The sequence below is a fragment of the Nicotiana tomentosiformis genome, chromosome 2, assembly GCF_000390325.3.
Source record: "Nicotiana tomentosiformis chromosome 2, ASM39032v3, whole genome shotgun sequence".
Lineage (NCBI taxonomy): Eukaryota > Viridiplantae > Streptophyta > Magnoliopsida > Solanales > Solanaceae > Nicotiana > Nicotiana tomentosiformis.
This window is the reverse complement of record NC_090813.1, coordinates 168796841-168868929: the sequence shown is the minus strand read 5'-3', so window position 1 is coordinate 168868929 and position 72089 is coordinate 168796841. Positions and strand designations below refer to the sequence as shown.

Sequence of the window (72089 nt, the reverse complement as noted above, 5' to 3'; positions counted from 1 at the left end):
GTGTCCGGATGTTGATTTGGAGGCCCGTATGTCATTTCGGCGTTAATTGGCGAAAGTTGAAAAATTGGATGATTTTTGGGAAAGATTGACCGGGAGTGAACTTTTTGATATCGGGGTCGGATTCTGATTCCGGAAGTTGGAGTAGGTATGTAATAGTGATTATGACTTGTGTGCAAAATTTGGGATAAATCGGACTTGATTTGATAGGTTTCGGCGTCGGATGTAGAAGTTTAAAGTTTTAAACTTCATTAATCTTGAATCGATGTACAATTCATATTTTTTAGCGTTGTTTGATGTGATTTAAAGGCTCGACTAAGTTCGTATGATGTTTTAGCACTTGTTGGTATGTTTGGTTGAGGTCTCGGGGGCCTCGGGTTGATTTCAGATTGTTAACGGATCAAGTTAAAGTTTAAAGAATGGCTGAAGTGCACCAGTTCTAGTGCAACCGCACCTCCGCAAGATTGACCGTAGGTGCGGGCCCGCAGAAGCATGAGGCCAAGCGCAAAAGAGGAACTAGAGAAGGTAGCCAGTGGTCACAGGTATGATGAGTAGGTCAGAGAAGCGGTGTCGCTTCTGTGGAAGGACGAGCACAGAAGTGGAAAGGCCAGGAAGGCCTGGTGATCGCAGAAGCGGACTTGGTCCGCAGAAGTGCTCCTTAGCCGTAGAAGTGGAAGTGCAGATGCGCATTTGGGTTCGTAGAAGCGGACGTGTCTGAACTAAGTGAGAACTGCATCTGCGATGAAACTTCCGCAGGTGCGGAGCCGCAGAAGTGGCTGTGGGTTCCCAGGTACGAATTCACTGGTCAGAAAAGGCCTAAGTTCGAGGGTTTGATTTCATTCTGCACTTTTGGACCTAAAGAGCTTGGACTGAGGCGAAATTTCGAGGGCTTTTTAGAGAAAATATTTGGGTAAGGATTCTTGACTTGGTTTTGATTAATTTCCATTAAGATATCATTTAATCTTCCTTTAATTAAGGATTTGTGTTGAGAAATTTGTGAAAAAGGTAGAAAACTCCTTAGACTGAATTTTGAGGTTTTGATCGAGAATTTTGTATCGGATTTGAGTAATTTTGGTATGGGTGAACTCGATATCTAATGTTTGTTCGTATTTTATGACTTTTACCCGATTCCGAGACGTGGGCCCGGATCGACTTTTTGGGTTGATTTTTCGATTCATTGCTAAAGTCATAGATTTATTATTTAAATTAGTTTCTTGTAGTTGTATTTATAGTATGTAATTGCTTTTGGATAGATTTGGGCCGTTCGAAGTCAGAAAGTTGAGAAAAAGGCATTCTTATCGACTGATTGAGCGAGATTTAAGCTAAGTGACTTGTTTAACCTTGTGTGGGGGAAACTTCCCTTAGGTTTTAGTACTGTTATGATATTTGAAATACGAGAACACCGTGTACGCAAGGTGACGAGTGCGTACTTGGGTTATATGTTGAAAAATTCAGTTCTTGCTGAGTAGTTTTCTTTTGATTCCTTAACTAAGTTGCTCTAGCCAGTGTAGTCATCATGTTTAGCCAAATGTTGCATGCCTACGTGACTTAATTCTTACTTGTAATTTTTGCAACATGCTTAGTTGAATTACTTGCTTCCTTGATCTTGTATTCAGTCTTTAACTGTATGATTCCTTGTTGTAAACTCGTTGTTCTATATGTTATAAGATGTGTATTTACTTTTGGGACTACGAGGCAGTACCTCGGGAGCGCACCTGTTGCATATTTACTATTGGGACTACGAGGCGGTACCTCGGGAGCTCCCCTGTTGTGTATTTACTTTTGGGACTACGAGGCGGTACCTCGGGAGTGCACCTGTTGCATATTTACTTTTGGGACTATGAGGCGGTAACTCGGGAACTCCCCCTGTTGTGTATTTATATTTGGGACTACGAGGCAATACCTCGGGAGAGCCCCTGTTGTTTACCTTTATTCATTGTGTTGTTACCTTTATGTAACTTCTCATTGATCAAATTCCCCGTCATTTTATTATATTGTTATATCTTCTGCCTTGTTTCCTTTTTATTCTAGTAGGGCCCTGACTTGACCTCATCACTACTCTACCGAGGTTAGGCTTGGCACTTACTGGTTACCGTTGTAGTGTACTCATACTATATTTCTGCACACCTTTTTGTACAGATTCAGTTTCTTCCTACCAGGCCAGATACCAGTGAGATAGCCTGCGTGGAGACTTCAAGGTATTTCTGCCCGCGTCTGCAGACCTCGGAGTCCCCCTCTACTCTTATTATGTTATTTTCTTCCTTATTTTCCTTAGACTCTGATGTATAGAGACACTTAGTATTTCTCTTTAGGGCTTGTTACTTATTTCTACCAGGTTTTGGGAGTTGTAATTATTTAAATCGCAGTTCTTGTTTATATTTCATGTGTTGAGGTTTGAGTTCAGTTTATATTCAGTTATTCCGTAAATTGTTAGGCTTACCTAGTCTTAGAGACTAGTTTCCATCATGACATCCTATGGATGAAAATATAGGTCGTGACAATTTAATTCTTAATATTTTATAAAGTAATATAATTACAATAAATATTTATAAACAGGTAAAATTGCATAAAAATTGAAGATAACTATAAATATGTGAAATATATATATATAGATGTGCTCCATCACCATAAAAACTAGTTAAAATAATTTATTATACGCTACTTACAAGAACAAATAACATGAGTCGAAAAGAATAAAATTTTTTACATGGAGGAACAAAAAGGATGACTAACCTGCAATTTGAACTTTGAACTTGCTGCTATGAAGAAGAATGGAGTTCTCTTTGTATTTGTAAAAAAGAAATTGAATATTCGTTACTTTGGGAGATATTAGCAGACTAGCGGACAAGATAAAGAATTAAGAAATATCATAAATTAGGGCTTCAATTAATAAAAAAAGGTCTGGACTTTTAAATTCAATACATTTCAATTCCTTTTTAAAACTTTTGAGTAATTACAAGCTGACTTTTAAGAATTTTGGGTATTATATGAAGGACTTATTCAACAAATTTTATTTTAATTTGAAAAATTCTCTAGGGCTTACGCCTCACTACAAAAACGCGCTACAAATGCCCGGGCGTACGTCCCGAATTGCTGGACATACGCCTCTTGAGACTTTCGCTCAACACTATCACCTCGGGGCATTTTTGGTGCGCCTTGCCCCAGAGCATGCCCCAAAAATACCTTTTAAAATACTGATTGTGAGACTGAAAATTATTTTAGTATATTACTATTCGGTCAAATATTAAACTAGTGGAAGGATATTTACTACAATATTTAAGATATTGTCTAAATAAGTGGTTAGTGGGCTAAATTCTAAATTACACATGTTTGTGAATTATAAAAGACTTTAGGGATGAAAAAAGGTGGGATCAAGCCCATACGTCATGCTGCCAATCAATCAACTAACAAAAGTTGTATAAGGGCGTATTATATGCTTGACAGCTGTTTTACAATGGATCCCACTTGTCAGATTTTTCTCTCCTCTTCTACACCATCTTCTTCCTTGTTCTTTCCATCACCTTTTTTTCCCTTCATTGATTTGTTATTTTTCTTCCTCTTACTCTCTTTCTTTGAGTTTCTATCTTAACTATTCCTTCTTTACTGTTACTTTTTTGGTTCTTTCTTTTCTACTCTTCTTCTCTATCTTTCTCCATGTTATTTGAGGAAAACAATTAAGAAGGTTCTCAATTTCTAATTTTACACTAAGATCTATTTCAGAAATGCATTAACACAAAATGTCTGGTGTGTTCGACTGTGTTGATCAAGTACTGCCATTAGAGTCCTCTTTTTATGGTTAAAAATTGTTGACCTGAGGTGGGTCTTAATCACATTTAGAAAGCATTGAATATGTTCTTTGGAACTGTCCATATTTTGATCCGCTCCAAGAAAATAAAGCCAAAATTAAGTTAATTAGGAGTTTAAGTGATCTATTTATATATATTTTTTGATGCTTTGCAATGACAAAGATGAAGATTTTAAACTAACAAAATACGAGGGCTTGAGAGGAATAAAATTGATGGTAAGAAAACTTAAGAGAAAAAAGAACAGTTTGAAGTGCTAGAAGTAGAAAGAGAATTTAGTAAATGAGGAAAAGAATTACGAAAAAATAAAGGGAGGAAGAGAATTTATTTGGGGTAGAGGGCAGTGAGTCCTTGGGAAATGAAAATAAGGAACCAGGAAGCAGGATGATTCTGGGGTTCCGAAAAGGAGAGAAGAAAGAGTAAAGAGAAATTAACAAAAAGTCATGGGCCCCAGAATACACTTGTCAGACAGTGAAGCCCTCATACAATTGACAATAGTTGAGTCTCACATCAAATAAAATTTCTCGTTATGGGGAGTCTTTGGTGTATTAGTCCATTAGGAGACAAACAATACAAAAAAAATAAAAATTGCTAGGTTTGACAGAGGCGGCCTTCCAATTCATAAGTCGCTTACTGTGAGTAAATTGGATTAGGAAAGGAACATTGATATTTAACTTAAAATATGTATATTTATATATATATATATAGTCTCGCATTTTACTCATATTTCGTAGATTTCGGATGTAAAATATAATGATTTGTGCTAATTCGTGATATTTTTATGTGTAGGAATCATTCAGAGACAATATGGGACGAATGTGCGAGATTGGAGGCAAAAAGGAGCGAAACGGGGAAATTTCCATAAAGTAGCGCCACAGGCAGCATGGGGCGCTACCTGTGGCGCAGAAGTCAGAATGCCAGAAATTCCACCGCCAAGGCTAGTGCCCCACGCTACCTTGGGCGCTGGTGACTGAAAAGTTCTCTTAGTTCGTCCGAGACAAGGTTATTTCGGCCCAAGACTCCCCTCCCCCCAACTCGTATAAAAGGAAGACTAAGCCTATTTTGAGGAGGGAGACGCCACTTTGAGGGAAGAATACACATGAGGAACAACCGGGAGCGGGGATATCTCAATTTTCTTCATCGTTTCTTAGTATTTTCAATTATTCAACACTTGTAAATTTGTTTTGATGTTATCATGAGTGGCTAAAACCCATAGTTCTAGGGTAGTGATTTAGCCATGAATATTGTTGATTGACGTTGACTTAACCTTGATTACAAATTGCTAATATATGGTTATTTCTTCAATTCTGTGATTAATTGCCTAATTGGCTGGCCACTAGTTAGGTTCTATTTACTATATATGCTATGCTTGGGAAAGCTACGTCTAGATTAGAGAAATATTGAAGAAGGCATGATCTTAACTCTGAGTGGGGGGAGGATTTGTAGTTAGGATAGGAATATACCTAGTCACCATACTTAAATAAATATCGTAATCTTAATGCGTTCGCAATAGATTGATTCCATGGAAATATATGCGTTAATCTATTTTGAATAGGCGAGTAGTAATTCGGGAGAATACTACGATAGTAATTATTTGATTAATTAGCAACCATGAGTGAATTGTATGAAAGAAAAAGTTAATTAGAATATAATAGGATTAGTGAATCTATCACAACCCTTGAATATTCGTCTCTACTGAATACACAACAACTATTTTGCTGCTTGAATAATTAATTACTTGCTAGAATTATTTCTTAGTATTATCATACTTTTGAACTCTGATTGACTCGACTGAATAATAATCTTGGTGAAACTAGTGGGTAGTTTTAAAAGTCTCTGTGAGTTCGACACTCGATTTATCACTTTATTACTTGTACGACTACGTATACTTGCGTGCGCGTTTGGGAGCAACAAATTTTTGATGTCGTTGCCGAGGACTTGAATATTGACTACTTTCTAGCTTTTACTTTAGTTGTTTATTTCGTCAAGTCTAACGTTTATTATTAGTTGCTCTGCTCTCAGGAACTTTGATTGAATGCAAAGGGTCAGAAGCCAGGATAGACTTCAAGGCTTTGACCTCGAACCTGAGAGAACATTTCACAGGAGGTTGAGGGAAGCAAAGGATACAAATAATCTTCAGGCACTTGTTCAATTGCCTATGAACATGGCAGATGAGCAACATATGGCTGTTCAGGAGGTGGCGATGCCCGACATTGCTAATGTCACCTCCAGCATCGTGAAGCCCAGAATCACTGGGCACTTTGAGCTAAAATAGAGCATGATCCAGTTACTGCATGCGAATGGGTTGTTTATGGGTATTCCACACGAGGATCCACAACAGCACATCCTGAACTTCTTGGAGATTAGTGAAACTTATATCACTAAAGGAGTCACTCCAGACTATGTGAGGCTCACACTGTTCCCTTTTCCTCTGTTGGGCGAAGCAAAATAGCGGTTGAAGGCAAAACCAACTAATTCTATTACATCATGGAATGATCTGGCAAGGAAATTTTTGGCACGGTTTTTTCTTTCAAGCAAAACTGCAAAGATCAGAAGTGAGATAGTCGCCTTCAACAAGAAATCAGGGGAGTCTCTATATTCAGCTTGGGAGAGATTCAAGGGGCTGCTCAGAGATTGTCCTCATCACAACCAGATAAATGAAATATTAGCTCACACCTTCATTGAAGGGCTACATCCAGAAACAAAGATTGTGGTAGACGTTACAGCGGGAGGTCAAGTGTTGGAGAAAGGCTTCGATGGGATATATGCATTATCGAACAAATTCTCCAAAATCAATCCTGATTGGCAAGGAGAGATGTGCAGACATAGAGTGCAAAAATCTATGAGGGTCCTCGAGTTAGATGTTATTTCTACATTATCAGTGCAGGTTGCCACATTGGCTAACCATGTCAATAAGATGACCTTGGTTATTAACAAGCAACAAACTCAGCCGCTGTAACATGTTAAGATATTTTGTGAAGTATGTGGAGAGGGTCACACGAGCGACTTATGCCCAACTAATCCAAAGTCTGTCTGTTTTGTGGGAAATACAAATAGGGGCCAGACAAACCAGTATGGGAACACTTACAATCCTAACTGGAGAAACCACCCAAACTTCTCTTGGAGTGGAAACCAAGGTACTCAGAATCAGTACATGCCACAAGCTCCTCACAATAATATAGACCACCGCAGGTTGAACAACCTACAAACTTGACGAGTCACATTGAGGAGATGCTAAAGAAATTAATGGCTGACCAGCAAGCCCAAGCAGCAACGATGAGAAATTTGGAGCGACAAATGGGGCAACTTGCCAATGCCCAAAATGCTCGACCAGTTGGAGCTCTTTCAAGCGACACTGAGGCTAATCCTAAGGAATCTATTAATGTTGTGTCATTAAGGAATGAGAGATAGTTAGAAGAAGTCCCATCAAAAAAGAGAAAGCAAGTGACCATTAGTGAGAAACCGGCCACCATAGAAGCAAAATCAGAAAAAGCAGAGGAGTCAGAGAAGCCAGCTGAAGAGGCGGTGGCAAAGAAACCTCACCATTAGTTTCGAGGCCACCACCTACGTTCCCTCAGAGATTGCAGAAAGTGAAGGATAATGTTGCTTATAAAAGGTTTCTTGATAATTTGAAGCAGGTGCAAATCAATATTCCGCTGGTAGACATCTTGCAAGAAGTGCCCAAATATGTCAAATACATCAAGGACATAGTGGCAAATAAAAGGAAGTTGGAAGAGTTTGAGACTGTGGCACTCACTGAAGAATGTAGCTCAAGAATTCAAGCCAAGCTACCTCAGAAATTGAAGGATCCAGGTAGTTTCACTATCCAAAACTCGATTGGTAAGCACGCAGTCGGGCGAGCTTTGTGTGATCTTAGGGCAAGCATTAATTTGATGCCGTTATCTATTTTAAGACAGTTGGGGTTGAGTGACCCGCACCCAACCACAGTGATTTTACAGTTGGCTGATCGCTCCCCTGCTCATCTGGAAGGAGTGACTGAAGATGTGTTAGTTCAAGTGGGTTCTTTCATATTCCCCGCTGATTTCATTATCTTGGACTATGCGCCTAATCAGGAAGTCCCATTTATTTTTGGGCATCCATTCTTAGCCACGGGCCAATCTATTATTGATGTATGCGAAGGAAAGATGACGATGAGAGTGTGTGATCGAGTGGAGGTATTCAATGTGTATAAAGCACTCAGATTTTCAGCCCACTATGAAGAGATATCTATGATTTATGTGGTGGAAAGTGAGGTGACTTCATTGGTGCCTTATATAAGCCCCGTAGATCCTCTTGAACGAGGTTTGATGGGGGATGAAGAAGAAAGTGAAGATGAGATGATGGAAGAAATTGAGAAAGTACTTAACATGTCTAGCAAATATGTCTATGGGCTTGGGAGATTTGAGGAGTTGGACAGACCTGTTACTCTGACCCCTCCTAAACCATCTATTGACGAAGCTCCAAAGCTAGAGCTCAAGCCTCTTTCACCACACCTACGCTATGCATACTTGGGCAACTCTAAAATATTGCTAGTGATTATCTCATCCAACTTGACCGATGTGCAAGAAGAAAAGTTGCTCAGAGTGCTTCATGAGCATAAAAACGCTATTGGGTGGACAATTTCTAATATCAAAGGAATCAGTCCATCATTTTGCATGCATAAAATTTTTTTGGAAGATGGAAACTGCCCTAGTGTTGAGCAACAAAGGATATTAAATTCGATTATGAAAGAGGTCGTAAAGAAGGAAGTAATTAAGTGGCTTGATGCAGGTATCGTCTTCCCTATTTCTGACAGCAACTGGTTGAGCCCAATGCAATATGTGCCTAAAAAGGAGGGATGACTGTTGTAGAGAATGAGAAAAATGAGTTAATTCCTACTCGCACCGTGACGGGGTGGAGAGTTTGCATTGACTACAGAAGGCTCAACAAAGCAACCCGCAAGGACCACTTCCTACTTTCATTTATTGACCAGATGTTGGACAGATTGGCGGGGCATGAATATTATTGCTTCCTTGATGGTTATTCGGGATACAACCAGATTGTCATATGCCCAGAGGATCAGAAGAAGACCACTTTTACATGTCCTTATGGTACTTTTGCTTTCAAGCGAATGCCATTTGTTCTTAGTAATGCACCGGCCACTTTTCAGAGGTGTATGCTGGCCATTTTCGCTGATATGATTGAGAAATTCATAGAAGTCTTTATGGATGATTTTTCAGTCTTTGGGTCTTCTTATGATGACTGTTTGAAGAATTTGGGCAAGGTGTTGGTCCGTTGTGATTAAACAAATTTTGTGTTAAATTAATAAAAGTGTCATTTCATGGTACAAGAAGGCATAGTGTTGGGCCATAGAGTGTCAAGGAGTGGCATTGAAGTTGATAGAGCGAAGGTGGAGGCGGTTGTAAAATTACCTCTACCCATTTCTGTGAAGGGTGTCCGGATTTTCTTGGGACACGCGGGGTTCTATAGACGCTTTATTAAAGATTTTTTAAAAATTACTACTCCTTTGTGCATGTTGCTTGAAAAGGATGTAATCTTTAATTTTGATGAAGCCTGCCTGAAGGAATTCGAGGAGCTCAAAAAGAAGTTGGTGGCTGCCCCAGATATTGTGGCGCCAGATTGGTCCTTACTATTTGAACTTATATTCGATGCAAGTGACCATGCTATTGGGTAGTGCTAGGCCAGAGGAAGGACAAGATGTTTTACTCCAAATACTATGCGAGTAAGACTCTTGATGATGCACAGCTGAATTACACCATCACTAAAAAGGAGTTATTGGCCGTTGTATGGGATTTTAAGAAATTTTGGGCATACTTGGTGGGAACAAAAGTTATAGTCCATACCGATCATGCAACAATCAGGTTATTTACAAAAAAAGAATCCAAGGCTAGATTAAAGCGCTAGGTTTTGTTGTTGCAGGAATTTGATGTAAAAATACAAGATCGGAAGGGCACAGAAAACCAAGTAGCCAACCATCTATTAAGGCTGGAACATCATAAGCACGTGGAGGAAGGTAGACAAATTAAGGAGGCATTTACTGATGAGCAACTTTTTGCTATCACCCAAGACCCTCACCCATGGTACGCGAATTATGTGAATTATATTTTGAGTGGGGTAGTTCTTCCTAAAATTGAATCTGAAGCTAGAAAGAGGTTTATACATGATGTGAACTTCTACTACTGGGATGATCCATTCTTATACAGACAGTGTACTGATCTGTTGATGAGAAGATGCATTCCTGAAAAGAAAGTGGAATTAGTGTTGTATGATTGCCATGCCTCGTCTTATGGGGGCCATCATGGAGGCGATAAGACAACTGCAAAGGTTTTACAGTCTGGTTTCTTTTAGCCAACATTGTTGAAGGATGCCCATGCATTTATTAAGAAGTGTGACAAGTGTCAAAGAACATGAACAATCACAAAGAGGCATGAGATGCCTTTGAATAACATCCTGGAGGTAGAGATTTTTTATATGTGGAGGATAGACGTTATGGGACCGTTTCCATTGTCTAGACGAAACAAATATATCTTTCTAGCGATTGACTACGTGTCAAAATGGGTAGAGGCGATCGCATTGCCAACCAATGATGATAAAGTGGAAGTTACTTTTGTGAAGAAACACATATTCTCGAGGTTTGGGACTCCATGTGCATTGATTAGTGACGAAGGGACACATTTTTGCGATCAGTTGGGAGCAACAAGCATCATTTATATTTAAACTTACTAGTTAAGAGAAGAGTTAGTTTCGGCACTAAAATACGACAAATAGATGGCTAAGGTATTAGTTTTATCTTCTTTATTTTCTCTACCTATGATTATAATTTTGGACATAACCACTAATATATTAGATATGGTATTGAAATTCCTGTGGCTCATTAGTTTTACTTTAAATATAATTATTGTTGTGATGCTTTTGTCACGGAAATATAATATTGTGGAACAATAGTGAACTAGTGATATGATAATACTAGGGGACATAATTATCTAGCCATTGATGGGGAGGGATAATTATGATATGATTGGCTTTTAAGGATTAGATACTTATAAGACGGAACTTTTAACAATGTATATTCAGGGGTTACGGTGCATTAGTGAAAACGTTGATATGATAGCTATTGTTTTCGAATTTTGCTCTTAAGTTTATACAGATTATTACTCTGGTAATTATCATTGGAATCCGAGTACTAATTAATAGAAATATAATTGAACATCAAGTTTAGATTGAGATATTGAGACATGTTTTGATCTTAAAAATATGGCATTTGATGGATAGAATATTATGATTCAACTCTAATTGAAAGTTATGGATATTGAGATTTGAACCGACTAGCCTAATGGATGTTTATAAATAATATTCTTGCATAGGTTGAGGCTATTGGAGGCGATTTGGTTAGTTTTCTAGACGTCACAAGGTTGAGAAATTTATCATTAGCAAAATAAATGAGATTTTAAGCTTTGGTGCTTGCTTTTCAAGTTCGCTTTTAAAAAAATATATTTTATCTGCCTGGTTCATGTGTTGGGACGAGCGTGTGCTTGGCACAATCGGTGGTCTTTGACCGTTGTAGATATATTATTTTGTGAAGATACTGAAATTATTTTATAAGTTGTTTGATGGTGTGATATGGCTGTGAGCTATGATGTTGGGGTATTGTGTATGGTTTTGAACATCACCGAAGCATTGTGTATGCTTCTTGATATAATTGGGACATTGTGTATGCTTTAGTGGGCATTTGTGTATGCTCCGTCGCACATTTGAGGCATATGGTGTCGTTGTGGACTCGTCGGGGTATTGGTTAATTTCTTTCACTACATGATAAGTCCTTAGTGTGAATTGTGTTGAGATATTTAGTGTTCTTGTTGAATATTGGTCTGAACTTTATTGAGTATTATATTGTCGAATAATTTCGTGCATACTATTTCTATGCTTGTTGTATGTTTGTATTTTCTAACACTTGTTCTAGGGGTATTCAAAGTAGCGGGTCGAAAATTTTACTAAGTTATATTCACGTATAACTCACTCCTTACCTGCAAGTCAATGCAGATATTGATGTTGATGATGAAGCTCAATGGCTGAAGAGTTCACTAAAGTTGATCCTATGCAGAGGTGAGCCACCACATTGTTCATGAAGGTTGCTGACAGAGTCCTTATCGTTATTTATTTTTATTCATTTATTTTTTAGGGTCTACACATCGACTTTGAGTATTTTGTAATTCTCCTAGATACTCCATGGTCTAGTGTGTGATTTGGGCTACAATATTACTCTGTTGAATTTAATTATTTAATTTTCATAATTAATTAATAAATTATTTTGGATGCTCATTTTTAATGTATTAAATGATGTGAATGAGCTTTTAAGTGCATGAAAAACGGGTTCGCCTGACGGGTGGTGTTAGATGGGTACCAGTCACGTCTAAGGGGTAGTTTGGGACGTGACATAGAGCTGTAAAGTAATATAATAGAGGTGAGGGTGTACAAAAAAAATTGACAAACTACACCAAATAGATAATTCAAGTCAAAGATAGAAAAAAGTTCGATTATAGTTTGGTTGATTTGGTATTAAAAAAATCCAATCATAATTGCTTTGATTTGGTTGTAACTGAAAAAAGTCAAATAAAAATTTAAATCAAACCGACATTACTTGTATTCAAGTTTTAAAAATATTTTATACATAATTATTTTTATTGTTATGTAATTTATAAATATATCTAAAAACATTTCATAGTTTTTGTCTTGTCTTAGGAATTTTTCTTATATATATATCCTATACTTCAAATTTAATTACCCGGATTAACTAATGTTTGTTATTTATCGAAAGTAACTGTATATTCTTTACAATCTATATAAATACATAAAAGAAGGGCATAGCTCCGGTGACGTGGCTAGGCTCACTTATCAGGATTTATTTTTCTCTTTTTTCTCTTTTTTTGGGGTTTCTCGATGAATGAACAACGGTTGCTATCCAATTTTATTTTTTAAAACCGTTTCTCTAATAAGCGTCGTTTGTTTTCCCTAATAAGGCAGCCGTTTGCTTTTACCAATAAATCAACAGGGGTGAAAGAATTAAACACATTAGCGTTTCAACCAAAACCTTAAGGTCTTCAATTCCAATTGCAGCTAGGATGGAGAATAAATTAAAGATAGAGGAAGAAATCAATTGAGGAGGAGCAATTTCTCTCTGTAAAAATATCCGAGGTACAAATTCTTCATGTTTGATTGGTGTTTGATCATGTGTCTCCTTATTAAATTTTTTTTTACCGGCTTCTTACATTAATTTTTTGCAGAGTATCAGTCCAACCATTGGATTCCTGTGAATTTTTCGACTCTTACTTCTTTTTCGTTTTATTGGGATTTTCAGTGTTTGTCTTGACAGTGGGATTAGGCTTTGAAGATATTTTTTATTTATACGTCATCTTTGGCCATCCCTGTGTTCGTCATTTTTCCTGTTTGTTTTAAGCTTCAATTTCCAATTTTGCTATGACTTTTGATATATATATATTACTCTATGCTTGTAATACATCAACAACTTACTTCAATTTGGTTCGTAAAAAGTTCTGCTTTACAACCTTCAATCTTAATTCTTCTGTATAATATGAGGTGAGTATAAAATTATATATTTTGGATACCCAACATATAGTTTATTTCCTATAAAGTGTTTCAATCGTTCTTCTAAATCTTTTTTCTCCTTTGTAATTGTTTTGATTATTTCCCTCTTTCTTGTAACAATTATCTATAATTATTCTATTTGTTGTTGTAACTTGTAACTTGTAATAGAATAGGGCAATAAAGAGTTAATACTAGAAAATGATAACCAAGTCACAGTATAGGCATGAACAACAATCTCCTTCATACCGCAGCAATTTGACTATGCGTGTAGTCTTTCAATGAAAAATAATAAATGTTATATCATCAGAAAAGCTACCTTCCTTTCGTTTTAACATGATTATTTCATTTTTCTTTTTGCAGGACAAAATGTCTTCAGCTCTTGATTGTCGAACGATTCTTCTGTTTGTCCAAAAATCTATTAGGAGATTCAAAAATTTTCTGCGCCGCCTTCCCTTCGTTGTTTATTTAATATTTTTACCTTATCCTAACTGTAATTTCTTTTGTAGAACAAAATATTGAGAGCCCTCTTAATAGCCTGCTGCAACACCTTTAATTGGAAGAACAAGGAAGGTGAGAGTGCTCTCTAGCACTTCTATTTAAGTAAAGCCTATATCTATTTTCTTCTCCATCACTTAAATCTAATAGAGTCATTTGTTTGTTTGTATGGAACCTTAACATTTTCACAAACTTCAGAATCAAAATCATGTGCATGTGCTTAAAAGTTCACTTGAAGTATTTGTATGGCTTAAGCTTAGGATTGGAATGAAATTTATAAAGACTGTCGAAGCGACCAATTTGGTATAGAAAGATGGTAATGAAGCATTTTTTAGCTGGAGAAGCAATTGATAGTTAACTAAGTCCCTCAATATCTTGGTATAGGCTTCAAGTGCAAGCGAAAATAAGTAGGAATTAGGTGGTTGAGAACTTCCTAGGATTTGACTTAACAGATAGGTACAAGAAGACCTTGGGTTGTTTTCTTTTCATGTTTCCTTGGTTATAACTTATAAGCAAAAAAGTGTGAATCATGACCTAATGTAATTTGCTAGGATGCTGCGGCAAGCAAAGGGATCGAGAACATAGCTGTTTCAGCAAGATGTGGAGCTTATTGATATGAAGAGCCTGCCTTCTATTAAACAAATTAGTGAACAGGAGGCGATGCTTCATTATGGTTGCCTCTATTATGACTGCTTAAATCTATCTTTCCTTCTCCATTTGAATTATCTCCATTTTAATAGTTAATGAACTTAGTATTTACCGACAGTTCTATTTAATTTAATAGTTTATCCCAGAGTTACTTAATGAATCGGTTTGGATAGATATTACTAATGATAAAGTAATTTATTTTATATATCTGTAATCAAAGCTTGCTTTTGTAATCCATATTTATGTATTATTTTTAAACTTGAAGTGGTTGTATGACCACATATTTGTTCAGTGCAAGTAGCTCTTTATTTGCTTTTTCATTTCAACTTATATTCCTTCACCAAATTCTTTCACTGAGTATCTTCAATTGATTTTGCTTAAGACTCAGAAGAACTCTTGCATTTGATAAACTAATGTCCTCTATCTTAGAAGCATTTTTGGAAGTAACAAATATTACTTTGAGTAGTTTCAAATCTGATTTAACTTGAATGATTTTTTAAAAGCTAAAAGTCCGTTTTGTGTGATCTAAATGTAAAAATATTAATGTTTCTCCTTACAGGTAATGCACTTTTTCAGTTAGCCAGAGTAACAAAATAAAATACTTTTAGATAGACCCTTAATATATATTTGACTAAGAGAACCATGTATTTACCTCTTCTCCGCCCAAAGATATATGTATAAATATATTTTAAACTGAACATTTTGCTTAAATATTTTTCTATTTCTTCTTTTCCGAAAGAATTTTTGATAGCGTAAAATGTTATTTATCCAAGCTCCAATTTTTGTATTGTTATTTCTTCGAATATAGATAATTAATTTTTATTGCATAAGTAAAATATTTTAATCTCTTCTGTGTCAGATTATAGGACTATTCTAATTATGTTTTTCACGATCGCGCAAAGCGCGGCATATTCACTAGTTTCTATATAATCCTCGAAATTAATCTCCTTCTAGCTTTAGGTTGCCTTACACTATAGGTTCCCTTTTCTCTTTCTCTCTCCTCTCTTTTCTCCATGTTTCTTTGCCGCCTCCCTCCTTTTCCCTTAGTCCCTCTCGCTACCGAGAAATGGCCAACTACAACTCTAAAATTAAAACTTCGGTAATTAGTGGGCGTTTGGACATAAGAATTGTAAAATTCCAAAAAAAAAGTGAAAAAAATTTTCAAGTGAAAATGGTATTTGAAAATTAAAGTTGTGTTTGGATATGAATATAATTTTGGGTTGTTTTTGAAGTTTTATGAGTAATCTGAGTGAAAATTTTGAAAAACAGTTTTTTGGAGTTTTTCAAAATTTCAAAAAATTCCAAAATGCATATTCAAGTGAAAATTGAAAATTTTATGAACAAACGCTGATTTCGGAAAAAAGTGAATTTTTTTTGAAAAAAAGAAAAAAAATTTCTTATGTCCAAACGGGCTCTTAATTTGTATAATTAGCAACCAAATCAAAAGACCCCAATCGCTTTCTTCGCAAAAATCGGCTTTCAAATTTCCGATCCAAGCCCTCACAAATCAGATTCAATCACCTCCAAACTTTGAATTCAACTTCGTATTAGTGTTTTCAACAAGAATTTATATTACCTAGTTGATTTCACACATAATTTTCAGATTTCGGACGAAACTCAATTTCTCCACAGTGTGACGATGACGCTTTCAATGGTGGGACTCAAAATTTCTCCAACCCAAATCATTTAGTTCCGATTATTATCCCAGTTTTTAAGTCCAAATAAACACGAATTAGGGCAAATGAGTCGATTTGGAAGTCATTCTTTTTTTTTTCTTTAGCAAATTGAGCAAGAAAAGAAGAATGTATGGTACAATAACACACAGATTAAACTATATATTTCGTACAAATTTGGTACATCTAGAATAACATACAAATTTAAAATAAATTTGATACATCTACAACAACAAACAAATTAAATATATTTCATACAACTAATCATACAATATATAACTTATTTATAACTTTCATACAATATTCTTACGAGTTTAATATAACTATAATAACGTATAATTTAAATATAGTTTTCATACATTTTCATACAGTATGTCTTTATATATATTTTGCATGTATTTTTTATGCACTTTCCAGAGAAGAATAGCAGAAAATATATTTTGTATGTAGTCTCTTCCATCACCATTCCCTTCTGAAAAGGAAAAAAGAAAAGCAACAGCTGAAAGTCAATGTACTGCACTCTCCAAACATTACAAACGAGTACTTCAAGATGTAGCATGATTCATCGACTTGGCTGAATACTCTCAATGTTAATTCTTAGAACAATCCCCAACATCTTAAAGTAGACACAACACATCACCTTGTAAAAATATGTAACGATTCGAACAATTGTTTTGTATAATTGTGCCTCGTTAACCCCCTTTGATGCTTCACGCATGTGTGTTTATGATTTTATGACTTGCGGGGCTGGTTAGTTTCGTTCCAAGAAGTTTTCGGGTTGATTCAGATCCTTTGATTCTTGACTTAGAAGCTTAAATTAGAAATGTTGATTAAACTTTGACTTTTGTGAAAACGACCCCAGAACGGTATTTTGATGGCTATGATAGCTTCGTATCGTGGTTTCGGAATTGGGCATATGCCCAGAATTAATTTCGGAAGTCCGTAGGTTGATTTGTGTTATTTTGCCGAAATTAGGCAATTTGAAGTTGAAAGGTTTGACCGTAGATTGACTTTTATCTATCAAGCTCTGAATTTGATTTCAGGACTTCAAATAGGTCTATTATGCTATTTAGAACTTGTCTGCAAAATCTAGTATCATTTGGAGTTGATCTGATAGGATTCGGATGTTTAGTTGTAATTCTAGAGATTCTTGAACTTTACTTTGAAATTCATGTGTTTTAGTATTCAATTCGTAGTTTTAGATATTATTTTTGTATTTTGATCGCACGAGCAAGTTCATATGATATTTTTAGACTTGTGTGGATGTTTGGTTTGGAGCCCCGAGCGCTCGGATGAGTTTCAGACATGTTTCAGAATGGATTGAATTGAAATTGAACTATTGGTGTTGCTGGTGCCCAGTTATCACAATTGTGAGGCTGGCTCCAACCTCACAATTGCGAAGGTGACAATGGGGGCACAGATGTTGCAATTGCGACTTCCCCTTCGCATTTGCGAAGTCAGCAGGATTTTGGCTTGGTTCGAATTTGCGAACATTTGTTCGCTTTTGCGAGGTTCCCATCTTCGCAATTGTGAAGCCTTTTGTCGCAATTGCGATGATGAATAAGATTATTTGTCACAATCCAAAATCCAACTAGTCGTGATAGCAACTAACCTAACCTGCTAGGTAAGCCAATTAACAATAATCCAATTCAAATGAGATTTGCTGAGAAAATAAATGATGAAATAACTGATCTTTTATACAAAAATTCTAAGGATTGGTAGTACAAATCTTGAGCTTCTAAGACTTAGAGCTTACAAAGTTGGTACGAAATAAATACATCATCTGTTCGAGATCTACACAAACAGATTTATAAATCTAAAGCTACCAAGAACAAGATGCAGCTATAACCGGAACGCGTGTAAATATTCAATGCCATCTCCCGCCATACACAACAACATCAACTCCAAAATCTGCACGCAAGGTAGAGAAGTGTAGTATGAGTACAACCAACCCCATGTACTCAATAAGTAACAAACCTAACCTTAGGTTGAAAGCAGTGACGAGCTTGGACAACGGTCTGAGTCCAACACCAATAGCCAAGAACAACTCGTAACAATATAATAAAAGCAGTACAAGTAATAACTCAAAGATATGATGCTCAACCCGTTCATAGTTACGGAAAATAGGCATGCTTTTCAAGTATAACAGTAAAATCCAAATCTTTCACCGAAGTCACCAAAATATGAGTATCAGAAAACTGTGATTTTTCCCAAAATTTTTCAAAATTAGATAAGATATTTCATTACCAGATAGTATGAGAAAAGTACATCTCTATGCCTACATGTCAATGTGCACGTGAAGTCATGAATGTCACAATACCGTATAGCATGAGGAAATACATCTCCATGCCTACATGCCAAGTATGCATGTTAAATGTAATGCATCACATTGATAAACCTATGTACTCACACTCTCAGAGTACTCAATTTCACTGTCTCACACTCCCACTCATCACACTCAATCACTCAGCACACTCAGTCACTCAGTACTGTATGGTAACTGCGCTCACTGCTGGTATGTCAGAATACGGAGGGGCGGATCCTGTCCAAGCGCGAATATAAAGCCAATATGACCTGCTGCGATGTGCAGACCGATCCCATAAATAATAATAATAATAATAATAATAATAATAATAATAATAATAATAATAATAATAATAATTAAAAAAAAAAAGCCTATAAGGCCTGCTGCGGCGTGTAACCCAATCCATATAATAATAATATATATAAAGCCAATATGGGCTGCTGCAGCGTGCAACCCGATCCAAACTATCACTCACAACACGGCTCTCAGGCCCCAACTCAATCATCAATCTCTCTAGTCTCACGGGCTCACATATCTCATACCACTCAGCCTAAACAATGATAACATGATGTAATAGTAAATGATAATAAAGACTGAGATATGACATACAAATAAATTAATATGACTGAGTACATAATTTCAATTTAAGAAAATAGCTCAATAACATAAATGACCTCAGTGGGCCCCAACAGAATAAGCATATAGCCTAAACATGACTTCTAACATGATTCACAACTCATATAATCAAACAGTAGGTAGAACATGGATGTAACAAGATATAACAGCAAAAAAAGTCCGGTCATAGTCTAATAGTCAACTAGAATCATGATTTCTCCGGTGCATGCTCACACGCTCGTCACCTAGCATATGCTTCACCTCAATACATCTCTTATAACACAGTTCCCAAGGTTAAATCCTTCAAATTCAAGTTTAGATATGTAACTTACCTCGAACAAGCCAAATCCAATACCGAGCAAGTCAAACAATACTCTAAAAATGCCTTCCCGTACGTAACAACCTCCGAACAGCTCGAAATTAATCAAAAGAAACTTAAAAACATCAAATAATGCCAAAGAAAAAAATCCCAATCAATAAAGGTCTAATCTTTAATCATAAGCACAAAGTCAACCAAAAAGTCAAACCCAGTCCGCACCTCAAAAATCGACAAAAGTCACAAAATTCAATAACCCATTCAATTAAGAGTCCAACCATACCGTTTTACTCAAATCCGATTCCGAATCGATGTTCAAAATGCAAAAAATTACTTTAGGAAAGTTTAGACAAAAACCCTCAATTTCTCTTTGAAATCATCAATCAAATGCCAAAAATGAAGATGGATTCATGAAATATAATCATAACCGAGTAGAAAACACTTACCCTAATCCATGTGGTTAAAATCGCCTCCAAAATCACCCAAATCCGTGTTCCCCAACGCAAAATGTGTTAAAATAAACAAACCCTCGATTTATAACTTCTGCCCAGCTATTTTCGCATTTGCGAACAAAAGGTCGCTTCTGCGACGTCGATTTTGCGACAACTCGCCCACTTCTGCGGAAACCACTGAAGAGCCGTCCGTTCGCACCTGCGGATAAGGTCCCGCTTCTGTGCAATCGTAGGTGCGATATCAACCCACGCTTCTGCGCGCCATTCGCTTTTGTGCTCCAAGCCGCCGCATCTACGCCATCGCACATGCGTTGAGTCCTCTGCATATGCGGACTTCTGCTTCCAGCTCCACTCTCCGCTTCTGCGCTTATAGCTCCGCAGGTGCGGTCACACCAGAACCCCTGCTAAACCAGCATAGTCAAAATGATCCAAACTGATCCGAACCTCATCCGAGCCCCTCGGGACCTTATCTGAATATACCAACTAGTTACATAACATAACATGGACTTACTCGAGGCCTCAAATCACGCATAACAACATCAAAACCATGAATCGCACCTCAAATCGAACGTAATGAACTTTTGAACTTTCAACTTCCACAAATCGTGCCGAACCATATCAATCAACTCGGAATGACCTAAATTTTTCACAAAAGTCCCAAATAACATAACAAAGCTACTCTAATTCTCGGAACCACAATCTGAACCTGGTATCATCAAGGTCAATTACCGATCAAACTTATGAACATTCCAAACCTTCAAATTGCCAACTTTCGCCAGATAGATTTGAAACCTTCTAGAAACATCCAAATGCAAATCCGGGCGCCGTAGTCCAAAATCACCATTCGGACATAAAGGAACCATCAAAACTCCGATACAAGGTCAAATACTCAAAAGTCAAACTTGGTCAACTCTTCCAACTTAAAGCTTCCTAGTTGCGAATTATTCTTCCAAATCAATTTCGAATTACCTGAGAACCAGAATCGACGATTCACAGATCATAATACATCATACGAAGCTACTAAAGACTTCAAATAGCTAAATGGATTGCAAATGCTCAAGACGACCGGTCGGGTCGTTACATTCTCCCCTACTTAAATATACGTTCATCATCGAACGTGCCAAGAGTCGTTCCAAGACCATCAATTCACTGTGTAATCATACCATGCACATACCCATGGGTGATCCCAAATAACACCAATCCACATAAGTCCGTAAACTAAATATAATCGAAGATTCTTCCTCCTATAAACCTTGGAACCCAATTTCCAACATTCGGAATTCCTAACAAGACCCAAATTTTGCATCTACGCACCGTATAAATTTGAACAAGCTGTATCAAGCCTTAACCATAACCCTAGATGGAATCATATGATATACCACATAACTCACATACACGCAGCAATAATTACCGATCATTGTAGCTGCTAAAAAACAAACCCGGTATCGGTAAAAATCCTCATATCATATAAAATCTCGTCCAAAATCTCCGTACGTTGACGATGATGAAAGTAACACACATAAACTCTTAACCACTCATCATATCAACAAGCCATAGAGTTCTCTCTCGTCCGACAAGAACAAAAGCCAAATTCTAAGCCGACTTCTGATATTATTCTTCCAACCATACCGTAATCAAATCTGATAGTACCCATTCTAGGTCCAATGACCCCATCTCATCAAACACAACTATTCTATTAACATGCCATACCAATACAACCTAAAGCCACAAACCGTGCAATATGTGCACCAACAAGCAACAATTCAAGTGTACTGAAACATGGAAAATGACTCAAATGAGCGAACCGTCCTACAAGCTCAACAAGTACCACCACAACGCAATGCTATGAACCCATCACACACAATAGAACGAAGACACACAAATCTATCACCAAGAATCATATCCCCACATAACCCAGTTGCAATGCGTGACCCCATCCAAACACTGGTCCATATGAAATACTTCAAGCCACAATGCTTAAAATCAACAAATACAATTCAACATCAAGTACGCGAAGTGCATGATCATAACCATGAAGAGGAAAATAACACAATATACCACAACCCAAAAAGACCATATTCAAGGCGCACTGAACCATTCAACACCCCAATCACTATCTCGCTCGAATTTCGCTACAAGGCCCAAACAAAACCGCATCATTTGTGCATATAACCAACAAATCACAACTCCCCCCCCCCCATACCATAGAAGATTAACACATAGAACATATCAGAACATGAACAAAACTCTAACCGAATGAAAAAACCCTAAACAGTAACAGTTCTGAGTCAACAAATCTGACCCGGTGTAGAATACACATCCCCCTCGGGCCTACCAATGTGTCCCACAAATCAACTCCACCCATCCGCAAATAGATAATTAACCCTTAGAAAGTCCACAATGACCTAACCGTAACACATACTACCAACTGGCTTACTTTGGCCACATCTTCACAGTCCACAACTATGAAACAATCTGCTTCTCAGAACTCCCAGTCTCCAAATCCCTAGAACACACGAATCACCATAGCTGATCCCAACTCGACCACTCTAATGTCTAACACATCTTTCATACACGATAACCCCACGAGGAATACTTCTATAGTTCTTCTGTGCCACAAAGAAAAAATCTGAATATCAGCAGTAGATCAGCCAGCCGAGTACTGCAATACCAATGAAGCATCCGTAAGCCAAAATATAGTGCGCCTTCTAAAATGCGCACCCTTCTCAGGAAATACCAAGTAGTAATAGCATTTATCTAATCATCTGAAACTGTCCATGCTGTCTAAAATTCATGACCTTCCCTCCAAATCTGAATCGCCACCTTGTACTTGCAAATCTCAATCCTACAGGACGCATCACATCTATCTTGCCATCATGTGAAAAGCACGCAAATCTCATTATCAACTCTTAGTCACAAGAAGAATACATACATGATCAGTGAAAAACCTTCCACTTGATCCCATCCAGGAGAAAATCATAACACGACACATACCCCTCATACCTGTAGATAATATCCATCTCAAGTTGTGCCAGAAATTATCGAGAACACTTCGAAACCCATTTGCACATAACCAAGTCATTACAACTGAATCCCTATGACTCAACTAAGTCACGCAGGTCGATAAACCCAAGATTATTGCCACAAAACACCTATAGAGACTCACCACATCATAAGTACCCAAACCTTTAAAATTACCATATTTAGCTCGTGTACCCACTCGTCACCTTGCTTACACGGCTTTCATGTACCACAATTAACACAAAACAACCCAATCTTAAGGGAAACTTCTCTCACACAAAGTTAGGCAAGACACTTACCTCAAAACACGCTAACTCAATCCACTAGTAAGACTTTTCCGCAACTATCCAACTCCGAATGGCTCGAATCTAGCCAAAATAACTTTATAACATAAACAAAAACCATAGGAAACTATTCCGGATAATAAAGTTAGAATCTTTAAAGAAAATCAAAAAGTCAACTCAAAAAGTCAACCTCGGGCTCGCGTCTCGGAACCTGACCAAACTTACAAAATCCAAATACTCATTTGATAACGAGTTCAACCATACTAAAATTACTCAATTCCGATCTAAAATCGACCTTCAAATCCTCAAAATATAGCCTATGAATTTTTCACAAAACTTTCCAATTTTTCCAACTCAAAACACTAATTAAATGATAAAAACAACGATGGATTCATGTATAATAGCAAAATCCGAGTTTGAATCACTTACCCCAATCAATTCCTTCAAAATCCCTCTCAAAATCGCCCAAAATCGAGCCCTTTAAGTCAAAAGATGAAGAATGAAATAAAACCGTCATTTCTATCCTTTTCTGCCCAGCGATTTTGCTTCTGAGGTCCTATAGCCACTTCAGCAGCTCCGCACCTGCGAAAATTCCATCGCAGGTATGGCTCTCACTTAAGCCCTTGAGATTCCGCTTCTACGGACACCAAAGTGCATATGTGCTCACGCTATTTCGACCAATGGCGCGCTTCTGCGGAGCGTTGACCGCACCTACGGTCCGGCCCCAGCCCCCTCAAATCAGCTCCTATGCTGCACCTTTCGCACCTGCATGTCCGCTTCTATGGATAAACGACCGCACCTGTGGTCACAACTTGCCAGCCCAACCCTCACTTCTGCGGCCGAAAGTGTGCAGGTGCGATTGCACCAGACTCAGCAGTGGTTCAGCACTCAACCAAGTCCAAAAATGATCTGATTTCAATCTGATTCACACCCAGGGTCCCGGGGACCCCGTCTGAATATATCAACAAGTTTTAAAACATATAGCGGACCTACTCGAGTCCTAAAATCACATCAAACAACAACGATTCTATAATTTGCAACCCAATTCAAACCTATGGAAACTATGAACATCCAACTTCCAAAACTAGCGCTTATTCATATCAAACCAACTCCGATTGACCTCAAATTTTGCACACAAGTCATAAATAAAACAATGGACCTATCCAAATTCCGAAATTAAAATCCTACCCCAATATCAATAAAGTCAACTCTCGGTCAAATTTCTTAACCTTTCAAACCTTCAACTATCTAACTTTTGCCAATTCAAGCCAAAATGACCTTCGAACCTTCAAATCAATATCCGAGCATGCTCCTAAGTCCAAAGTCACCATATGAAGCTATCGGAACAATCAAAACTCTATTCCGGAGTCGTCTATACAAAAGTCAAACTCCGATCAACTCTTTCAAGTTAAGCTTCCAACTTTGGGACTAAGTGTCCCATTTCGCTCCGAATCTCACCCGCAACCAAAACCAACCACTTTGGAATTTATAGGTTGGTTTTGGTTGCAGGTGAGTTTCGGAGCGAAATGGGACACTTAGTCCCAAAGTTGGAAGCTTAACTTGAAAGAGTTGATCGGAGTTTGACTTTTATATAGACGACTCCGGAATAGAGTTTTGATTGTTCCGATAGCTTCATATGGTGACTTTGGGCTTAGGAGCATGCTCGGATATTGATTTGAAGGTTCGTAGGTCATTTTGGCTTGAATTGGCAAAAGTTAGATAGTTGAAGGTTTGAAAGGTTGAGAAGTTTGACCGAGAGTTGACTTTATTGATATTAGGGTAGGATTTTAATTTCGAAATTTGGATAGGTCCGTTATTTCATTTATGACTTGTGTGCAAAATTTGAGGTCAATCGGAATTGGTTTGATATGAATAAGCGTTACTTTTTGGAAGTTGGATGTTCATAGTTTCCATAAGTTTGAATTGGGTTGCAAATTATAGAATCGTTGTTGTTTGATGTGATTTTATGACTCGAGTAGGTCCGCTATATGTTTAGAATCGTTGTTCTTTCCAACCTCGGGGGTATTTATAGGTTTCTCTGAGTGCATTGCAACACAGTTGAGTGAGTGAGCGCGCAACTGGGCACGCATGTGAGGCAGCATCTTGTCTTCAATCTTTCTTTGATGCTCTGCAACACACGTAATATGTGAGCATGCAACCGGGCACACAGATGGAACATTGTTCGGTAAAATAGTTGTAACAGAGCTCAAATTGATGTAACAGTTTTTGGCATTAGAAACTAGAAGCTTTCATTTCATACGTATTTTACCATATAGCTCTTTATATTTTTAGAGTTGTGCTCGGATTTATTTGAGCTCATTTGAATCTTTCGTCTATTCCTTAGACCTTAAATCACTTCTAATACATCTCCGACAGTTAATATCATGTCCAAGTAATAACGTAACAGTCAGTAGTCTCTTTTAGCACACAAAATATTATCTTTAATCATCGTTAGTGCATTTTAAATTCTTAAAGCCTAACGAAATTGTAAGGGGCTTTATAGTTTGGTCCTTTAAATTTATAAAAAAAATCGAACATTTTTGATCTTTGTTAAATATTTAACAAACTCTAGTTCTTATATTCAACAGGAAGTGTATTTTTTTTTTTTTAACATGAACTCGCATTTAGAGGTGCAATATCTACTATTTTTGGTTTATTTTTAGTGTTAGGTGCAATATTTGAAGTATAATTTTTGCCATTTCTGATCTATTTATTTTGTTTGTCTAAAGTTTTGCTGTTGTTATTTCTGTGATTTGATGTGACTTTTTTTGTTTCTTATAAATTGTTTTGCACCTTTCATTAAATATAACAGCCTAAGGATGTATTTAGTATGAATTTTCCCATGTTTGGTTGGCTAAAATAATTTGAAAAATATTTTTTTCATGAACTCATTTTTCCCATCCAATTCCTCACTAACACCCACCCACACCCACACCCACTACCCCACCACCAAGCCCTACCCCACCCCACCCCATGCTACTGTCACGACCCAAACCGCAGGGCCGCGATAGGCACCCGGTACCTTACTCAATCGAGTACAAACGTAACATATCTTTATTATGATACTATCATGGGTAAGTGGGCCAGAAGGGTCGTCATGAGATAACCAGAATAAAACATAAGTGAATACTAGACATAGGATGACTCAACATGATATACAAACTTATACATGTGATATACGGGCCTATAAGGCCGACATGATCATTTGTACATTCAAACTATAGGCCGACAAGGCCATACAAGTATCCATATACATGACCTCTATCTACAAGCCTCTAAAAGTACATAAACATTATAAATGTTAGGACAGGGTCCCACCATACCAATCATTACATGTCCAAAGCATACTGACCAAATAGGCAACTCTGGAGCAAGTAGAGTGCGCCAATACCTTTCGCTGAGCTGATAGCCTACTAGGAAGACTGTCATCCTGTCTATTGCGACTTGCGCGCATAAAAAAATATAGCATACCTGGGAAAAAGGAGTCAGTACGGATAACATACCGATTATATAAGGCATGAAAAGCAATATATAAAGAACATGAAAGAAACATGGAGTAAAAGACTCAACTTGTAAATCTTAACAGCTCTATGAATCATGAAACATTTATAATGTCATGCATATATGTATAAATGTCATACCATACATAGGTATATGTGTACATAACATCATCAAGCCTCTGAGGGCATCCCATCATACCATCTCGACCTCCGTGGACAAAATCAACGTATACCATCTGAGGTGGCACTTATATAATGCCATAACCCCATACCCCATATACATATAATATACGTGTATATAACGCCATCTGGTCATGGGTCAATGCACATCAAATGAATGCAATGCATAATAAAGTAAGTCAATAAGATCTCTCGGAATGTCATAAGATCATTATGCCTTCGGATAAACTTTATCAACTTACGTATTTTCTAAGACCTATGAACAGACGATATAATAATAGGACACATGGGGAATCAAGAACATAGGCACCCCTAGTACTTCTATGAATAGAGCCATTTATGAATGTTGCGCGTTTGCTCGTTTCATTTTTATCATATGGATCATGCCAAAAGGAAAGAAGGGATAGCCTTAGCATACCTTAACTCTGCTGAATCCTTAATACCTTCAAAGTAATTCTTCAAAAAACTCAACTCAATCTAGCATTGCATAAGGAGATTCAAAATCAATGATGAGTAAAGGCTAAGTACACAACTTAAACTAGTAGTTCGTTTATGTAAATTTGGGCAGCATCTCCCCTGTAACAAGGGTCTTCTCCAATACCATATACCAACAACAACAACAACCAGAGCAATACAATAATAGCAATATCAACAATAGGGTACAATATATTTCATTAACAAGTCATCAACATATCACGACGAGCGGCAAGCTCGGATTGAATCCCTTTAGCACCCTTCAACCCCATTATCATTCATTCTTGAACTTAGTAATATATCCAATATAATAACCATTCCCTTTGCATATGCGAAGGCCCCAATTCGCAACTGCGGACACAGTCTTCGTAAAAGTGAAACAATCAAGAATTCCCTAGGGTCGCAAATAGCTTCTTTCCAAAATCAGGCATCAGACGAAGAAATAGCTTCAAAATATGTTAAAAGATCATTATACACAAGATAAGTATAAAAATTATTAACAAAAGATTTTTCTTTCCTTGGTCTTTTTCTTCTTCTCATTTCCTCACTTTCAAAATCATTTTGAATAATAGGAACATGAAAAGTATTATCACTTTGAGTAACAGAAGAATGAGAAATTTTCTCAAATTTTAAAGGAAAAATATTTTCAAAAAATTCAGCATTTTTTGTTTCAACAATAGTAGTGTGTTCGAGCACATCACTTTTGACTACTAAAAATTTATATGTTGCACTGCTTTCAGTGCAACGACCCGAACAGTTATTTTATTTTTTAGATCCCCGTTTCCTTAATTAAGACTCTCTGTATGTGCTTTTACTATTTTATGACTTGCAGGGATGATTAGTTTGATTCATATTTCTAGATATTATTTCAGAGTTTCGATCGTGCGATCGGGTACGTATTGTGTTGTTGGATGTGTGAATGTTATTGGATGGGGTCCCGGGTGCCCCGGATACGAAACTGATTAAAATTGGACTCGAAAATTTTGCATGGGGTGCGTTCACACCTGTGTGATTTTTGGCCGCAGGTGCGAGCTCACAGAAGTGAGCCTGTGATCGCAGATGCGGCCTGGGGTGAGTGGCCAGTGGTCCGTAGAAGCGGAGAAGTTCCGCAGAAGCGAAGTCGCTTCTACAATGATGGGGCCGCAGATGCAAAGCAAGGCCAGCCAGGCATGGGTCGCAGGTGCGACAGACATTCCGCAGAAGCGGGTTCACAGAATCGAAAACTCGTCTGCAGAAGCGAAGAGAGGCAGCCTGGGCTAGGACCGCACCTGCGAAAACTCGTCTGCAGAAGCCGAAATCGCTGCAGGCAGTGGGGTTTTTAATCCGATACTTAGACCTTTTTCCTCATAATTGCACTTGGTCTTGGGAGATTTTGAGAGCTCATTGGAGGGGGATTTCCATCAATATCCTAAGGTAAGTAACTTTTGCCCATTTTCAAGTTAATTACATGGTTTTTAGGTGGATTAAACACGAAAAGATTGTGCAAACTTGCAGGATTCATGAAGAACCTAGGGCAATGGTAAAAAATGGAATTTGACCACGAAATTGGTTACGGAATTGAGTGAAAATTTTATATTTGAGTTCGTGAGGCTATGGGTAATAATTATCTTCAAACATTTCTAGAATTCGGGTACGTGGGCCCAGAGGCAAATTTTTAGAATCTGCTAATTTGGGTTGGAAAATTACTCTAATGGTTAAATTATGGGCTTTTGAGCATATATTGAATAATTCTTATAATATTTGGCTAGTTTCGGATTGTTCGGCACCGACTTGAGGCTTTAGAGTGAATTTGTGGACGGAAGTGAGCTTTGGAGCGAGGTAAGTCTCTCGCCTAACCTTGTAAGAGGGAACTCATCCCTTTAGGTATATTTTTGTGGTGTATTTCTTGTGTGGGAAGCTACGTACGCACGAAGTGACGAGAGTCCGTGCGTAGCTATTTTCCATGATATGTCCGGGTAGGCCTATATCCACACCATGCTTTAATTGTATTGTTGTGATTACCTTGTGTATTGACTGTCTTGAATAGAGCTAAGACTAGGAATTTAAAGCTGCTATTATCGATGTAGCCTTCTTCTTCGGAAACTTGAGGAATATTTAATATCTATGAAAAATCCATGTCTTCTCGCATCGCAAGTACTTCCGCGAGTGAGGTAAACTTCTCTACTCTAATGGGATCGGGCCGTTCACCTCGGCAGTATCATATTCTTATGGGATCGGGCGGTTGGCCTTGGCAGTACCACTACTCTTATGGAATCGGGTCGTTCACCTCGGCAGTACCACTACTTTTATGGGATCGGGTCATTCGCCTCGGCAGTACTAAGTACTACTATTCTTATGGGATCAGGCTGTTCGCCTCGGTAATTTCGTGCTAATTAATCGGAACGAGTTCCAGTTTGGACATAATTGAGTTAGGTCTTCACGACCAGTTATGAGATATTGGTGATATGTTACGGATTGCTGTTGTATTTATTGTAGCTTCTTTTATTTTGTCTCATTGATACTTGTTATATGTTCAGCATGTCTACTTTATGTACTTTCATTATTGTTATTGACCTGTAGTAAGTGTCCAGTCCACCCTTTGTCACTACTTCTTCGAGGTTAGACAAAATACTTACTAGGTACGTGTCATTCTTCGTACTCACGCTACACTTCTGCACTGATGTGCAGGTACTGAGACAGGTTCCACCAGTGGTCACGCAGGCGCGTAGCCGATCTGTTGCGGAGACTTAGGGGTGAGCTGCTTTCCTTGCTACGATCCGCAGCACCGGAGTCTCCTTCTATATTATTTACTCTTTCTATCTGTTACTTTCAGACAGTAGTTCTAGTGGTTTGTATATTCCTTAGATTTCTCATGTACTTGTGACGCCGGATTTTGGGGATCTGTAGCACTTTTGTATTGTTGTACTCGTCACTTTTATCGTAATAGACTATATATATTTTTATGTTGAGAATTGTTTTAAAAGACTTATCATCATTGCATGAAATTGGTGTAATTAAAATATGTCAAAAGGGGGATAAATAAATGGTGGATTCGCTTGTGTGCTTGCCTAGCGGTGGCGTTAGGTGCAATCTCGACCTAGTACAGAATTGGGTCGTGACATTCAGCATACCCAATAAACATGAAATCAGAAGATTTAAATCCTATTTTCCTTTTCTTAGGATCGGGTAACATAACTTTGGCAAGGCACCCCTACACTTTCAAATATTTCAAGTTAGGAGGATAGTCATTCCACAACTCATAAGGAGCTTTACACGTTTTCTTATAGGGAATCCTATTTTGTAAATGATAAGAAGATAAAATAACTTCACCCCAAAGATTATCCGGGGCACCATAACTAACAAGCATGCTATTAATAATTTCTTTTAAGGTCCTATTTTTCTATTTCTTTTCTAGTTACCAATTTCCTCAACAAGATTGACATGTAAACCAACATAATCATACTAACAATATCATATCAAACTTATTTTCCATAATTTCCATCCACTTAAAGTCCATAAGAGCAACTTTCAAATCAATCCATCAAGAACAACAACATCTCAAGCTAATCGAAGTATTATCTCGTAGTTTATCATCCTAATAACTTAACAAACATACAAGCGAACTTAAGCACAATTAGTAGGCTTTTATAATCACCTTAGGCAGTAGCAACGACTTGAAATTTCAACCAAACACAGCCCACAATTATCCTCAATGACAATACAACCTCGGAGAGGTATTGTTATTCACTAGAACTAATTTTTGATGTTGAAATATGGTGTAATCACTTTGGAATCACTTCAAACCCTTATGGTATCCGTTTAGGAGGGTTAGCAGGAATGTAGGGACGAGGTTGGGTCGACAAATGATAAATAATGGTCGTCTGAATTGTTTTTAAAGTGAAGTTGGTCGACCACCGCCTAAGTGGGTCCCATTGGGAACTGCCTGCGCAGTCTCACAAAAATGTGAATATCTCTCTACTCTGATATTGTATCGATGAACGGTTTAATGCATTAGAAACAAGACTCATAGATATTCAATTTTATATGTGGATTATCCTTTAATTTCACGTATATTTGGCGAAAATGTCCAATACATTTTACCTAAGTTTTAGCATATTATGAATGTAACTTGTGATGACCTTTGCCAACTTTTGTTTCACAACTCGCTTGACTTCAAAACGTAACACAAGACTATCATACGACTAAAATAACTCATAACATAACCTCCTTATCATGTGAAGAACCCTAGTCTCACCCCCCAAAGTGCTTGTTATAACATTCCAAACTTATCGACTTTCGACGAAACCTATTTTTTTGTTTAGCTTCTAAGCTTTCCAACCCTCTTGGTACTTGTTATTCATGATCTTAAAGATTTGTAACCTCCAAGGTAACATGATTAACTTACTTTAAGTACTTTCATAAATGATCTCATTTTTGAGCTAACATCAATTGTCTTACGACGTACTCTTATGTACGAAAATATGGGGTGTAACATCATCCGAAAGATCTATAGGTTATCGTAATTGTTGTTATCTTCTATGATGCAGCATGTACGACTCTGACCTTTTAAGTGCACCTATGCGACTCTTCTCTCCTTTTTCCTCCAGTTGTTAGATAATCTCTAGGCCTCTCTTTGTGAACATTTAAAGAACTATGACAAGCTATCCCTCGGGGCATCTATAGATGTACAAAAGTTCTTCTCTCAGTACTTTGTCGAACTTACGACCATTGCTATATCTTGTTTCATAGCCTAGACTATATATGCTTATGGATTTAGTACATCTAGGTAGGTTATACTATACCATAACATTTACTTCGGTTTATTATAATCGAGATCTATTACCCAAATCCAGGTTACTCTCTCGCTGCTTATCATATATATATAAATATAATTCCTTTAATGCTTCCTCATTACTGTTCATCTTAAGAATGATGGCCTAATCTCATCTCATACTTTGTAACTTGTATCCATCCATTGTTGATTCACCTTAATGTTGATACATAATCTACCACTGATAACTTGAAACCTCATACATAATACATTGTCACTAGAGCTCATGTCTTGTTGGGGAACATCTAAAGTTATTTGCCTGATCCACCTAGGGACAATACTTTACTTCAATAACCGTATTTCATTGAATCCCAATGTGATTCATCCTATGGGGGGTATTCTAATCCCGTGCAATTCATGAAATACCTTTTCTTTAAATTATTACTCAATCAAAGGCCTAAGCATCATCCTCTTATCCATCACAATTACACCCTTATTCTCCTACCAGGGATGCATTCCCTCTCTTCTAAATGCACCTAGTCTTAGACTCCTCCGAGCTCATTCAGGCTATACTGAGCTTTGTAAAACTTACGGAAACCATCAGCTCTCTTGTTTTGATGGGCTTAATTCCGAGGCCTTACCTATTCTTGTAACCTTCTCACTCACATTTTCTTATCCTTACTCCTATCTACCAAAAACAATTGTCGCTCTACCATACTTTAGCTTGCGACCTACACATATCTATTTATACTACTCGCAACCTTCCTTTAACTTTCTAGCACTATAGATTTCCTTTTGTGCCTTCTCAGTTGTCTTTAAATGTAAGCAATTACTTTTCCTAGTCGTTCAGCCACTTGTTGCATGGATACTTGGCTTATCATATATATATTCTGTGTAATCTCTCTTAGGTTATGTCCTTTGTCTTAACTTACTCTCGCACTGGCTTATTATGTATCAAGTGTTCATTTGCACTTATTTATCAATAACATCTAGTGTCTGAACCCTTACTGTCTCTCCCAGGCGTCGTGCTTGTATAATGTTCTGGAGTCGTATCATATCTATAGGATCTGAATAAATGCAATCTCATTCCTTTCACCTTTCAACCACATTCTTCCTTTACTATTCCATAGTTACCTAAACCACATAACTCCGACTTAATATCATATCACACCATCTTCCCCCTTTAGGGGAATACTAACATTTAATGCTATGAAGATTTACCAATAAATGTTTTACCTCTTCATCTTTGGCGTCTTTTCACATCTTCATGGACTCTTACTCGCCTTACGGTAACCCTTATGTACCAGGGATAACTAAATTTCTTACACACGAAGGTGACACCTACTGTAACTGGAACACTTAATCCCTTAAGCTTAACTATGGTCACAGTGCGTGCTTTAGGGAAGCGTCTTCCTAAATGACCTTTAAAGGTTATTCTTTTTTTGTCCATTCTATTATTATCGGAACGCGATCTCTGAAATTGTCACGATGTCATCGATTATCAAATCCTCCGGTCCTGACGATTGCAAAATACAACACAAAATTATTGCTCGCTAATCAAAGATAGTATAGATTAATTATCGTCTCCACATGTATTGGATTTAAACAGTGTTCGAATAATCTCCAATTGATTACTATCCAGAAAATTTAACACTTGATTTGTTGACTATTACTATGATTAACTACTAAAAATTAAGCAAATAACAATTGATCACAAAAGACAGCAAATGAGCAACGAAGGAATATCAATGAGAGGAATAAGGGTATATGACTAGATAGGTGCAAGATAACTGACTCGGGATCCAATTCTTGAGTTAATTCACTCAACAATACGATTGATTCTCATGAATTCAACCGATAATCAGATTACACTTGAAGTTAATGTTCCTCCTTCGATTAAACATTAATTTCAGTAATTAATCCAATTGAGGCATGGTAAACAATTGCAACAATAAAATGATGGTTATGATCTAAAGGGTAACTTCTCACGAATATTCCCCTATTTTCTAGTTCGATTAACAATTCAAGAGGCTCTTTCGATTACCTATTTGAACCACGAATTTAAACTAGAGCATAAGATGTGAAGAAATTCAATATCAAACTCCTCTTTCAATTAAGAAAAATAATAAGTAACTCCACAATTCAAATTAAAGTTCCATCAATTAATTCTAACAATTATCAAGAATCAAATCCCTAATCACGTTATCAAAACACCGTATATGTCACCACCCTAATGGAAATCACTCCATAGCAATGGAGTAAGACATCTCAATAAGGTTCGAAAACAAAGAAACGACAATTCTTAAGTTTCGATACAAACTCCTGTATTGCACCGATTGCAGGTTGAAATCATGATGAATTCTTGAGTCTTCTTGCCTTGGTTGGTTCTCCAATCTTTTGTAGGTCAAAAGTCCACTCAAAATCGTATTTTTGGTGTATTTATACCATGTAGGAACAAGCCCAGACGAAACTACCCTTTCCTAGCCAAACTAGGAGATCACTGTGACTTTTTTGCACACCCGCGTCGTGCCATGTGGCGCGCTTGTGAGGAAATCTAGAGAGGTAAAACTCTGTTAGGCAGCAGCAATTACACAACTGCATCGCGCCTCGCGGCGCCCCATGCGGTGCGGTTGTGAGGTTTTCTTAGAGTAAATCATTTTGTTCACTTTTTGACATTCAGACTTGGTCCTCGACCCCCGAGCATGATCCCAACTTAATTTCTTGGGCTTCTACTTAGACTTCAAAGCTCCCACTTGTTTGATTTCGCTCCAAATAACCTAAATAGCTAGGAATCATTTCCTACAAGGCATAAAACATGTAATAAGTGCAATTCACTATCATTTAAGCTCAAACACATGTAAAATGCAGTAATTAGAGTACAATACTACGGCTAAAATACGGGTTTCTATCCTACCATCAACACCCCACACTTAAACTATTGCTCACCCTCGAGCAATCAAACTACACTTCACATATGGATGACCTTCTCATCATACAACCTCCCTAACACATCAGGCCAAGAATATTTAAAATAGACTAGGCACCCTATCACAACATCCTAGCCTCAAGACTCGACTCAAAAGCACCACGCGTTTTCACAACTTGTTCACTTACTCTAACACAGAGATCAAAGACTTTACCTTACCTTCACAAGTTACGTACCCTCACACAAACAATAGAGAGTAGTTCCACACAATAAAATTCAAGAACAAATAGGAACTCAAGATAGAAATAATTCACTCACTCTCAAAAATAAAATTCATGTGCCACAGAGAATATACCATAAGCTTGCCCGTAGTGTAATACTCTACTAATTGAGCTAATTCCATCAAAGATCAAGTAGGACTTTATTTTGGTTGTAATGTTGGCTGTGGGACGGGTATGATACATATGGATAATTGTGACTACACCTCCCTAAGTACTTTAATACATACAAATTCACCAATTCAAACCCCAACCTTCACAACATTAAGCCCCCCATATCTTTTAAGCACAAACAAGTTGAGAACTACCACTAGCAAAGACTCAATTATTTTTCTTCTAAGTTCTGATTTTTCTCTTTCCTTTTCAAGCAAACTCATTTTTTTAATTCCCTACAAGTGGCTCTCATAATTTTTCAAACAATGTACCTTTCTCCTTTTCAATGGTTCCACTCAAAAATCCGACCATACCTCACTCAGCTTTTACAAGCTCATAACAAAATCAAGTGCTCACAAGAGGTAAACGGTTCAAACAAATAGACAATTAAAACAAAGGGTCAAGCTTGTAGTGTGATTGCCAAAGAAATAGGATTACCGGCTCAAAGGAGCTAACTAAGATACACATTCATTGGGTGGGTAAAAATATATATTTGGCTCAATAAAGAAATGCCTATATCACTTCCTAGACTGAACATGACTGCTATTTCATTTTGCAAACACACAGGGTAAGTTCTAGACATCAACTGACATGCACAGAATATCACAAAACCTCACACACACATTGGCACATAACTCACTTAGGACCAGATCTATCCCAACTCTCTAGTCAAAGCAGTTAAGCAAAGTTAAAATCAACAAATTTAAGGCACTTATTTAAGAGTCAAGAAATGAGCCTAGGAGTGAAACTTAGACACTCACCACTCTCAAGGCATATGCAGTCAAGGAAAATTGCTTCAAATTAGCACTATGACTAACTACACCCGGTTCAATTAAACCCCTTGGAAAAGAACCGCGGCACAAAGAAAACCCAAAGGAGAATTGTTACACTACCTAAGAAAGTGAAATAAAATAAAATAAAAGACATTTTTTTGGATTTTTAATTTTTAAAATATTTTTTTTGTATTTTTCTCGATCGACTTAAAATCCCTCAACAAGCCAGTCGACAAAATCCATCGTCGGGAAGAGTCGAAACTAAACAATTAATTACTAACTATTACAGGCCGATAGAATTCAGAGTTATGATTATAGATCATATTGTCTAAGAAAGCAAGAAACAAATCAAACAAAACCAACTGGCAAATAAAAAACAAGTACAAATACAATCAAATAGGAGCACCCTACTCCACACTTAAGAAATTGCATTGTCCCTAAGGCAAAACAGTAAAACAAGAGTGAAAAGGTAACTCTGTGAGGCCCGTGTCCTACTCCTCATCAACACCCTCAAAGGTGTGCAGGTACAGTTCATCATCGGAGGGAATAGAGTGCTCCATCGGCCAAGCCCAACCATTACTGAGTGACCGCGGAGAGGGGATGGTCCTCCTACAGCTCTGCCAAGTCAATCTCCCCCCGAGCAACGTGAAGGCACATATCAGCAAATAGCAGCTGCAGTGTCTCCTCAACACGAATAAATATTTGATCTACAAGAACAACATCAGTGGGGGGTCTTTCACAGCCGTGACATCAAAAGGCTTAAAAGGCCGAAGAACCAAAATCGTCTGATCATAATGGTACTCCTCCTCCACGTGGTGTGTACGCAAAAGCTGCGTGATCATGCTCAGGAAATACAGGAGGCAGGCCCCAAGTAGTCGTACTCGAGACATGTGCTCAAGCATAATCTTACCCATATCAAACTTCAACCGAGTCAAGATATCATAAATGAGACACACCTTCAACCGGGAAACGTCAGTGTCTTTCTGGGTAGGCATGATCTTTGCATTAATCGACCGCAGAATGACTCTCGCGGGATGCTGGAAATGGCACTTCTTCATGTCTTTGTGGTATTCATTAGCATCTTGCGTCCTTGTGGCAAGAGACCCCGTGCCACACAGCTAGCATCTAATATCAAGATAGGGGGGCCAACGCAGCAACCTCAGGAACAACTTATGCGAATGCTCCATGAATCCCATGATTTGATTTATTACTCGGGAAGAAAATGAAATCATCTTGTCTCGAACCTCCACTACATACATTGCATCTAAACTGGCCTCAGGTTGCCAGTTAGCATAGAATTCCTTAACCATGTTCACATTCACCGACTCACCGGGACGTAACAAGCTTTCAAAACCCAGGTATCTGATGTTGTTATAAATCACCGAGTACTTCCTGGCTAGCTTCCCATCATCAATACCAACTTCCGGTTCAGGACTCACTTCCGGAACAAAGGTCCGGTACCACATCCTAGCATGAGCTGGCTAGCCCGAATGCCATACTTGTAGCCCGATACTACATCCGCATCGGGATCAATGCGCTCCTCTTCTTCCTCCACTGGGGCGAGGGGAGGTGCCTGCCTACCTCCTCGACGGCTACTGCAGGCAACCTCTGAGGTACCTATATTAAGAACGTTTGCTAGGACGATGAGACAATATACCTACACAAGACAAACAATATTAGCCACAACACTTCAAACAAAAACAAGACCAAACGGGGTAACCACCCTACACTTATGTTATTGGCAAGTTCACAAGTACAATGTATATCGTGGGCTCAGACTACCACATTGAAAGCACGCCACATGTATTCAACAACCCACCCAACCACCAACATAACATTACAACAATATAACCACAGACTACACTAGTGTAAAAGACAAAACTAAGAAGCTAAACTAGTAACTAAGAAAAGAAGAATACGAAGTTTGTCTAATTCACTACTAACAAAATTAAGATACAATACAACACTACATAAGCACATAACATGAATCGGACACCCCATTTAGAACCTAGAAACACATTAGCATGGGATGGTCAATTGATTAGCACTCGGGGATAACACGTTAAAGTTTCACAACATAAAATATGACCTTCCACCCCACACTTATCATCAAATATCATATTATCTCATAATAACTTTTCTCTAATTAAGCACAACTTCACCTTCTATGTCATTGGGGCATTTTATCAAATACATTATATTCATCAAATTTAACTCATAATTCTAACTTCAATTGGTCAAGGAGCACTAAAAAACATACCAATCAACCACCCAACAACAACCACAATACCACCACAATGTAACAATGGTACAAAGTGCTCCAAATTTGCACAAACTTTCCTCCTATTTTCTGCCATAAAGGTACCTCCACCATACTTCACCATAAAATTATTCAATAAGTACCAAGACATACCAAAAATCCTCCACAATCATAAGAACAATGAAAACCCCACAAGTTAAGCACCATTTTCTACCATAATAAGCAAAGAAACTAAAAAAAAACTAGCACAACTACAACTATCTAGGGTTTGGTTCAAAATAAACTAAAACTACTTAAATACTACTATCAACTACTAAAAGAAAGATAAAAGACGAGAGGAAGACCTTACCTTGAAATTGGAGGCGAAGAAGAAGAAGAAGAAGAAGAAGAAGAAGAAGAAGAATGGAGGATTTGGGGTTGATTTAGAGAGGAAGGATTTGAGAGAGAATGAGAGGTATGGGGGTGGGGGTAGAGTAAATAGAGTAAAAGAGGTCTGTCTTTTTCAATTTTTTTTAATTTTTATTTACTTATTTTATTTTTTCAAAAAATTGGTCGCCATTGTTTTTGCATTGCCGTATCGTTGGGCACGGCGCCCCATGTAGTGCGGTAGTGGGGTTTTTCAGAGAGTCGATTTCTGTCAGAAATAACATGTTGGCCTAGCGCAGCGCCCGATACGGTGCCCCATGCGGCACGCTAGGCCACCTTTCTTAGAGTTTCGGTGATGTTTTGCTTTTTAGCCAACGGGTTGCACCCTAACTCTATTATGTACTTATTTTGTGTTCAATTCATGCTTATACCTGCCCAAATAAGTACCAAAATTCCTAAACTCTAATAATCCTACACTACAATTATCTAACTATTCTAGAAAAGCAAGAAAAATGGTTGGAAGTAGTTTTGAGTTATAGTCGTAGGCTTGACTCTGTCACTTAGGCTCATTTGATCACGATGCTAGAGGATTGCTTTTCAAATCCTCCAACAAGGTACGGTTTCAACCTGTGCCCATTCACCTTAAAGCTTTCATTCCCTTCTTTATCCTGAATTTCAATGGCGCCATACGGTGAAATATGTATCACCACATACGGACTTGTCCATCTTGATTTGAATTTTTTGAGGAACAAACTAAGTCTACTATTGTATAGTAAGACTCTGTCCCCTTCATGAAACTCCTTTGTCTTAATTAGACAATCATGTCACCTTTTTGTCTTTTCCTTGAAAATTCATGCATTTTCATACGCGTTCAGTCTAAACTCCTCAAATTCGTTCATTTGAGCCAACTTGTGTTCACCTACAAGGCTAAGATCAAGATTAAGCATCTTAATTGCCCAATAAGCTCTATGTTCTATCTCAACATGTAGGTGACATGATTTTTCATACACTAGTTTGAATGGTGAAGTCCCTATAGTTGTTTTGAACGCAGTTTTGTATGCCCATAAGGCTTCATCCAGCTTTACAAACCAATCCTTACGAGAAGCACTAACCGTCTTTTCAAGAATTCATTTATGTTCACGGTTAGCCACCTCAACTTGCCCACTAGTTTGGGCATGGTACGGGGTTCCTCTTTTATGTGTGACCCCATACTTAGACAACAATATAGCGAACTGCTTGTTCATAAAGTGTGACCCATTGTCACTGATAATTACTCGAGGTGTTTCAAAGCGGGTAAAGATGTTCTTCCGTAAGAACTCACACACCACTCGAGCATCATTGGTCCTAGTAGGGATTGCTTCAATCCATTTAGAGACGTAGCCAATGTCTACTAGGATATACTCATATGAATGAGACGATGGGAACGGTCCCATGAATTCAATACCCCAAACGTCAAAAATTTTACATATCAGAATGGAGTTTAGTGGCATCTCATACCTCTTGCTATGTTACCTGCCCCTTGACACTTGTCACATGCAGCTACATACGCCCGTGCATCTTTGTACAAAGTAGGCTAATAGAAACTAGCTTCCGTGACCTTTGCTGCAGTCTGATTTCCACCATAGTGTCCTCTAGTTGCTCCATCATGGCAATGAGAAAAAATGCTTGCCATCTCTCCTTTAGGTGCACACCTTCGAATTACATCATCTGTACACAGTTTAAACAAGAAATGATCATTCCAAAAATAACTTTTTACCTCACCTCGAAGCTTCTTTCTTTGATCATGAGAGAGGTAACGAGGCAACCATCCACTAGCCAAAAGGTTGGCTACATCAGCATACCAAGGCGGCCTTTTGGAGACCGCAACAATGGAGAAAATCTGCTCATCAGGGAGCTCTTCCCTTACGTTAACTGTTTCAACTGGAGGTCTCTCAAGTCAAGATAGATGATCGGCTACTTGATTTTCTATTCCCTTCCTATCTTTGATCTCTAAGTAAACTCTTGGAGCAACAACACCCACCGCATCAGACGCGGCTTGGACTCCTTCTTACTCAATAGGTATTTCAAGGCTGATTGATCAGTATGCACAATCACTTTACTTCCAACCATGTATGATCTAAACTTGTCAAAATCACAGACCACAACAAAGAATGCTTTCTCAGTAGTGGCATAGTTGACTTGAGCATCATTCAACGTCATGCTTGCATAGTATATGGGCCTAAACATCTTATATTTTCTTTGCCCCAGAACTGTCCCCACAGCTACATCACTAGCATCACACATTATCTCAAATGGCTGGCTCCAATCAGGTGTCACCATAATAGGAGCACTCACAAGCTTTTCCTTTATCAATTCAAATGATCTTAAGCACTCCACAATGAAAACAAACTTGACATCTTTCATTAGCAATGCAGTCAATGACTTGGTAATGCTGGAAAAGTTTTTGATGAACCTCCTATAGAACCCAGCATGTCCTAAGAAACTCCTTATGCTCTATCCTATGCAGTCACTTTGTGGCCCCAAGACAATTCCTTCTTTCACCATGAAGTGGCACTTCTCACAGTTAAGAACCAAGTGAGTGGCTTCACAACGTTCAAGCACGAGCTCCAAATTGTTCAAGAAATCCTCAAAGTCATCACCAAAAAGGGTGAAATCATCAATGAATACTTCTATATACTTCCCATTTAAATCAGAGAATATAGATATCATGCACCTCTGAAAATGGCAGGTGCATTACACAACCCAAACGACATCCTCCTGTAAGCAAAAATACCTGATTGGCAAGTGAATGTGGTCTTCTCAACATCTTCTGGGGCAATAGGTATATGATTGTAGCCTGAGTACCCATCCAAGAAGCAGTAGCATCTATGTCCAGCCACTTTCTCGAGCATTTGATCAATAAAGGAAAGTGGGAAGTGGTCCTTCCTTGTTGCATCATTCAGCCTTCTATAATCAATGCACATTCTCCACCCAGTTACTGTTCTTGTGGGAATCAATTCATTGTCTTCATTCTTCACCACTATCATGCCCCCTTCTTAGGTACAAATTTTACTGGACTAATCTACTAGCTATAAGGGATAGGGAAAATCACTCCCGCATCTAGCAATTTAATGATCTCCTTGTGCACTACCTCCTCCAAATTTTTGTTCAACTTGCGTTGGGGCTGCACCACTGGCTTGCTATTTCCTTCCAACAGAATTTTGTGCATGCAAATGGCTGGACTGATTCTTTGAATATCAGCTATATTCCAGCCAATGGCCTTATTGTGCCTTTTCAGCAGCTCCACCAGCTTTTGCTCCTGTGTACTTGTCAGGTCAGCAGAAATATTCACAGGAAAATTATTAGTTTCAAGAAAAGCATATTTCAAGTGAGTGGGGAGGACTTTCAATTCCATATTAGGCTTAGAAGCCTCCTCTTTTAGTTCATCCTCATCAACCATTTGATTCTCAGTTTCAAGAGCTTCAGCCTCTTTCTTTATTTCAGGATATTCATCCTCCACTAGGCTAGACTGAGTAATACACCTCTCTAGAGTATCCCCCACAAGCTTGTCAAACTTATATTTTTCAGCCAATTCACCAACAACATCTAGCTTGAAACACGAGTAGGCAGAAGCCTCATCACTGGGGTATTTCATCATCCTTTTCATCTGGAACACTACTTTTTCACTGTCCACTCTGAACATAAGCTGTCCCTCATAGATATCAAGGATAACTCTACATGTTCATAAACAAGGCCTCCATGGAATTAGAGGGACCTCCTTGTTTACCTCCATATCTACCACAATAATACAAACTTATCCACCCGTACTAGAATATCCTTAATGATTCCCTCAGACAAAATAGTGGTCTGGTCAGCCAGTTGTAGGGACACTGGTATTAATTTGATCACTCCAAGGTCACCTTCCAATTTCTAGAATACAGACAGAGGCATTAGATTTATAGATACAACAGAGTCACAGAGGGCCTTGTTGAATCTGTCACTCCCCAACGAGCATGGTATGGTGAAGCTTCCTGTGTCCCCACACTTATGGGAAATTTTGTTTTGCAATATGGCACTACAGTGGGCATTCAGCTTGACCATTGTTGTCTCCTCCAATTTTCTCTTGCTAGACAGGATTTCCTTCAAGTATTTTGCACAAGCAGGCATCTGAGTGAGTACCTCTGTGAAGGGAATGTTCACATAAAATTTCTTGAGAATCTCCAAGAATCGCCCAAAACATTTGTCAAGTTTCTCCCGCTTCATCTTTTGAGGGAATAGTAGAGCTGGCATATGTCTACTTTCTTCAATCTCCTTTTGTACCCCACTACTCTGGCCTTTTTGCTCTTCACTCTTTTTCTCTACTGGTGTCTTAGTCTATTATTTCACCACCTCAGGTATAGCTTTCACCACTAGGTCAGCCAATATTTTTTCACTTCTCAGAGATACAACTTTGATTGTTTCCTTTGGGTTCTTTTTAGTGTCAGAGGGAAGAGTCCCAAGAGCCCTCTCAGATAACAAATTTGCAATTTGTCCCATTTGTCTTTCTAAATTTTGGATAGCCATGCCTTGAGTCTCAAATATTTCATCTGTTTTGCTGATGAATGCCTTTATGAGATCTTCCATACTAGACTGATTTGGCTGTTGTGGCTGGTATTGCTGCCTCTATTGGTTCTAAAAACCTGGTGGTCCTTGAACTTGGGGTCTGGGATTATTTTGCTTCCATGAGTTCAAGCTCCCAGTAGGTGAACTCCACAAAAAACCTGGATGTCTTTGACCCATAGCATTATAGTTGTTCCCATCTTGGTAGTTTCCTCTATTAAAGTTCTCCACCACGTTGACTTCCTCAACTGATGTTTGACACTCATGTGTAGGGTGTCTCAATCCACAAAAATCACATGCTGCTTGCGGCTCAGTCTGTACCTTGGCCAATGTCAGCTTTCTTATCTCCTTGGTCATGGTGTCTAGCTGGGCTTGCATGGATGTGTTAGAGTCCACCTGGTGAACCCCAACTAATTTTCTTCTATCATTACTCTCAGTCGGTCACAGATTAGCATCTTCAGATAATTCATCAAGGATTAAGACAACCTCCTTCGGAGTTTTATTCATTAGTGAACCTTCACATGCAGTATTTAGAGTTCGTCGCGAGGACGGTGTCAGTCCATCCCAAAAATCCTGGAGTTGCATCCACAAATCAATTCCATTGTGCTGACACTTTCTGACTATCTCCTTGAATCATTCCCAAGCTTCAAAAACTGTTTCTATCTCCTTCTAGCAGAAATTATGGATTTCCCTTCTGAACTTCCCTGTTTTTGCAGCTGAGAAGTACTTGTCAAGAAACTTTGTTGTCGTATCTTCCTATGTCCTGATCGAACCTGTGGGTAAGCTACGAAGCCAGTGCTTCGCGTCATCTTTCAATGAAAAGGTGAATGCCCTTAAATAGACTTCATCCTTTGATTGTATTAGAAGGTGTTCATGATTTCTTCAAAGTCCATCAAGTGAGTGTTAGGATCTTCGTTTACCTTCCCTCTGAAAATGCAGTTGTTTTGGATAGTTTGAAGTAAGCCTTGCTTCAATTCGAAGTTGTTTGCTGCTATGGGTAGAGGTCTAACACTTGACAATCCTTGATTGTAGACTGCCTAGCATAATCACCCAATGATCTTCCAGACCTGGGTACTGCATTCTCGAACTGGTCGTCAACCAAGGGTCGGCTTAGATTGAATCTTCGACCATCATTATCTTCGGCAATCTCATCAGCAATTCTCTGGGCTGCTTCAGCTACTATTCGTGCATCTTCTTGTTGTGCTGCCTCTCGTGTAGCTAAGTCTATTCCATCATTCTCTTTGTTTTCCATGGTATCTTGAGTCAAAGTTTGAACCAAGAATTTTTTGGTTAATTCTCTTTTTTTTCTCAGTTGTCATAGGTGTTTCTCTAACTCTGGTCTGTAGGGTATCACTTCCTTTGAAGAGGATCTAGTTATACACTAGAAAAATCAAACTTGTATCCTGCACACAAGTGAGAAAACGTGAATACACCAAAGTAAAAATTGGTTCCTGAATTAGTACTAAAAACTATTTTAAACACTATTGATTGCCAATCCCCGGCAACGTCGCCAAAATTTGACGATTGCAAAACACAACACAAAATTATTGCTCGCTAATCAAAGATAGTATAGACTAATTATCGTCTCCATAGGGATTGGATTTAAACAGTGTTCGAATAATCTCCAATTGATTACTATCCAGAAAATTTAACACTTGATTTGATGACTATTACTATGATTAACTACTAAAAATTAAGCAAATAACAATAGATTACAAAAGATAGCAGATGAGCAACGAAGGAATATCAATGAGAGGAATAAGGGTATTTGACTAGATAGGTACAAGATAACTGACTCGGGATCCCATTATTGAGTTAATTCACTCTATAATACGGTTGATTCACACGAATTCATCCGATAATTAGATTACACTTGAAGTTAATGTTACTCCTTCGATTAAACATTAATTTCAGTAATTAATCCAATTGAGGCACGGTAAACAATTTCAACAATAAAATGATGGTTATGATCTAAAGGGTAACTTCTCACGAGTATTCCCCTATTTTCTAGTTCGATTAACAATTCAAGAGGCTCTTTCGATTACCTATTTGAATCACAAATTTAAACTAGAGCATAATATGTGAAGAAACTCAATATCAAACTCCTCTTTCGATTAAGCAAAATAATAAATAACTCCACAATACAAATTAAAGCTCCATTAATTAATTTTAACAATTATCAAGAATCGAATACCTAATCACGTTATCAAAACACTGTATCTGTCACCACTCAAATGGAAATTACTCCATAGAAATGGAGTAAGATATCTCAATAAGGTTCAAAAATAAAGAAAACAACAATTTTGAAGATTCGATACAAACTCACGTATTGCATCGATTGCAGGTTGAAATCTTGATGAATTCTTGAGTCTTCTTGCCTTGGTAGGTTCTCCGATCTTTCGTAGGTCAAAAGTCCCCTCAAAATCATTCTTTTGGTGTATTTATACCATGTAGGAACAAGCCCGGATAAAACTACCCTTTTCTAGCCGAACTAGGAGATCACTTTGACATTTTTGCACACACGCGTCGCGCGCCGTGCCACGCCATGTGGCGCGCTTGTGAGGAAATACTGAGAGGTGAAACTCTGTCAGGCAGTAGAAATTACACAGCCGCCTCACGCCTCGCAGTGCCCCATGCGGCGCGACTATGAGATTTTCTCAGAGTAAATCATTTTGTTCACTTTTCCAAATCTAAACTTGGTCCTCGAACCCCCTCCCCCCCCCCCCCCCCCGTGATCCCAGCTTAATTTCTTGAGGCTTCTACACAGACTTTAAAACTCCCACTTGTTCGATTTCGCTCCAAATAACCTAAATAGCTCAGAATCATCAAGGCATAAAATACGTAATAAGTGTAATTCATTAGCATTTAAGCTCAAACACATGTAAAATGTAATAATTAGAGTACAACAGTACGGCTAAAACACAGGTTTCTATCCTACTATCAGTTCCCTAAATCATGTTCGGTTTTATCTTATTTACTAGACCATACTAATTTTTGTTACTGCAAGGGGTCTAACTTAGCCTTTTGGTAATCATGTTGGAGTCACCAATGCATTTCACAAAATGAGGATATGACCTTTGGCCTATACTATTTTATTGTCTCAAGGCCTGTCACCTCTTGTCTTTTCCATCACTTGACTATAAACTCTGTCATCGTGTCATATTTTGATTTACCGTTATCACCCATTTATCACATCTTACTCATAATGCTTTATTTACTCTCTTCTTATTCTCCTGCTAATATTTCTGTTTATCACCTTATTCTGAAAACTTTAACAAAATATTCTTTCGCTTTTAGCTCCCCTTGATCTATGCACTGACTCTTCGGGTCGCCTGATTCTCTCTTGACTAGGGACGAGAGCCATACTAAGGTAAAGATTTATCCCTTCTAGGATTCCAGTGCCAATCTTCTAATTTTTTTCTGGACATTGTAGTATTTTATATCTAAATGTACTATTCTAGAGTGTACCATCGAGGTGTCTCACAATGAGAACTATTACCACGTTTGCAATATCCTTCGGAAATGTCAGTTAATGCTTACAATCCATTTACCATTTTGGGTTACTTTAACTCCAGCTGGTTCCCAATATCACATCATTCTCTTAAACAATATATGTTAGCTCCCATAGGGCATAACTAAGATGGGTGTGGCCAATTGTACATACCTCTGTTACTGTTGAAGGTAACTCAGAATACTTATATTTCTCTGCCTGAATTGTAAAAACTGATAATCTTTACTAACTGTGTACCCCTTAGCCTTCTTCACCTTACTTCTTTTACTTGTTGAAACTTGTATCTACCTTCTGATTCTCTTATTACTTTTTAAACCATATGGGTGGATAGATATTCATGCCTTAGGGCTCCTTATCAAGAAGCTTATACGTCTTAGTACACACATAATCCACTGAAGACCTTATATTAACTCATCATAAGCATGATGTAAAATCGAGTTCCTCTAACTCAACTCTTCCACGGCCACATTCAATATCTTACCAACTGTCTTTGTGGATGTAGATATCGTTGTATTACGAATAAAGTAGAATTTAGGAGTTTGAATTCTTACAACTGAGCTCTACCACACGATCTAGAGTAAGAAGAAAGAGTGACAGTCCTAAATGCCCTATAGCCTCCTGGTTATAAGTGTGGTGCACAACACACCAATAAACAAGACTTTACTAGACACGGCTTGTAGACTCCCTAGGACAGAACTGCTCTGATACCAAGTTTGTCACGAACCAAACCGCAAGGTCGCGACAGGCACCCGGTGCCTTACTCAACCGAGTACCAACGTAACATATCATCATGGGTAAGTGGTCCAGAATGTCGTCATGAGATAACCAGAATAAAATATAAGGGAATACTTGACATAGAACGACCCAACAGGATATACAAACTTATACATGTGACATACGGGCCTATAAGGACGACATGATCATTTGTACACTTAAACCATAGGCCGACAAGGCCATACAAGTATTCATATACATGACCTCTGTCTACAAGCCTCTAAGAGTACATAAATGTCATAAAGGTCGGGACAGGGCCCCGCCATACCAATTATTACATGTCCAAAGCATACTGACCAAATAGGCAACTCCGGAGCAAGTGGAGTGCGCCAACACCTTCCGCTGAGCTGATAGCCTACTAGAAAGACTGGTATCCTATCTACCGGGACCTGCGGGCATAAAACGCAGCATCCCCAGGAAAAATGGATGTCAATACGGATAACTGTAAGGCCCCGTAAAATTTTACAAAAGAAAATTAATGTTTCGTGGTGCCGAATCGGTTTTACAGACTTTTAGGGTTGAGCAATGCACCGAAAACTAAAGGAAAATATTTGGCAGAAAAATGCGTTTCTGCGGTTCATTATGCGACCGCGGAATCACTCTGCGGGCCGCATAATAGCCACAAAAGTAAGGAAGGAGAAGGCCAGTTTGGATGAAATTTTACGATAGACTATGTGACCGCATAACTGTTCCACGGTTCATTATGCGACCGTAGAACAGTTCTGCGGGCCGCATAGTGACCGCAGACACGGGCAAGTTTTTGGCTGTTTGGTCACCGATTATGCGACCGATATACGGTCTGCATATCGATTATGTGCTCGCAGACCTTGTTTTGGAGCTCTATTTTTGGGCTTTTACGACCCTACTTCATCAAATACACTCTACGCAAATTTGACTCAATTTGGGTGATTGTGGATCGGCTCACAAAATCAGCACACTTCTTGCCAGTTAAGGCTACCGATATAGCGGAACAATATGTTCAGTTGTATATCAAAGAAATAGTCAGGTTGCATGGTACCCCAGTCTCCATCATTTCTGATCGGGGAGCACAATTCACTGCTAATTTTTGGAAGAAATTTTAGCAAGGTTTGGTCATTTAGGTGAATCTTAGTACAGCCTTTCACCTGCAGACTGACAGGCAGGCAGAGCGGACTATTCAAACGCTTGAGGATATGTTGTGTGCTTGTGTTCTAGACTTCAAAGGTAGCTGGGATGATCATTTACCATTCATAGAATTTGCATACAATAATAGCTATCACGCTAACATTCAAATGGCACCGTTCGAGGCTTTATATGGTAGGAGATGTAGATCTCCCATTGGGTGGTTCGAAATTGAGGAAGTAGAGTTAATAGGGCCAGACCTCGTGTATCAATCTATGGAAAAATTTAAAATCATTAAGTAGCGGTTGAAGACTGCTCAGAGTCATCAGAAATCCTATTCGAATGTTCGTCGTAGGGATTTGGAGTTCAAAAATGATAATTGGGTATTCTTGAAAGTTTCCCCCATGAAGGGTGTAATGTGATTTGGTAAGAAAGGAAAATTGAATCCGAGGTATGTCGGACCGTACAAAATCATTCAGAGGGTCGGTGAGGTGGCGTACAAGCTTGAGCTACCATCAGAGATGTCATTAGTACACCCGGTGTTTCATGTGTCTATGTTGAAGAAAGTAGTTGGAGACCCGACACTTATTATTCCGGTTGAGACCATTGAGGTTAATGAAGAACTGTCATATGAAGAAATTCCAGTTGCCATTCTTGATAGGCAAGTTCGAAAGTTGAGGAATAAAGAAATAGCCTCTGTGAAGGTCTTGTGGTGAAACCAGCAAGTTGAAGAGGCTACTTGGGAGGCCGAGGAAGAAATGAAAAAGAAGTATCCTTACTTGTTTGTATAAACTATGTGACCTTTTTATAAGATTGTCGCCTATGGATTCTTGTATCGTTTGTTCAGTTATATTATAAAGGTGCTTCATTCTAAATATATTGCTTGTGAGCCCACAGTTGATGTTGTTTTGTGTTATGTTACGTCGTTGGATTATGTATATGCTGTTAGGATATGTTTTTGGGGCTCTCTGATAGGTGGATAGGCCCAGTTACAGGGGAAACAGTGGCAAAAGTTTTGGAAATTTAGGGAGTTAGTCAAATTTGGGGTTGCTGGTGTGTGGTATGAAAACTGAGTTGCATAAGATGCTAATAACAGATTCTTACCCTTATTTGAGGACGAATGATCCTAAGTGGGGGAGAATGTAAGGCCCCGTAAAATTTTGCAAAAGAAAAATAATGTTTCGTGGTGCCGAATTGGTTTTACGGACTTTTTGGGTTGAGCAATGCACCGGAAAGTAAAGAAAAATATTTGGCAAAAAAATGCATTTCTACGGTCCATTATGCATCCGCAAAATCACTCTGCGGGCCACATAATGGTCGTAGAAGTGAGGCAGGAGAGGGCTAGTTTGGATGAAATTTTGCGGTCGACTATGCGACCGCATAACTGTTTTGCGGTTCATTATGCGACCGCAGAACAGGTCTGCGGGCCGCATAGTGACTGCAAATACGGGCAGGTTTTTGGTTGTTTGGTCACCGATTATGCGACCGATATGCGGTCTGCATATCGATTATGCGATCACAGGCCTTGTTCTGGAGCTCTATTTTTGGGTTTTTAAAACACGACCCTACTTCATTAAATACACTCTTTGGGTCATTTTTGAGCCAAATCTGTCATTTTAGAGTGAGAGAGAGTGCCCTAGAGTGAGAAGGTGTTCTTCATTAATTTTTCTTCAATTCTTGCTCAAGTTTTGGAAGACTAAAAAGGGAAAACTCACTAAGTCTTCATCCTAGAAGTAAGATTCTACACCCTAACCCTCAATTTTGAATTTTATCTAGAAATGGGTAATTAACAAGATAATTTTTGGGCATGAGAGTTGTTTATTTTACATGCATATATTATCAAAGGGTGTAGAAATATTGTTGAGCTAAAAATGATAAAGATTGGATTTTGGGATGAAGGAATCCTCCATTAAAGGACCTTGAAACTTTGATGCACACCTAGTGTTTGATAAAATGCTCAAATTAGCTAGAACCATTATCATCGTCCTAATTTTGGTTCAACTTGTTATATTTCTAAAGTAGATCGAAGTTGCTAAGAATTCCGGAACATTTAGAGTGTACGGAAGCTCAAGTGAGGTATGTTGGCTAAACTTTTCTTTAAGAATTGGAATTCCCATTATCCTTGTAAGTTCCAAGATGTTGATTACAAATCGAGTATTCCGATAAGTTTTGTGACAAAGATATACGTTCAATTCGTGTTTCAAATGCTCTTATCATATTGCATTATAAATTGAGGATGTGTTTCAAACTATGGATTGTGTATCCATATGTTATAAATTCAAGTCGTGATTTATGTGAAAGTTATTATGCCAAGTTGTGTAGAGATTGTGATACACCTCTACCCACATATATTGGGGTGAGGCGGCATGACCGCTTTGTGTAGGGATTATGGTATTGTGGGACTGCACCTCCACCCGCATACATTGGGGTGAGGCGGCATAGCCGCTTTGTGTTGTTATTGGTATCGTTGATGCATTTCCACCCGCATACATTAGGGTGAGGCGGCATGACCGCTTTGTGTAGGGATTATGGTATTGTGGGACTGCACCTCCACCCGCATACATTGGGGTAAGGCGGTATAGCCGCTTTGTGTTGTTATTGGTATCGTTGATGCATTTCCACCCACATACATTGGGGTGAGGCGGCATAGCCGCTTTGTGTTGGTATAGGTATCATTGATGCATTTCCACCCGCATACATTGGGGTGAGGCAGCATAGCCACTTTGTGTTGGTATTGGTATCGTTGATGCATTTCCACCCGCAAACATTGGGGTGAGGCGGCATAGCCACTTTGTGTAGGTTCTTGATATTGTGGTTATACATCCACCCGCATACATGAGGGTGAGGCGACAGGGCCGCTTAAGTAGAGTTGTGGTATTATACTTACACCTCCACCTGCATACATCGGGTGAGGCGGCGGGGCCGCTTTGTGTGAAGATGGTTACAGAGGATCTCATCTTAAATCTTATAAATGTTATTGATAACTCATAATAAGCTTGCTCTGGTTTGAACGGTTATCTATATTATTCTATTGTTGCTCTGATTCATCATATTCACATTGTATTTCCAAATTTTTAAATTGGTGTTTGGTTTTCATACTAGTACTATTCAACGGTACTAATATCTCTTTTGCCGGGGGCACTACATCTTTAAATGGATGCAGGTGGTTCCACAGCAAGAGATATTGATCAGTAATAGTAGTACACCTTCTTCCCAGCTGACTTGGTGAGCCCCACTTCATCCCGGGATCATGTATCTTTTGTTCTTTGTATATTCTGTTTGAGGTATAGCCGGGGCCTTGTTGCCGGCATTATCATTGTACTCTTGTTTATCTATAGAGGCTCCGTAGGCATAGTGTGGGTTGTGTATTAGTGCTGGGAAAGACAAACTATGTTATGTTATGGTTGTATTATTTGTCCCATTTGAGACTTTAAAAATAATGAAAACTATTGGTAATTAATTGGTATTGTAGACATGATCACGTTTTTGTCTAATTAATGAAAATATATATTATCTTCGTTCTTGGATAAGTTTGGGTAAAAGGAAATCTATTAGGCTTGGTCGGTCGAGTTTACTCGGTTGAGCGCCTGTCGCGCTCCTCGGTTTTGTGGTGTGACAAATCTTGTATCAGAGCCTAAGGTTTTAAAGTGTCCTAGGATGTCTCGGAGCCGTGTCTAGTAGAGTCCTTATTATTGGTGTGTTGTCGATCACATCTATAATTAGGATGCTACATGGGCATTTAGGAATAATACCCTTCTTTTATGTTCTTGATCGTGCGATAAAGCTGGTTGTAAGATTGTTCCTCCTTTAACTCCTGAGTTTCTCTAATTTTCAGTACATGGCACCTAAGAAGAAGGCAAGAACTGGCCAAAGAGCCAATGTCACCCCAGGAGTGGCAGTTGATCCTATAATTGATGATGCAGGTGAGCACCCGAGAAGTGAGCATATTCCCCCAGTTACTATGCTACCTAATTCTACCACAGCTGATCAAACTGCACATGTCCCTACACCTGCTGAAGGTGAACCAGTTCCTCCAACTGATATTCCAGTTCCACCTCCAGTTCCAGCTTCCGATTCTGGTGTGTCTGATGTTGATCTTAAGGGAGCCATACAGATGTTGACACAGATAGTGGCTTCTCAGGCCCAGAGATCGAGTGTTGGGCCTACTTCTTCCAGTCGGCCAGGGGAATCTGCTAGTTCCAGGGTGAATAAGTTTTTTTAGCTAGATCCTCCAGTTTTTACGGGTACTGATCCCGAGGAGGACCCCAGGACTTCATTGATGAGATGCACAAACCTCTTCGGGTTATGCATGCTACAAAGAGGGAGGGAGTAGAGTTGGCCTCCTACCACTTGAAAGGGGTGGCCTATTCTTGGTTTGAGTTGTGGAAGGAATCCCGTGGGGAGGGAAGCCCTCCGGTAAGGTGGGGCGAATTCACATATGCCTTTATGGATCATTTCTTGCCTACCGAAACTAAGGCAACCTGTGCCGCTGAGTTTGAAAGCCTGAAGCAGGGTAGTATAAATGTGTGGGAGTATCATATGGAGTTTGCGCGCTTGTCCAAGTATACTATTCACATGTTGCCCACTATGGAGGCTAGAGTGCGCCGGTTTGTTCAAGGCCTTAGCCCTTTGGTTATCAATGAGGCCTCTACATCTGCCTTGAATTCCGATATGAATTATGGTAAGATGGTGGCATTTGCTCAAGCCACAGAGACCCGCAAATTGAAGAATAGAATGGAGCGTTAGAGTAGCAGCAAGGCCCGATCCGCGGGCAACTTTGGTGGTTCTTCCGGTGGCGGCGGTGGTAGGTCGGCATTCAGGGGAGGGTCATTAGGACCATCCCAATCATTCGCCCAGTCTTCGATGGGTGCACAGTTATCTGGACCCAGTCAGGGCAATAGGGGACCTCACTAGCAAGGTCGGCCCGACAGAAGGTTTCAGCAGCGGAGGCTTCCCTGCCCTAAGTATGGGAGGATGCACTTTGGGTCCTGCTTCATGGACCTACCAGTATGTTATGGTTGTGGTGTGAGGGGTCATATTCAGAGAGATTGCCACTCGTCCCGTCGAAATATGGGCAGAGGTGCGGCACAACCAGCTAATTCTGCAGCTACTACATCCATAGCACCTCCAGCTCGAGGCACCCCAGCACCAGCAGGGCGTGGTGCAGCTAGTGGTGGTGCACAGAATTCGGGAGGACCCAACATATTTTATGCTTTACGGAGGTGCTGGGAATTAGAGGCTTCTCCAGATGTTGTCACAGGTATATTGACTGTCTAATCTCATGATGTGTATGCTCTTATTGATCCCGGTTCCACTTTGTCATATGTCACACCTTATGTTGTTATGGAATTTGGGATAGAACCAGAATAGCTTCATGAGCCGTTCTCTGTATCTACTCCGGTTGGTGAGTCTATTTTGGCCGCGCGGGTTTATAGGGATTGTGTTATCGCATTGCGTGGTCGGGGTACCATGGCCGATCTCATTGAATTGGGAATGGTTGATTTTGATGTGATAATGGGGATGGACTGGCTTTATTCTTGTTTTGCCAAGCTTGATTGCCTAACCAGGACTGTTAGGTTCGAATTTTCAAACGAGCCAGTTATTGAGTGGAAGGGTGATGATGTAGTGCCGAAGGGTAGGTTTATTTCTTACCTTAAGGCCACGAAAATGATCAACAAGGGGTGTATTTACCATTTGGTCCGAGTTACGGACACCGATGTTGAGGCACCTACACTTGAGTCCGTGCTTGTTGTGAATGAATTTCTGGGAGTCTTTCCGGAAGATCTCCCTGGGATCCCACCAGACAGGGAGATTGATTTTGGGACTGATGTGATGCCAGACACGCATCCTATATCTATTCCGCCCTATAGAATGGCACTGGCAGAATTGAAGGAACTAAAGGAGCAGTTGAAGGACTTGTTAGAAAAGGGTTTCATCCGGCCGAGTGTGTCGCCTTGGGACACACCGGTCCTTTTTGTAAGGAAGAAAGATGGGGCACTGATAATGTGTATTGACTATCGGCAGCTTAATAAGGTAACAATCAAAAATAAGTACCCACTGCCAAGGATAGATAACTTGTTTGGCCAATTGCAAGGTGCTAGGTACTTCTCCAAAATTGATTTACGATCTGGGTATCACCAATTGAAGATCAGGGAGCGGGATATTCCAAAAATAGCTTTCAGAACCCGATATGGGCACTTTGAATTTTTGGTAATGTCTCTTGGGCTAACAAATGCCCCAGTAGCTTTCATGGATCTTATGAATCGAGTTTTTAAGCCATTCCTCGACTCCTTTGTGATAGTGTTTATTGACGATATTCTTGTATATTCACGAAGTCGAGAAGACCATGCCGATCATCTCAGGGTAGTTCTGCGAACCCTACATCAGCACCAGTTATATGCAAAGATTTCAAAGTGTGAATTTTTACTTGAATCGGTTATATTCTTGGGTCATGTAGTCTCTAGTGAGGGAATTAAGGTTGATCCTTAGAAAATTTCAGCTGTGAAGAATTGGCCGAGGCCTACAACTCCAACAGAGATTCGCAGTTTTTTAGGCTTAGCTGGATATTACAGGAAGTTTGTGGAGGAGTTTTCTACTCTTGCCTCCCCATTGACTAAATTGACGCAGAAGGCAATTAAGTTCCAATGGTCAGATGCTTGTGAAAAGAGTTTCTAGGAATTGAAAGCAAGATTGACTACGGCATCGGTGTTGACGCTACCAGAGGGTATAGGTGGATTTGTGGTATATTGTAATGCTTCAAGAATTGGGCTTGGGTGTGTATTAATGCAACATGGCAAGGTTATAGCTTATGCTTCTAGGCAACTCAAGAATCATAAAAAGAACTATCCAACACATGATTTAGAACTTGCGATAGTGGTATTTGCATTGAAAATTTGGCATCATTATTTATATGGGGTCCATGTGGATATATTCACGGACCATAAGAGCCTTCAATATATTTTCAAGAAGAAGGAATTGAATCTGAGGCAGAGAAGATGACTTGAGTTACTCAAGGACTATGACATTGATATCTTGTATCACCCGGGAAAGGCCAATGTTGTGGCAGATGCTCTTAGCCGGAAATCTATGGGTAGTTTGGCTCACTTGGAGGCATATCAAAGGCCATTGGCCAAGGAAGTTCACCGATTGGCTAGTTTGGGAGTTCGTCTTGCGGACTCTAGTGAATGAGGGATAATTGTGCAAAATAGGGCTGAATCATCGCTTGTTGTGGAAGTCAAAGAGAAGCAATAAAACGATCCATTATTGGTGAAATTGAAAGAGGGGATTCATAAACATAAGACCATGGACTTTTCTCTTGGCATGGATGATGGTACACTAAGGTACCAAGGACTACTATGTGTTCCAAATGTGGACGGTCTCCGTGAAAGAATTATGACTGAAGCTCACACTTCTAGTTATTCCGTGCACCCAGGTTCTACAAAAATGTATCATGATCTAAAGTAAGTCTATTGGTGGAATGATATGAAGAGTAATATGGCGGACTTTGTGGCAAGATGTCCGAATTGTCAGCAAGTGAAGGCCAAACACCAAAGGCCCAGTAGGTTGGCACAGAACATAGAAATTCCAATGTGAAAGTGAAAAAAATGATTAATATGGATTTTGTGGTAGGATTACCACGCACTCTACGCAAGTTTGACTCAATTTGGGTGATTATGGATCGGCTCATAAAATCGGCACACTTCTTGCCGGTTGAGGCTACCAATACAGCTGAATAATATGCTCAGTTGTATATCAAAGAAATAGTAAGGTTGCATGGCACCCCAGTCTCCATCATTTCTGATCGGGGTGCACAATTCACTGCTAATTTTTGGAAGAAATTTCAGCAAGGTTTGGGCACTCAGGTGAATCTTAGTACAACCTTTCACCCGCAGACTGACGGACAGGCAAAGCGGACTATTCAAACGCTTGAGGATATGTTGCGTGCTTGTGTTCTAGACTTCAAAGGTAATTGGGATGATCATTTACCACTCATAGAATTTGCATACAACAATAACTATCACGCTAGCATTCAAATGGCACCGTTCGAGGCTTTATATGGTAGGAGATATAGATCTCCCATTGGGTGGTTCGAAATTGGGGAAGCAGAGTTGATAGGGCCATACCTCGTGCATCAGGCTATGGAAAAACTTAAAATCATTAAGGAGCGGTTGAAAACTGCTCATAGTCGTCAGAAATCCTATTCGGATGTTCGTTGTAGGGATTTGGAGTTCAAAGAAGATGATTGGGTATTCTTGAAAGTTTTCCCCATGAAGGGTGTAATGCGATTTTGTAAGAAAGGGAAATTGAGTCCGAGGTATGTCGGACCATACAAAATCATTCAGAGGGTCGGTGAGATGGCGTACAAGCTTGATATACCACCTGAGATGTCATTAGTACACCCGGTATTTTATGTGTCTATGTTGAAGAAAGTAATTGGAGACCCGACACTTATTATTCCGGTTGAGACCATTGAGGTTAATGAAGAACTGTCGTATGAAGAAATTCCAGTTGCCATTCTTGATAGGCAAGTCCGAAAGTTGAGGAATAAAGAAATAGCCTCTGTGAAGGTGTTGTGGCGAAACTAGCAAGTTGAAGAGGCTACTTGGAGACCGAGGAAGAAATGAAAAAGAAGTATCCTTACTTGTTTGTATAAACTATGTGACCTTTTTATAAGACGGTCGCCTATGGATTCTTGTATCATTTGTTCAGTTATTATAAAGGTGCTTCTTTCTAAATATATTGTTTGTGAGGCCACAGTTGATGTTGTTTTGTGTTATGTTATGTCGTTGGATTATGTATATGTTGTTAGGATGTGTTTTTGGGGCTCTCTGACAGGTGGAAAGGCCCAGTTACAGGGGAAACTCTGGCGAAATTTTTGGAAATTTAGGGAGTTAGTCAATTTGGGGTTGTTGGTGTGTGGTATGAAAACTGAGTTGCATAAGATGCTAATAACAGATTCTTACCCTCATTCGAGGATGAATGATCCTAAGTGGGGGAGAATGTAAGGCCCCGTAAAATTTTGCAAAAGAAAAATAATATTTCATGGTGCCGAATTGGTTTTACGGACTTTTTGGGTTGAGCAATGCACCGGAAAGTAAAGAAAAATATTTGGCAGAAAAATGCATTTCTGCGGTCCATTATGCGACCGCAGAATCACTCTGCGGGCCGCATAATGGCCGCGGAAGTGAGGCAGGAGAGGGCTAGTTTGGATGAAATTTTGCGGTCGACTATGCGACCGCATAACTGTTCTGCAGTTCATTATGAGACCGCAGAACAAGTCTGCGGGCCGCATAGTGACTGCAAACACGGGCAGGTTTTTCGCTGTTTGGTCACCGATTATGCGACCGATATGCGGTCCGCATATCGATTATGCGATCGCAGACCTTGTTCCGGAGCTCTATTTTTGGGTTTTTAAAACCCGACCCTACTTCATTAAATACACTCTTTGGGTCATTTTTGAGCTATAATCTGATATTTTAGAGTGAGAGAGAGTGCCCTAGAGTGAGAAGGTGTTCTTCAATTCTTGCTCAAGTTTTGGAAGATTAAGAAGGGAAAACTCACTAGGTCTTCATCCTAGAAGTAAGATTCTACACCCTAAACCTCAATTTTGAATTTTATCTAGAAATGGGTAATTAGCAAGATAATTTTTGGGCATGAGAGTTGTTTATTTTACATGCATGTGTTATCAAAGGGTGTAGGAAGATTGTTGAGCTAAAAATGGTAAAGATTGGGTTGTGGGATGATGGAATCCTCCATAAAAGGACCTTGAAACCTTGATGCACACCTAGTGTTTGATAAAATGCTCAAATGAGCTAGAACCATTATCATCGTCCTAATTTTGGTTCAACTTGTTATATTTCTAAAATAGATCGAAGTTGCTAAGAATTCCGGAACATTTAGAGTGTAAGGAAGCTCAAGTGAGGTATGTTCGCTAAACTCTTCTTTAAGAATTGGAATTCCCATTATCCTTGTAAGTTCCAAGATGTTGATTACAAATCGAGTATTCCGATAAGTTTTGTGATAAAGATATATGTTCAATTCGTATTTCAAATGCTCTTATCATATTGCATTATAAATTGAGGATGTTTTTCAAACTATGGATTGTGTATCCACATGTTATAAGTTCAAATCGTGATTTATGTGAAAGTTATTATGCCAAGTTGTGTAGAGATTGGGATTGTGATACACCTCCACCTGCATATATTGGGGTGAGGCGGCATGACTGCTTTGTATAGGGATTATGGTATTGTGGGACTGCACCTCCACCCGCATATATTGGGGTGAGGCGGCATAGCCGCTTTGTGTTGGTATTGGTATCGTTGATGCATTTCCACCCGCATACGTTGGGGTGAGGCAGCATAGCCGCTTTGTGTAGGTTCTTGGTACTGTGGTTATACATCCACCCGCATACATTGGGGTGAGGCGGCAGGGCCGCTTGAGTAGAGTTGTGGTATTATACTTACACCTCTACCTGCATACATCGGGTGAGGCGGCGGGGCCGCTTTATGTGAAGATGGTTACAGAGGATCTCATCTTAAATCTTATAAATGTTAGTGATAGCTCTTAATAAGCTTGCTCTGGTTTGAATGGTTATCTATATTATTCTATTGCTGCTCTGATTCATCATATTCACATTGTATTTCCGAATTCTTAAATTGGTGTTTTGTTTTCATACTAGTACTATTCGACGGTAATAATATCCCTTTTGTCGAGGGCGTTTTATCTTTAAATGGATGCAGGTGGTTTCACAGTAGGAGATATTGATCAGTGATAGCAGTACACCTTCTTCCCAGCTGACTTGGTGAGCCCCACTTCATCCCGGTGTCATGTATCTTTTGTTCTTTGTGTATTCTGTTTGAGGTATAGTCGGGGCCTTGTTGCCGGCATTATCATTGTACTTTTCTTTATCTATAGAGGCTCCGTAGACATAGTGTGGGTTGTGTATTGGTGCTGGAAAAGACAAACTATGTTATGTTATAGTTGTATTACTTGTCCCATTTGAGACTTTAAAAATGATGAAAACTATTGGTAATTAATTGGTATTGTAGACATGATCACATTTTTGTCTAATTAATAAAAATATGTATTATCTTCGTTCGTGGATGAGTTTGGGTAGAAGAAAATCTAACAGGTTTGCTCGGTCGGGTTCACTCGGTTGAGCACCGGTCGCACTCCTCGGTTTTGGGGCGTGACAATAACGTACCGAGTATGTAAGGCATGAAAAGTAGTATATAAAGGACATGAAAGAAACATGGAGTAAAGGACTCAACCTGTAAATCCAAACAGCTCTGTGAATCATGAAACATTTATATTGTCATGCATATGTGTATAAATGTCATACCATGCATAGGTATATGCGTACATAACATCATCAAGCTTCTGAGGGTATCCCATCATATCATCTCGGCCTCTGTGGGTGAAATCATCAATGTATACCAGCTGATCAGGTAGTGGTGCATATATAACGCCATAACCTTTCCCCCATACCTCATGTACATATAATATACGTGTATATATTGCCATCTGGTCATGGGTCAATGTACATGTATAAATGAATGCAATGCATAATGAAGTAAGTCAATAAGATCTCTCGAAATGTCATAATATCATTATGTCTTCGGATAAACTTTATCAACTTACGTATTTTCTGCGACCCATGAACAGGCGATGTAATAATAGGATACATGGGGAATCAAGAACATAGGAACCCCTAGTACTTCAATTAATAGAGTCATTTATGAAAGTTGCGCGTTTGCTCGTTTTATTTTTATCATATGGATCATGCCAAAAGAAAAGAAGGGTTAGCCTTAGTATACCTTAACTCCGTTGAGTCCTTAGTAGCTTCCAAGAAATTCTTCAAACAACTCAACTCAATCTACCATTGTATAAGGAGATTCAAAATCAATGCTGAGTAAAGGCTAAGTCCGCAACTTAAACTAGTAGCTCGTTTATGCAAATTTGGGCAACATCTCCCCTGTAACAAGGGTCTCCTCCAATACCATATACCAACAACAACAACCATAGCAATACAGAAAGAGCAACATCAACAATAGGGTACAAAATATTTCATTAACAAGTCGTCAACATATCACGATGAGTGGCAAGCTCGGATTGAATCCCTTTAGTACCCTTCAACCCTGTTATCATTCATTCTTGAATTAGTAATATATCCAGTATAATAACCAATATCTTTTAAAGGATTTCCAACCTTGTACTCATTTTCAAAGTTACCCAAAATAGCCTAACATAAGATAATATTACTGTGGACAACTTCCAAGTGCTTTATAGCCATTTCTTTTCTAGTTACCAATTTTCTGAACAAGATTGACATGTAAGACAACATAATCATACTAACAATATCATAGCCAACTTATTTTCCATAATTTATAGCCACTTAAAGTCCATCAGAGCAACTTTCAAATCAATCCATCGAGAACAACAACATCTCAAGCTAATCCAAGGATTATTTTGTAGTTTATCATCCTAATAACTTAACCAATATACAAGAAAGCTTAAGCACAATTAGTAGGATGTTATATGCACCTTAGCCAGTAGCAACAACTTGAAATATCAGCCAAACACATCCCACAATTATCCTCAATGACAACACAACCTCAGAGAAGTGTTGTTCTTCACTAGAACTAACTTTTGATGTTGAAATATAGTGTAATCACTTCAAACCCTTATGGTATATGTTTAGGAGTGTTAAGAGGAGTGTAGGGATAAGGTTAGGTTGAAAAATAATAAATAAAGATCTTCCAAATCATTTTAAAAGTGAAGTAGGTCGACCACCGGCTAAATGGGTCCCATTGGGAGCTGCTTGCGCAGTCTTGTGAAAATGCGAATATCTCTCTACTCCGATATCGTATTGATAAACGGTTTAATGCTATAGAAACTAGGCTTATAGATCTTCAATTTGATATGTGGTTCATCCTATAAATCCAAATATATTAGGAGAAAAGCTCTACTACATTTGACCAAAGTTTCAGCATATTATGAATGTAACTTGTGATGACCTTTGCAACCTTTTGTTCCATAACTCGCTTAACTTCAAAACTTAACACAAGACTATCATACAACTAAAATAACTCATAACATAACTTCCTTATCATGTGAAGAACCCTAATCTCAACCCAAAGTGCATGTTATAACATTCCAAACTTATCTACTTTCGACGAAACTTATTTTTCGTTTAGCTTCTAAGCTTTCCAACCCTTTTGGTACTTGTTATTCATGATCTTAAAGATTTGTAACCTCCAGGATAACATGATTAACTTACTTTATATACTTTCAAAAATGATCTCATTTTTGAGCTTACATTAATTGTCTTACGACGTACTCTTACGTACGAAATCATGGGGTGTAACACCTACCCATCCCACACCACTACCCCAACTCACCAACCCCCACTACCCCACCCCTAAATACTCCCTCCGTTTCAATTTATGTGAACCTGTTTGACTGGGCACGAAGTTTAAGAAAAAATAAAAACTTTTGGAATTTGTGGTCCTAAACAATTCAAAAAGGGTCCCAGAGTATTTGTGTGGTTATAAAAGCTTCTAATTAAGGGTAGAATTATAAGTTTAAGCAAAATTATTTTCAAATTGAGAAAGGGGTCATTCTTTTTGGAACAGACCAAAAAAAAAAATAAGTTCACATAAACTGAAACAGAGGTAGTATTTTTTAGAAATAATTTTGCACTCGCCAACCAAACATGAGAAAATAAGTGAAATCCGCTCATTTTCTATAAAAAATATTTTTCAGGTAAATCTTTCATACCAAACATACCATGAGTCTATTAAGTATTTAGTGGGGACAAAAACAATGCTCACTTTCAATTGTCTTAAAGAACTAAAACTATCAGGAGTACATTAAGGAGTTTTAAACCCACCCTCGTACATAAAGTAGGGGCGATAAACGGGCGAGTCGGGTCGGATATGGGATGGTAAAAAATGGATAATGTAAAAATAGATAAATTATTCGATCCGACCCATACTTAATACAAATAAAAACGGGTTAACCGATAGATAATATGGATATTCATATTATCCACGACTTCTTGAAGATGATCACTTTTGAAAAAATTTCTAGTCTCCTAAACTTGAAGAATCTCAATTTGAGGCTTTACAAATGTAAAAGTTAAACACATTATTTATCCATTGGTTATCCTATTTTATAAGTGAATAATATGATTCTTATCCATATTTGATCCATTTTTAAAAAGTTCATTATCCAATCCATTTTTAATGGATAATATGAGTGAATAATTATTTTCTTTTAACCATTTTGCCACAACTATACATAAGGGACCACAGTTATATTTTCTTATCTAATCTTTGGAACAATTTGATTTTTGCTAAACATTGGAGGGCCAAATTGATTTTCCTAAGGAACAATAAGGGTTACACATATGGCAAAAGGAATTACGTAATACGTCGTCGTTTTTCATGCACTTGTCACAAAACCCTTCAGTAGTAGATTTATTTTCCCAGTTTGGAGGAACGGAAGAGAGAGAAGAGAGGAGGTTGGAATTAGGGTTTTTGAAGAAGCAGCAGCAGCAATGGAAGGAATCACAGAGGGAGTGAATAGCATGAGCGTTTCTGAGATCCAAAACCAAAAGAAGAACCGAATTCAAGTCTCCAACACCAAAAGATCCCTTTTCTTCTATGTTAACCTCGCCAAGGTTCTCTTTTTATTTTTTTATTAATAGTTCTTTGTTTGCAACTATTAAATGGGTCTTCCAGATATTCGCTTGTTTCTGATAGAAGAATTAAAGTGTAGATTATTATTTAGTAATTGGTTCCCTTTAATGACTGCTGAGGCGTGGTTCGTTTTTTTCTAATACTTATTGAGACGATTGATAGGATTTAGTCTAATTTAGGATAGTCTGGAGGCATGTTAAATGCCAAATCCTGGGTTTTGATTCTGACAGTTAGATGTTTTTAATGGGATTGGTTTATTTGCTTTTCTGTTCTTTGTCCCATATCCAATTTGAAGACAATGTGCTTGTGGGAGAAAATCGGAAAATATTTAGTCCATTCTTCTCTCTTTTTTTTCTCTTCATGTTTTCATGCAAAACATTATCCATATAGGCGTTACATATTAGTTGAGGATATGTTTTAACGTTATCACTTTTATTGTAGGTATTATGCTTTCTAGGAGTTGGTATACTTCTAGATAGTATACAGAACTTCTAATACCTTTTTTTTAATTTATATTTGCATAAGCATGAGATGAGTTCAAATAAAGTAACGTGGTTAGTGAGGATTCATATAGCCGATCCCTACTTGTCTGGGATTGAGGTATATTTGTTGTTTTCATGTTTTCCTGGGTAGAGATGCGTAACAATTCTGGCAAAGAACTACAACTTGTAATCTATAACAATGTCTCAGATTTTTTATGTTGGAAACTGGATTGTATGTGATTGATGATTAGGTTAATTTGAGGCAAGAAATGCTGTTCTGTATTTGGATAAACATATGCCAGAAACGGAACACAATGCAAATTTTAGTAGTCTGTTCTAGTTTTTCCAAGGCCCGAGAAATCAAGAACATAGTGGTGCGAGAGAACTGAGTCACAGAGGGTTTGCTTTACATATTTCCGATCTACCATTGAGGGTTGTGATGGGTACAATTTAAAATAATATTGTGCATAAAGTGACCTCTTGGGTTTGGCTCATTAATAGAGTGTCTAGTTTGAGGCTCTTTGTGGATGGAGTACGGGTCTTGACACATGTAACATATTGCTAAAAGATGTTAGTCACCTTATTAACTAGTTTTAAAGTATGATCTGCTCTTTTTGTTGGTATTAATATTGCCTAGTTTCTGAAGTATTTGTGAATTTTCCTTCAGAGGTATATGCAGCAGTACAATGAAGTGGAACTCTCTGCTCTTGGAATGGGTAAATCCTACAGTACCTCATTTCCCTATATGTGGCTCTGTTCTTGCTTATAATTGGATGTCATAGTTTTCTTTTATTTATACATTCATTCATTCATTTTCTTTTTTTTTTGGGGGGGGGGGGGGGTAATTCTCCGTAGCTGAATTTTTTAGAGTTCTGTTGGCTACTCTTGCATCTAGGTCATCTAATGAAACTACTCATTTTCATGTTGACTGTTGTCTAGCTTTCTGAATTACTATTGTATTGTATTATTTTTGCAAGTTCGATAAGTAAATGTCTTAGTATTTTCACCCTTATTGTGTATAAGCTGACATGGCAAACGTTTGAGTCATAACATTACAGCCTGGGTTATGGAGGTCAGTGATCATTAGAAGCATACGATTTCTCCTGTGCTGCAATCTGATATCCTAGGAACAATTTTGAAGTTGTAAATTTTGACCGAGAAAGTGTCATGATTTTCGTCTTGGATTGGAGTCGTCGAGTATATTTTGCACGGTTCAGTATTAACTCTTAGTTTGGGCTACCTCATAGGATCTCTAAGAGCAGAATGCTTGAAAATCATGTTTTAGTTCAAAAAGGAAGATGATTAAGATCAGTGAAACAGTTTAACACTTAATGCTTTCTTGTTGTGTGGGGCCATCCTTATTTGTTATGTGATACTGTCATTACTTGTTAGGATTGGATCGTCTTATAGTTCTTAAATGGATTAACAATATTTCCTATTTATGCATGCAGCTATTTCAACAGTGGTGACTGTTGCTGAAATTCTAAAAAATAATGGATTTGCTGTTGAGAAGAGTGAGGCTTCTCCTTCTTGAAATCCCTCTCTTTTAGTAGGCTTTTTGCATCCAGATCTGAACTTGGACAATCCACTTTCTGCAGAGATCAGGACACTTACTGTGGACATGAGGGATGAGCCCGGAGCACGGCCAATACCGAAAGCAAAGGTATATTTGAAATGCATTATATCTATGTGTTAACGGATGCATTCTATACTTATTCAATGGCTCTCAAGTACTAAAGCACATTACGTAAAACTGGTCAATCATTGTTGTGGAAATTTTACTCAATTTCAGAACTCAGACTCTCTCCAAGTAAGAAAGAAAAACAGACTCAGATCTTCTTCTGTATAATGGTAGCATATACCTTGTTAAGTGTTAAAGACGAGTCTGGTGCTGATAAGCTCATTTAGCTGTGTTTTTTCAGCCAAGATATCGTGCCAACTTCTTTCTCAAACTCAAGAATGGTAGGGTATGGGTGGTTAACTTTCATGCTCACCAACTAGCCTGTGCATACCTGAACCTGATTGAATTGTTATATTTACTCTGCCTGCTTTCATATATATTTTCGTTGTTTTGCTCATTGGGTTGTGCTTGCTGTACTAATCCTTTCTGTTGAAAAAATGTTGGTGATTTCCTCGAGCAGCAGTTGGAATTGAGAGAATTTAGCATATCTGCCAGTTTTCTTGCCACGTTTTCTGAGTTTTTATTCTTTAATTTATTAGACATCTTATATCTATGAAGCTTCATTTTTAATCTTATGAAGTTTTCTCCAGCCTTAACCCACCTCTTGGTTTTTCACCATCAATGTGGCAAAAGCATTTTCCTTTAATGTTTCACTAGATATCTTTGGTTTTTCTCTGTAGATTGAAGTAGTGATGGGAAAGACAGAGAAGTTTGATGAGTTGATGGCTGCTGAAGCAGAGCAAAACGGGGACAACGAGGAGTAAAGCTGAAGTCCTCCGTTCTTTCGTAATTGTTTTAGTAATCCACGTAACTGCATTCTTGAATTCAGAAAAGATAAGAGGATTAAACTGTTCTTGGTACTTTTGGTCTATGATTGGATCTGTTGAGTTTAGTAGTTTACCCTCTACTGCATTCATAATTTGTAAAAAGAAAAATTGAATTTCATTAATTCGTGGATGTGTTAGCAAGCTGTGCCATTACATTTATTAACGCAAATTTAACAGAATATCAAGCAATTGATAAGATCTATCGATATGTTACCAGTGGAGTGGATAGATGTATATACAAGATGTTCAATATAATGTCTTGACTGATTACTAAAACCAAAATGATAAAAAATTGCATAGCAAACCAAAATTGGCTTATTGGTGACCGTATGTGCATCTGTTCATACTACGAAACCTGTTAAATGCACCGATCCAGCCCACGTTCGACCTGATTTGACCTGGTTCAGCCCGGTCCACTAAGGGGGTGGGATGGGTTGGTGAGGGTTAGGGGTTTAGCCAGACGGTTGGTGAGGGTTAGGGGTTTAGCTGGACGGGGCGGGCCTTTTTTGGTAACCTGTGCCCCGAAAGTCGGTAACCCGTTAACGGGTTTTTAACGGGCTACAGCTTGGTTGACGTTATGTAATTTTTTTTTGACCGTTGCCAACGGTCAAATTAAAAAATGGTCGTCGGACAATGGCCATGTTTTGCATTTTTTGTCATTTCGGCCTACCCCTTAAGAAAATAGCCCCCACCCTTAATAATTGATAAATTACATTTTAACTTTTTTAAAAAAAAATTATAAATAGCCCATCTTCTTTATTATTTTTTTTTTCACAATTTGCTCTTACTACTCTAATTCTCTTTTAATTCTCTCTTGATAATATTGTTTATTGTTCTCATGTTCTCAATTACTTATTATTTTAAATTTTATCAAATATTTACTTTAGCCACTACAAAATTATAATTGTCAAATATCAAGTGAAGTGTGGTATCAATATCATCAAATATCAATTGAAGTGTGATATCAAATTTAGTGCGGCATCCGGACTCCCGGTACACTCGTTCCATCTCTTTCTCTTATTTGGTGTTTATTTTTATTTTATTATTTAGAATTATTAATTTAGTTTTTTAATTTAATTTACATAATGGATACATTTAGAGTAGCCAAAAAGTGTGTACTAGTAGGGGTGGTAGTAGTAAAGTAAAAATCCTAGAAGATCAATAGGTGGTACTGGTTCTTCTATTAGCTTTACACATATTTTTGAAATATCACCTGTAAATTTAAATGTAGATTATGAGCAACTTCAAGAAGATTATGATATAGATGATAATTTAGATGATATTCAATCACCTGATAATCTTGAAACACCACCAGCTACACCTGGTACTGCTAGTCAAAATACTAGGGGCGGGGGTCGTGCTAATACAGGTAGGCCTCCCCTCCCTATTAAGAAAAATCGAAGATTAAATAGTAAGTGTTGGCAATTTTTTAAAAGACTAGAAGAAGATAAAAATTATGTAAGATGTACTATTTGTAAGGAAATTTATAAACATGTGACCGGAGGTAAGCAAGGGGGAACGGGTCAACTTCGTAGGCACATGGTATATAACCACCCTATTGTATGGAATGCTGATGAAGAATCTGGCCAACAAAAACTTAACTCGGGTACTGGCGGTTTAATGGGTAAATACGATATAGTGAAAGATTCGGAAAAATTAGCTAAAATGATTGTTTTAGGTTGTTTACCTTTTAGTTTTGCTGCTTCACCATATCTTTTTACTTATATTTCAAAGAATTTATAACCCTTTGTTTAAAAGTATTCCTAGAAGTACTTGTAGAGCTGATATCTTTAGGCTTTTTGGACATTATCAGACATATATCCGTTATTTGTTCGCTAGTCTTTCTTTTAGAGTTTCTCTTACTTCTGATACTGGTCGTGCTGTTAATGGAAATGATTATTTGATTGCTACATGCCATTGGATAAATGATATATTTTGTATGCAAAAACGTATTATTGCTTTTAAATATGATGAAGATCAAAGTCATACTGGTGCATTCATAAGTAATACTATCCATGAAGTTGTTATATTTTATAATCTTTCAAAAAACGTTTCGTGTATGTCATTTGATAATGCTTCTAACAATAATTATGCTATTACACTATTAAAATTATCTACACCCACCAATTTATGAAATATTTCATGTGAGGTGTGCATGTCATATTTATAATTTAATTGTTAAGAATGACCTTGAATTATTTAGAAATGAGACCACTTTAATTAGAAGAGTTGTTGGTGTAATTCATGAAAATAATAGTGCTAGATTAAATGCATATAAGGATAAATGTGTACAATATGAACTAAAACCAAGACTTATGCCTGAAGAAATAGTTACTAGATGAAATTATACTTATTTATTCTTAAGATGCTATTATAAATACAAAATGCCTATAACTGAAGTTGCTAATTCTCATTGTACTGATCCTAACTGTTTGTTAACATCTAGAACTTGGGATGTCATTGAAGATGTTGTAAAAATTTTACAAAATTTTTATGTAGCTACACTTGAGTTTTCTGGAGCTTATTATCCTGCTATTGCAAATGATTTAGTACATATAACTGGAATTTCTCTTTTACTCCATAATTTCAAGAAGAAAGAAGGATATAGTTCTGTTGTTAAATTATGCTAAATAAATTTAAGAAATATTTCTACCACATTCCCCCTATTTACCTAATTGGTGTTATTTTAAACCCTTCTATCAAATGGCCACTTATCGCCAATTAATCACTGCTTATGTTTATATGGATATTGGACCAACTGAAACCCCTGATGTTGAAACTTGTATTTCTGATCTACTCAAATATTTACAAACTTTATATAATTATTATGCTAACATTATTGATGCTTCTTCTGCTGTAGATACAAATATTCTTTCAAGTTTAGTTTCTACATCAGCGTCCAGTGCTTTGGAGGATAATGATAGTATTGAAGATTATTTAATTTGGTCTACACTAGGAGACCATCAACAAACCAGTAGCAGAAATATTGATGACCTCCAATTCTACTTGCAAAAGTCACCAGAGCCCTGCACAAAAGAATTTCTACTGCTGGATTGGTAGATGAGCAACTCAATTCAATTTCATGTTCTTTCGGCTATGGCTCGAGATGTGCTAAAGGTGCCGATTTGAACAGTTCATCAGTGAGCGCATTTAGCCAAGCAAGGCAGCAACTGAGATACCATACTTCAGAAATTGGATAAGATCAGAATGACGAAATCAAGGGCGTGAAGAGGTAGATGAAACGGAGGGCCACGAAATTGGAGATATAATGGTTTATGGTACCGATTCAAGCAATGCCGGAAACTAAAAACCTCATGTTGACATGGATGAACTTACAAAAATGATACAAAGCATGTGATTTACTCTTTCTTATTTTTTAGAATTGTTGTAAACTTTTAATTTGCAAGTTCAAAAAATTCAAAATAGAACTTGCAAATTAATTTAAAGTATTATTTATTATTCAATGAAAATATGAAACGAAAGCCTTCGGAGTTTGATCCTTAAATATTGATCTTATTAAATAATTTTTTGTAGCCACTTACTTTCAATAATAGAATTTTAAAATTCAAATTTCAAATTTAAAACTTTAAAATTTAAACTTAAAAAATTTAATTTTATGCCTTAAAATTATTATTTCCTTATTTAAAAGTTTGCAAACACTTACGTATCAATTACATCGAATAAGCAAAACATAATACACTATAAAAATATCCAGCCCGGTCCGGACCCGATAAGCCCGAACATATACGGGCCCACTTTAACCCGAAAATTTCCAGCCCGTTATCTGCACGGTATATCAGCCCACTACCCAGCCCGTCCCACTAACTAGACGGACTATTTTTTTCCACATCCAGCCCGGACCAGTCCGTTCGGTTAACACCTTTATGTTCATACTTAGAAACGAACTTCAAGTAATCTGATTAATAATACTAGTACATCTCAATTTAACAATCCAACTATGAACTATCTATGCCCAAAATATTGACAATTAATCAAAGAGAATGCCTTACGGTCTGACTCCTCACAGTCTACATAATGTTGATGTTCCAAGTTCTAACTAGTCACATAGTAACTGTATTTTGTTTCTGTGTCAGTACAACAACAACAAATGCAGTATAGTTATACACAGACCTTGTCCCTACCTGGAAGGTAGAGAGTTTTTTATGATAGACCCTTGGCTCAAGGCAAGATTAAGATAAAACAGTAGCACAAGCATTAGCAACAACAAGATAACAAAAAAGCGAAGCAAAGGGACAACACATATAACGGGAAATCTAACAATAGTATAGCACCAAAATAACACTAATACTACTGGTATATAAAAGAAATAATATCAACTACCTTTTTGCTTTATACCTTAATTCTCGACCTCCGCACCTTCCTTTCAAGGGTCATGTCCTCTGTAAGCTGAAGGAACACCATATCTTGCCTAATCACCTCTCTCCAATACTTCTTTGGCCTACCTCTACCTTTCCTCAAACCCACTAGGGTCAACCTCTCGCACCTCCTCACTGGGGCATCTATGCTCCTCTTTTTTTACATGCCCAAACCATCTAAGCCTCACTTCAGGCATCTTGTCCTCCACCGTAGCCACTCCTACCTATGCCCGAATATCTTCATTCCTAATCTTATCTATCTCGATATGCCCGTGCATCCATCTCAACATCCTTATTTATGTTACTCTCATGTTTTGGACATGGGAGTTCTTGACTGGCCAACACTCTGTCCCATACAACATAATAGATCTAACAACCAATCTGTAAAACTTACCTTTAAGTTTAGATGGAACATTCTTATCACATAACACACCAGATGCGAGTCTCTATTTTAAACCTACGCTACTCCGACACGATGCGTAACATCCCCATCAATCTCCCCATTTCCTTAGATAATAAACCCAAGGTACTTAAAACTATCTCTATAAGGGATTACTTGTGTATCAAGCATCACGTCCACATCCTCTTCATCGATCCTATCACTGAACTTGCACCCCAATTATTCTGTCTTGGTCCTACTCAACTTGAAACCTTTAGACTCCAGGGTCTGTCTCTAAACCTCTAGTTTCACGTTTACACTGTCTCGCATATCGTCAATCAATACAATATCATCCGTAAATAACATACACTAAGGCACCTCCCCTTGAATGTGCCTCGTTAGTGTGTCTATCGCCAAGACAAATAAAAACGGGCTTAGAGTTGATACCTGGTGCAACCCCATCACAATTGAAAAGTGATCCGAGTCCCGCTCCCCCTTGTCCTCACCTGAGTTTTAGCTCCATCGTATATGTCCTTAATCAACGGAGTGTAAGAAACAAGAATACCTCTAGCCTCCAACCATCTCTATATAACCTCCCATGGGACTTTGTCGTATGCTTTCTCTAGGTCAGAATACCATATGCCAGTCCCTCTTCCTCTCTATATACTGCTCCACCAACCTCCCTACAAGATGAATGGCTTTCTTAGACGAATACCCTGGCATGAACGCGAACTGATTTTCAGAAACAGACACGCTCCTTCTCATTCTCGATTCCACCACTCTCTCCCAAACTTTCATAGTGTGGC

General features: G+C 38.3%; 3 protein-coding genes, 2 long non-coding RNA genes and 1 other non-coding gene across 6 annotated transcripts; 5 read left to right on the top strand and 1 right to left on the bottom strand.

The window, feature by feature from the left end:
• The first annotated feature begins 3534 nt into the window (after nt 1-3534).
• Nucleotides 3535-5105, top strand: LOC138905669 (uncharacterized). Its single transcript, XR_011413574.1, has 2 exons — nt 3535-3813; nt 4590-5105. It is a non-coding gene; the product is annotated as an uncharacterized lncRNA (long non-coding RNA).
• Nucleotides 5106-9120: 4015 nt separating this feature from the next.
• LOC138906060 (uncharacterized mitochondrial protein AtMg00860-like) lies at nt 9121-9474 on the top strand. The gene has a single exon (XM_070194581.1). It carries the CDS (start codon nt 9121-9123, stop codon nt 9472-9474), a length of 354 nt encoding a protein of 117 aa, XP_070050682.1.
• A 3386-nt stretch (nt 9475-12860) lies between these two features.
• Nucleotides 12861-14706, top strand: LOC138905668 (uncharacterized). The gene is made up of 3 exons (XR_011413573.1): nt 12861-12992; nt 13764-13973; nt 14450-14706. It is a non-coding gene; the product is annotated as an uncharacterized lncRNA (long non-coding RNA).
• A 27230-nt stretch (nt 14707-41936) lies between these two features.
• On the bottom strand, nt 41937-43141 carry LOC138906059 (uncharacterized). Its single transcript, XM_070194580.1, has 2 exons — nt 42795-43141; nt 41937-42585 (listed from the first exon to the last, which is right to left on the bottom strand). The coding sequence occupies exons 1-2, from the start codon at nt 43139-43141 to the stop codon at nt 41937-41939; spliced, it is 996 nt and encodes a 331-aa protein (XP_070050681.1).
• Nucleotides 43142-44045: 904 nt separating this feature from the next.
• Nucleotides 44046-44152, top strand: LOC117280821 (small nucleolar RNA R71). The gene has a single exon (XR_004511409.1). It is a non-coding gene; the product is annotated as a small nucleolar RNA R71 (small nucleolar RNA).
• Nucleotides 44153-63299: 19147 nt separating this feature from the next.
• LOC104100766 (uncharacterized protein At2g34160-like) lies at nt 63300-66669 on the top strand. Its single transcript, XM_009608079.4, has 5 exons — nt 63300-63519; nt 64688-64736; nt 65472-65534; nt 65619-65683; nt 66382-66669. The coding sequence occupies exons 1-5, from the start codon at nt 63397-63399 to the stop codon at nt 66463-66465; spliced, it is 384 nt and encodes a 127-aa protein (XP_009606374.1). The 5' UTR covers nt 63300-63396; the 3' UTR covers nt 66466-66669.
• Nucleotides 66670-72089: the final 5420 nt, after the last annotated feature.

Excerpts from the sequence above, each read along its gene's own strand:
- LOC104100766 (XM_009608079.4), top strand. The coding sequence starts at position 63,397 with ATGGAAGGAATCACAGAGGGAGTGAATAGCATGAGCGTTTCTGAGATC. Across the intron at positions 64,737-65,471 it reads ACTCTCTGCTCTTGGAATGG|CTATTTCAACAGTGGTGACT; the intron begins GTAAATCCTACA and ends TTATGCATGCAG. Across the intron at positions 65,535-65,618 it reads TGGATTTGCTGTTGAGAAGA|AGATCAGGACACTTACTGTG; the intron begins GTGAGGCTTCTC and ends CACTTTCTGCAG.
- LOC138906059 (XM_070194580.1), bottom strand. The coding sequence starts at position 43,141 with ATGCCAGCTCTACTATTCCCTCAAAAGATGAAGCGGGAGAAACTTGAC. Across the intron at positions 42,586-42,794 it reads TCTATAAATCTAATGCCTCT|AGTTATCCTTGATATCTATG; the intron begins GTCTGTATTCTA and ends ATGAACATGTAG.
- LOC138906060 (XM_070194581.1), top strand. The coding sequence starts at position 9,121 with ATGGTACAAGAAGGCATAGTGTTGGGCCATAGAGTGTCAAGGAGTGGC.